At 44.5% G+C, this 71679-nt stretch overlaps 2 protein-coding genes and 1 long non-coding RNA gene across 3 annotated transcripts; 2 read left to right on the forward strand and 1 right to left on the reverse strand.

The window, feature by feature from the left end:
* The first annotated feature begins 23188 nt into the window (after nucleotides 1–23188).
* Nucleotides 23189–28315, forward strand: LOC124676011 (ETO1-like protein 1). Its single transcript, XM_047212092.1, has 5 exons — nucleotides 23189–23909; nucleotides 24031–25740; nucleotides 25835–26126; nucleotides 26780–27089; nucleotides 27813–28315. Exons 1-5 carry the CDS (start codon nucleotides 23785–23787, stop codon nucleotides 28031–28033), a joined length of 2658 nt encoding a protein of 885 aa, XP_047068048.1. The 5' UTR covers nucleotides 23189–23784; the 3' UTR covers nucleotides 28034–28315.
* Nucleotides 28316–32510: 4195 nt separating this feature from the next.
* On the reverse strand, nucleotides 32511–34481 carry LOC124669358. The gene is made up of 4 exons (XR_006992157.1): nucleotides 34234–34481; nucleotides 33807–33944; nucleotides 32998–33081; nucleotides 32511–32801 (listed from the first exon to the last, which is right to left on the reverse strand). It is a non-coding gene; the product is annotated as an uncharacterized LOC124669358 (long non-coding RNA).
* Nucleotides 34482–37731: 3250 nt separating this feature from the next.
* On the forward strand, nucleotides 37732–40944 carry LOC124673866 (heat stress transcription factor A-2b-like). Its single transcript, XM_047209908.1, has 2 exons — nucleotides 37732–38325; nucleotides 39707–40944. Exons 1-2 carry the CDS (start codon nucleotides 38014–38016, stop codon nucleotides 40601–40603), a joined length of 1209 nt encoding a protein of 402 aa, XP_047065864.1. The 5' UTR covers nucleotides 37732–38013; the 3' UTR covers nucleotides 40604–40944.
* The last annotated feature ends 30735 nt before the right edge of the window (nucleotides 40945–71679 follow it).

Below are 71679 nucleotides of genomic sequence, written 5' to 3' on the forward strand. Positions count from 1 at the left end.
GTATGCCCGTCATTTTTTGGATCACCACCTCCCTAGCCCAGAAACCCTCCCAGAAAAAATTCATTTCCCTCAGACCACCCACCGGAACTTCCCAAGTCCCTCTCTCCCACCTCCACGACCACCGCACCGGAACATCCCCGCCGGACTTCCCTGGCCTAACCGAGCCCTCGCGATCCTCGTCATCCGGCTGCCTGCCGGAGCCGCTTCATCGACGCCGTCATCAACCGGACCGGATCATCCCCGCCGTACCTCGAAACCATATGCTCATCCAGCCAGTCTACCGCAGTCGCTTCAGCTTAGCCGCTTCGCCGGATCCGTCTTCCACCGCATCGGATCTTGCTCACCGACACCGCCGTGCATGAACCGGATCTGCTTCACCGGCGCCGTGCATGATCTAAACTCTTCTCATCGTCGCTTTTCTATTGCTTGCCTCGCAAGTTCTTGTTTAATCTTGGGGGAACCTGTTTGTGCTAACGACGCGCGTTACTTTTTGCGGATGAGATGAGTAACCATGAAGTGTAATGGCCGTCTCTCCAACCCCAAGTAGCACATGTTGCGTACTTCATCACCGGATCTATCAACCCCAGGAAGATCTGTTGTGACTCCCACAGAGTGCTTCTCCTAATGTAAGTCCCTTGTTTTAGCGCCATGTTCTATGTTGAGATGCTTGTTTGTCTGAAGCTCTTTTAGTTCATTCCTAGCTATGACCGTAACACGTTGCTATTTTCAACTTCATTGCTAACTTTAAGCGATTGAACATTTTGGTTTGCATTCCCCGCTTCCGTAGATGTAGCCATCATAACTTCTATCTTGCGCTAGTCGTTGTTACAAAAATTATAGGTATTATAGTAACATCCTCGCTATTATTTAGTTCATGGCCAATTTTAAGTAATTGCACATGTTGGTTCGCATTCCCTGCTCTATAGCTTTTGGCATCGTAACTTCTATATTTGGTTTACATTCCCCGCTCCGTAGATCTAGCCATCATAACTTTATCTTGCTCGGTCGTTGTTACAAAAATTATGGCCTGCTACTATGTTGTTTGTGCCAATTTTTTACTCCATGAACATGTTGGCTTGCATTCCCCGTACTACAGGTGATGCCATTGTTTTGTATCTAGTTCATTGTAAGCTAACAAAGTAAGGACTTAGTTTGGCATGCTATCACTCGCTATCTAGCCTCGTAGTACAAATAAACTTGTCATACTACTAGATAATAATTTTGCGTGCCATCTTGTTCTTCAAAAGCTGCATTATTGACTTGTTTCTCTGACTTGGCATGATGCTCACATATGGAAAGCTGAACATATTGGTTTGCATTCCCTCTTATACAAGTTCACAGGTGATCCCACTATATTCCGTATCCGGTCCATCCTAAGCTCCAAGCATTAACTATCCTCTATGTGTTGCTCATTACAAGTTTATATCCCGAAACATCTTGATTTGCATCCCCTTCACTATAAGTTCAGGAGTATTATTTAGTTCACGGACAAAATGAAGTAATTGCACTTGGCACATGTTGGTTCACATTCCCTCCTCTTTAGCTTTTGCCATCGTAACTTCTATTTTTGGTTTACATTCCCTGCTCTGTAGATGTAGCCATCATAACTTCATCTTGCTCAGCCGTTGTTACAAAATTTATAGCCTCGCTACTATGTTGTTCATGCCAATTTTGTACTCCCCGAACATGTTGGTTTGCATGGGACTCGACAGTAGTAAGTCTGCTGTTTCATTCTAACATGCTCTGTTATATTGGTCGTTGGTATGCGGCATGCACTCTTTGTTTGCTTATTGTGCGCATTACAATGATCTTGTTATAACGATGAAATGATGAGTTCCAAATTCTTTGGCAAACAATATTGTAGTGTCTTTGCCTTTCCATTGTTGTCTGTCTTAACTTGTAATGTCTTTGTTTCGTATATAGGTGCTCGCATGGACAACTTAAAAGATTTCCGGATCCCTTCATTGTATTGCTAGGTTTAATTACCATTCAATTTCTCTGGGTTCTGTAATATTTTTTCAATGCCTTGCAGCTGATGTAATATTTAGTTAGTTTTTATAGTTCTTTCGCGCATTTTTCTTTGGTGCTTGTGGTAAGTGAGGCTATCCGACAGAAATCAATGCTGCGTAAATATTCTCAGTATCTAAATCACGAATTCTCATCCCTTAAACGGCCCAATTAAGCGAAATCACATATGTGCCTACCCGCAAAATCCTAAAGCGCCTATTATGCCGCATATAAACAAGCAACTAAACGGGCTGGCCCACTTACTTATTGGGCCAGCCCACTTGATTTACTGTGGACATTGGGTCGGCCCACTTGCTTTAAGGTGGACCCCACCCACTACTGGGCCGGCCCACTAACTAGTTGGGCCAGCCCAATTGCTTTTGTCGTGGACCCCACATAATAAATGGGCCGGCCCTTCAAGTCGAAAGTGGGACCCACTGTGTTTTTGGCCCGGCCCACTACCGTGTTGGGCCGGCCCACTTGCTCTATGGTGGACCCCACGTACAAAATGGGCCTGCCCTTTAACGAGAAAGTGGGACCCACTCGTGTTTTTGGCCCGCCCACTAGCATGTTGGGCCGGCCCACTTGCTATACGGTGGACCCCACATACTAAATGGGCCGGCCCTTTAACAGAAAGTGGGACCCACCATTGTTTTGGCCCGGCCCACTATCTTGTTGGGCCGGCCCACTTGCTATATGGTGGACCCCACATACTAAATGGGCCAGCCCTTTAACTGGAAAGTGGGACCCACCCGTGTTTTTGGCCCGGCCCACTATCTTGTTGGGCCGGCCCACTTGCTATATGGTGGACCCCACATACTAAATGGGCTAGCCTTTTAACAGGAAAGTGGGACCCACCGGTGCTTTAGGCCCGGCCCACTGGCTTGTTGGGCTAGCCCATTTGATCTAATGTGGACCCCACGTACTAAATGGGCTGGCCCGATAGCAGGAGAGTGGGACCCACATGCTAATTGAGCCGGCCCACTAACTTCTTGGGCCGGCCCGGCTTGCTTTAATGTGGACCCCACTTTGTAAATGGGCCGGCCCGGCATCGAGAAAGTGGGTCCCACATGTCTTGTGGGCCGGCCCTTTTGCCCGTTGACCGGTCAATCGAGTGCATTCGGCCCGGCCCACATGCTTAGTGGGCCGGCCCATTAAAGTTTTGACCAGATCAACCTTAGAGGTTAGGCCCGCCCACGTAACTAATGGACCAGCCCGGCTATATAGTTGACCGGTCAAACTATGTCGACCGGCCCGGCCCGCAAACTTATTGGGCCGGCCCGCTTAAGACGTGGCGGGCCTCGTGTGGGCCTACCATCTACCACGGGGTTTCAGCCCGGTTAACGCCGTTAACCGCCGGTAACGGCGTCCGCCACGTGTCGGCTTGCATGACGTCGCCAGTCAACGGGCTCCCGGAAACACTTGGGCAACGGTCCGATTTTCCGTGGCGGAAGGGCGCCCAAGCGCGACGGACCGAAAAAATCGTCGTAGGACTTTGCCTGACGCAGTTTCCACAACAGGACCCATATCGTCGGGTTAGGCCCATAGGCGACGAAAAATACCCCTTAGCGGACGATTTTGAGACGTTGTCTATCAGAACTTTTCTTGTAGTGTTTGTCAATTGCCCAACTGTAATTTGTTCACCCAACATGTTGTTTGTCTTATGGGAGAGACACCTCTAGTGAACTGTGGACCCCGGTCCAATTCTCTTTACTGAAATACAATCTACTGCAATACTTGTTCTACTCGTTTTCTCGCAAACAATCATCTTCCACACAATACGGTTAATCCTTTGTTACGAGCAAGCCGGTGAGATTGACAACCTCACTCTGTTTCGTTGGGGCAAAGTACTTTGGTTGTGTTGTGCAGGTTCCATGTTGGCGCTGAATCCCCGGTGTTGCGCCGCACTACATCCCGCCGCCATCAACCTTCAACGTGCTTCTTGGCTCCTCCTGGTTCGATAAACCTTGGTTTCTTTCTGAGGGAAAACTTGCTGCTGTGCGCATCATACCTTCCTCTTGGGGTTCCCAACGAACGTGTGAGTTACACGCCATCACTCGTCAACCTCAGTGATCGAGGCGTGAACACACTTCTTCCAGCAGACGTACGAGCGCGAAATCACCGCCTACGACGACCCTCTCCCTCCTCCCGCGCGAAACAACGCCGCCAGCCGCCGCCGCTGGTGGAGCGGCCTAGCCGCACCCTCGAGAACATGCTCGCGCACATAGAGGGTGGAAATGTTGGAGATATGCCCAAGAGGCAATAATAAAAGTGGTTATTATATATCTTTATGTTTATGATAAATGTTTATATACCATGCTATAATTGTATTAACCGAAACATTGATACATGTGTGATATGTAAACAACAAAGAGTCCCTAGTAAGCCTCTTAACTAGCTTGTTGATTAATAGATGATTAGTTTCATAATCATGAACATTGGATGTTATTAATAACAAGATTATATCATTATATGAATGATGTAATGGACACACCCAATTAAGTGTAGCATAAGATCACGTCATTAAGTTATTTGCTATAAGCTTTCGATACATAGTTACCTAGTCCTTATGACCATGAGATCATGTAAATCACTTATACCGGAAAGGTACTTTGATTACACCAAACGCCACCGCGTAAATGGGTGGTTATAAAGGTGGGATTAAGTATCCGGAAAGTATGAGTTGAGGCATATGGATCAACTCGTGGGATTTGTCCATCCCGATGACGGATAGATATACTCGGGCCCTCTCGGTGGAATGTCGTCTAATGTCTTGCAAGCATATGAATAAGTTCATAAGAGACCACATACCACGGTACGAGTAAAAAGTACTTGTCATGATACGAGGTTGAACAAGGTATAGAGTGATACCGATGATCAAACCTCGGACAAGTAAAATATCGCGTGACAAAGGGAATTGGTATCGTATGTGAATGGTTCATTCGATCACTAAAGTCATCGTTGAATATGTGGGAGCCATTATGGATCTCCGGATCCCGCTATTGGTTATTGGTCGGAGTGAGTACTCAACCATGTCCGCATAGTTCGCGAACCGTAGGGTGACACACTTAAAGTTGGATGTTGAAATGGTAGAACTTGAATATGGAATGGAGTTCGAATATTTGTTCGGAGTCTCGGATGAGATCCCGGACATCACGAGGAGTCCCGGAATGGTCCAGAGAATAAGATTCATATATAGGAAGTCATTTTATAAGATTTAAAATGATACGGAAGGTTCTATGGAAGGTTCTAGAAGGTTTTAGAAAAGTCCGGAAGAAACCACTAAGGAAGGCGGAGTCCCGGAGGGACTCCACCTCCCATGGCCGGCCAACCCTAAGGGGGAGGAGTCCCAAGTGGACTCCCCATAAGGGGGCCGGCCACCCCCCCACATGGAAAGGGGGAATCCCACCCCAAGTGGGATTCCCACCTTGGGTAGGTTTCCCTATCACATGGAAGGTTTTGGGTTCGGGTCTTATTCGGAGGCTTGTAGTCCAACACTTGGGGCTTCCACCTATATAATGAGGGGCCAAGGAGAGGGGGCCGACCACCCCAAGACCACAAGGTGGCCGCACCCCCTAGTGGCCGGCGCCCCCCTCTCCCAAACCCTAGCGGCCCTCTCTCCTCCACCACATCCCGCACGCTTAGCGAAGCTCCGCCGGATTTCTCCACCACCACCGACACCACGCCGTCGTGCTGTCGGATTCAAGAGGAGCTACTACTTCCGCTGCCCGCCGGAACGGGGAGGTGGACGTCGTCTTCATCAACAACCGAACGTGTGACCGAGTACGGAGGTGCTGCCCGTTCGTGGCGTCGTGATCAAGATCTTCTACGCGCTTTTGCAAGCGGCAAGTGAACGTCTACCGCAGCAACAAGAGCCTCATCTTGTAGGCTTTGGAATCTCTTCAAGGGTGAGACTCGATAATTCCCTCGTTGCTACCGTCTTCTAGATTGCATCTTGGCTTGGATTGCGTGTTCGCGGTAGGAAATTTTTGTTTTTCTATGCAACGTATCCCTACAGTGGTATCAGAGCCGTGTCTATGCATAGATGGTTGCACGAGTAGAACACAATGGTTTTGTGGGCGTTGATGCTTATGTTGTCTTCAGTTTGAGTACTTTGCATCTTTGTGGCATAGTGGGATGAAGCGGCTCGGGCTAACTTTACATGACCGCGTTCATGAGACTTGCTCCTCGTTCGACATGCAACTTGTATTGCATAAGAGGCTTTGCGGTCAGGATGGGACTGGGCCGGGTCGACCCGGCGGGTCGCTAACCCGACCCAAAAAATCAGGGCCATTGGGTCACGTGGGTCGGCCCTAAATAAAATTTGGGCCAATGGGGCCGGCATCGTTTGACCCGTTGGGCTAGCCGGGTCGACCCAAATCTTAGCCACATCATGCACTAATTATGTCTGAATCGCTATCCCCAACATGTTCACGGTGCATGGTGTGTCTCCGATGACTCCTTCCATCGCTAGCGCGCTGAACTAAATGAAGCAATGTCAAGACTAATGGGTGACCTCGTGTAAGAGCGACACTCAAAATCTGCAACAGCCAAAAACTAATGCTATTTAAATTGAAGCTGTCACGAGTCCTTAGTCTTTCCGTTGACAAAGATACTTGCAGAAGTTGCATACGTGATCCATACTCAATCATTTGCGGGAGAAGTGATGGGCTGATGGTCAGTTTGGTCATGTAATCGTTATGAACATACTTGACGTAATTTATATGCTCAAACGCATAGCTGAAATTACTACCTACATAAAGATCGAAAATTCTGTCACTCTTTTTGGGCGAATCAAGAGCACTTTTTGCTGTTTATTGTCAATCTTGCCGAATATTCTCAGTGCAAGCACGACCAAAAAATTGTATTAAAGTTAGAATTCGGGTCGGCCCCTGATACCCATCGGGCCACCGGGGCCGCTGAGATTTTTTAAATGGGTCGGCCCATGGCCCCTCAAATTGGCCTTGGGGCCACAGGGGCCAGGGCCAAGGTCGGGGCCGGGTCGGCCCATTCCCATCCTGACTTTGCGGGTGTCTGTCTCTCCTACTATAGTGAAGATTCAATTTACTTTTCTATTGACAATACTAGTATCACCGTTGTGGTTCATGTTCGTAGGTAGATTAGATCTTACTCGTAAACCCTAAACCACGTAAAATATGCAAACCAAATTAGAGACATCTAACTTGTTTTTGCAGGGTTTGGTGATGTGATATGGCCATAATGTGATGATGAATATGTATGAGATGATCATTATTGTATTGTGGCAACCGGCAAGAGCCTTATGGTTGTCTTTAAATTTCATGTTGAGTAGTATTTCAAAGTAGTTGTAATAGTTGCTACATGGAGAACAATCATGAAGACGGCACCATTGACCTTGACGCTACGCCGACGATGATGGAGATCATGCCCGTTGATGATGGAGATCATGTTCGTGCTTTGGAGATGAAGATCAAAGGCGCAAAGACAAAGGGGCCATATCATATCACATATGAACTGCATGTGATGTTAATCCTTTTATGCATCATATTTTGCTTAGATCGCGATGGTAGCATTATAAGATGATCCCTCTCACTAAAATATCAAGATAATAAAGTGTTCATCCTTAGTAGCACAGTTGCCAAGACTTATCGTTTCGAAGCATCTCGTGATGATCGGGTGTGATAGAATCAACAAGCGCATACAACGGGTGCAAGCCAGTTTTGCACATGCGGATACTAAGGTGGCCTTGACGAGCCTAGCATGTACATACATGGTCTCGGAACACGTGATACCGAAAGGTAGAGCATGAATCATATGATTGATATGATGAACACTTTGAGTGTTCGCCATTGAAATTACACCCTGTCTCGTGATGATCGGACTTAGGTGTGATGGATTCGGTTCGTGTGATCACTAAGACAATGCGAGAGATATTGTCTTGAGTGGGAGTTCACCTAGATTTTTAATTATGTTGAATTAAAATTTGAACTCAATTTGTCATAAACTTAGTCTAAACTATTGCAAATATATGTTGTAGATATGGCGTCCTCAATCAATTTTAACCAGTTCCTAGAGAAAGAAAAGCTTAAGAACAACGGTAGCAACTTCACCGACTGGTTCCGTCATGTGAGGATCTTCCTCAATGGTGGAAACCTGCAATATGTGCTTGATGCACCGCTAGGTGACCCTCCCGCGTAAACCGAAACCGATGAAGTAAAGAATGTTTACGCGACTCGGAAAACTTGGTACTCTCAAGTTCAGTGTGCCATCCTGTGCAGTCTGGAAGCCGATCTTCAAAAACGTTTTGAGCACCACGATCCTCATGAGTTGGTCAATGAGTTGAAAACTATATTTGAAACTCATGCGGCCGTGAAATGCTATGAAACATCGAAACACTTCTTCAGTTGCATGATGGAAGAAGGCAGCTCCGTTAGTGAGCACATGCTCACCATGACTGGGCATGCGAAGAAACTCAGTGACTTGGGAATACTGATTCCTAATAGACTGGGGATTAATCGTGTCCTTCAATCACTGCCACCTAGTTACAAGAACTTTGTGATGAACTACAATATGCAAAACATGAACAAAGAGTTACCCGAACTCTTCGCCATGCTGAAATCTGCTCGAGATTGAGATCAAGAAAGAGCACCAAGTGTTGATGGTCAACAAGACCACCAGCTTCAAGAAACAGGGCAAGTCTAAGGGAAAGTTCAAGAAGGGTGGCAAGAAAGCTGCCACGCCTCCCGTGAAACCTAAGACCGGCCCTAAGCCCGATGCTGAGTGCTATTATCGCAAGGAGAAGGGACACTGGAAGCGTAATTGCTCCAAGTATTTGGCGGATCCGAAGAGCGGCCTTGTCAAGAAGAAGAAAGAAGGTATATCTCGATATACATGTTATAGATGTTTATCTTACCGGTTCTCGTACTAGTACACTGGGTATTTGATACCGGTTCGGTTGCTCATATTTGTAACTCGAAACAGGAACTAAAGAATAAACGAAGACTACTAAAGGATGAAGTAACGATGCGCGTTGGAAATGGATCCAAAGTCGATGTGATCGCTGTCGGCACACTTCCTCTACATCTACCATCGGGATTAGTTTTAAGCCTCAATAATTGTTATTTTGTACCCGCGTTGAGCATGAACATTATATCTGGATCTTGTTTAATGCAAGACGGTTATTCATTCAAGTCTGAGAATAATGGTTGTGCTATTTTTATGAATAATATCTTTTATGGTCGAGCACCTGAAAAGAATGGCTTATTTATGTTAGATCTCGATAGTAGTGATACACATATACATAACATTGATGCTAAACGAATTAAATTGAATGATAATTCTACTTATATGTGGCACTGTCGTCTTGGTCATATTGGAGTGAAACTCATGAAGAAACTCCATACCAATGGATTACTTGAATCACTTGACTTTGAGTCACTTGATAGATGCGAAGCATGTCTAATGGGAAAAATGACTAAGACTCCATTCTCTGGTATTATGGAGCGAGTTGCTGACTTATTGGAAATCATACATACCGATGTATGCGGACCAATGAGTGTAGCATCGCGCGGTGGTTATCGTTATGTTCTAACCTTCACAGATGATCTGAGTAGATAAGGGTATATCTATTTCATGAAACATAAATCCGAAACTTTTGAGAAGTTTAAGGAATTCCAAAGTGAAGTAGAAAATCAACGTAACAAGAAGATTAAATTTCTACGGTCTGATCATGGAGGTGAATATCTGAGTTATGAGTTTGGCATGCATTTCAAGAAATGCGGAATACTTTCACAATTGACACCGCCGGGAACACCTCAACGAAACGGTGTGTCCGAACGTCGTAATCGAACTCTCTTAGATATGGTTCGTTCTATGATGTCTCTTACTGATTTACCTTTATCATTTTGGAGTTATGCATTAGAGACAGCCGCATTCACTTTAAATAGAGCACCATCAAAATCCGTTGAAACGACACCGTATGAATTATGGTTTAATAAGAAACATAAGCTGTCGTTCCTTAAAGTTTGGGGTGGCGAAGCCTATGTAAAAAAGTTACAACCGGACAAGCTAGAACCCAAAGCGGAGAAATGCGTCTTCATAGGATACCCTAAGGAAACTATAGGGTACACTTTCTATCACAGATCCGAAGGCAAAATCTTTGTTGCTAAGAACGGAACCTTTCTTGAGAAAGAATTTCTCACTAAAGAGGTGACTGGAAGAAAAGTAGAACTCGATGAGATTGATGAATCTTCACTTGTTGATCAGAGTAGCGCAAGTACGGAAGTTGTTCCTGTGCCGCCTACACCGGCAACGAGAGGAAGCTAATGATAATGATCATGAAACTTCGAACGAGATAGCTACTGAACCTCGCAGATCGACAAGGGAACGTGCCACTCCTGATTGGTATGATCCTTGTCTAAATGTCATGATTGTGGATAACAATGATGAAGACCCTGCGACGTATGAAGAAGCGATGATGAGCCCTGATTCCAACAAATGGCAAGAAGCCATGAAATCTGAAATGGGATCCATGTATGACAACAAAGTGTGGACTTTGGTAGACTTACTCCGATAGCCACAAGGTCTGTCGAGAATAAACGGATCTTCAAGAGAAAAACAGATGCCGATGGTAATATTACTGTCTATAAAGCTCGACTTGTCGCAAAGGGTTTCCGACAAATTCAAGGTGTTGACTACGATGAGACTTTCTCACCTGTAGCAAAGCTAAAATCTGTGAGGATTTTGTTAGCAATAGCTGCATTTTTCGATTATGAGATTTGGCGAGATGGATGTCAAAACGGCGTTCCTTAATGGAGACATTGAGGAAGAGTTGTATATGGTACAACCCAAAGGTTTTGTCGATCCTAAAAATGATGACAAAGTATGCAAACTTCAGCGTTCAATTTATGGACTGAAGCAAGCATCGAGAAGTTGGAACCGACGCTTTGATAAGGTGATCAAAGACTTCGGGTTTATACAGTGTCATGGAGAGGCCTGTATTTACAAGAAAGTGAGTGGGAGCTCTGTAGCATTCCTGATATTATATGTAGATGACATATTATTGATTGAGAATAATATAGAATTAAATGTACTGCCCATAAAGCCTTTGCTTGGTTATGGAAATCCAAGTGCACCCCAAAGCTGAAATTCTTTTGGTGGCTAGTGCTAGTGGATAGGCTGAATACCAGAAATATGCTCAGAAGAAGAAACTACACCATCAATTCCACATACAATTGTATGATGTGCTCCTCACCACCGGAAGAAACCATTGAACACATGATCTTTCACTCGTGATTTTAGTAAAGCATGTTGGAGCAAATTACATATGGTGTGGACAACAGATGAAGACAGACTGGAGATCATTGAAAAAGGTCGTGATGCTTGGCAAAAACCCCTATACATGGAAATAGTGATTGTTGCATCCTGGAGCATATGGAAGGAAAGAAACAATAAACTCTTCAATGGTATCGATCCAGATATTCAATCCTGGACTAGAAGATTCAAGCAGGATTTTGCTTTACTGGAACACAGAACAAAGAAGGACTTGCATCCCTCTATTACCAAGCTTTTAGACACTCTTTAGAACTCTTCTTCCCTACTTCCTTGTGTCTCTGTCAGAGCTTGTAAAAATGTAAAAATGTAACTTTACTTCGGCTTTCAGGCCACATATTAATATAGAAAAACAGTAGGAGCCTTTCCTACTGTTAGAGCTTTCAAAAAAAAAAGAATAATATAGAATTATTAAGTAGTGTAAAAGGTTATTTGAATAATAGTTTTTCAATGAAAGACCTTGGTGAAGCATCGTATATATTAGGCATCAAGATTTATAGAGATAGATCAAGACGCCTAATAGGGATATCACAAAGTACATACCTGAACAAGATTCTAAAGAAGTTTAGAATGGACGAAAGTAAGAAAGGATTCTTACCTATGTTACCAGGCAAGGTCTTGAGTAAGACTCAAGGTCCGGCTACGGCAGAAGAAAGAGAAAGGATGAGTCAGATCCCCTATGCTTCGGCAGTAGGCTCTATCATGTATGCCATGCTATGTACAAGACCGGATATAGCACATGCTGTTAGTTTGACTAGCAGATATCAAAGTGATCCAGGAATGGAACACTGGACAGCGGTCAAGAATATCCTGAAGTACTTGAAAAGAACTAAGGATATGTTTCTTTGTTATGGAGGTGACCAAGAGCTCGTTGTAACAAGTTACACCGATGCAAGTTGGAACACTGATCCTGATGACTCTAAGTCACAATCTGGGTACGTGTTTATATTGAATGGTGCTGCAGTAAGCTGGGCAAGCTCGAAGCAGTGCACGGTGGCGAAGTCTTCAACAGAATCGGAGTACATAGCGGCTTCAGAGGCTTCATCAGAAGTGGTATGGATGAAGAGGTTCATTATAGAGCTCGGTGTGGTTCCTAGTGCATTGGACCCACTAGTCTTCTACTGTGACAACATGGGTGCCATCGCCAATGCACAAGAACCAAGGTCACACAAGAGGCTGAAACATATCAAGCTACGTTATCATTCGATTCGCGAGTACATCGAAGATGGAGAAGTAAAGATTTGCAAAGTACACACCGATCCGAATGTAGCAGATCCGTTGACTAAAGCTCTCCCTAGGGCAAAGCATGACCAACACCGAATGCCATGGGTGTTAGGTACCTTACAATGTAATCTAGATTATTGACTCTAGTGCAAGTGGGAGACTGTTGGAGATATGCCCAAGAGGCAATAATAAAAGTGGTTATTATATATCTTTATGTTTATGGTAAATGTTTATATACCATGCTATAATTGTATTAACCGAAACATTGATACATGTGTGATATGTAAACAACAAAGAGTCCCTAGTAAGCCTCTTAACTAGCTTGTTGATTAATAGATGATTAATTTCATAATCATGAACATTGGATGTTATTAATAACAAGATTATATCATTATATGAATGATGTAATGGACACACCCAATTAAGCGTAGCATAAGATCACGTCATTAAGTTATTTGCTATAAGCTTTCGATACATAGTTACCTAGTCCTTATGACCATGAGATCATGTAAATCACTTATACCGGAAAGGTACTTTGATTACACCAAACGCCACCGCGTAAATGAGTGGTTATAAAGGTGGGATTAAGTATCCGGAAAGTATGAGTTGAGGCATATGGATCAACAGTGGGATTTGTCCATCCCGATGACGGATAGATATACTCTGGGTCCTCTCGGTGGAATGTCGTCTAATGTCTTGCAAGCATATGAATAAGTTCATAAGAGACCACATACCACGGTACGAGTAAAAAGTACTTGTCAGGATACGAGGTTGAACAAGGTATAGAGTGATACCGATGATCAAACCTCGGACAAGTAAAATATCGCGTGACAAAGGGAATTGGTATCGTATGTGAATGGTTCATTCGATCACTAAAGTCATCGTTGAATATGTGGGAGCCATTATGGATCTCCGGATCCCGCTATTGGTTATTGGTCGGAGTGAGTACTCAACCATGTCCGCATAGTTCGCGAACCGTAGGGTGACACACTTAAAGTTGGATGTTGAAATGGTAGAACTTGAATATGGAATGGAGTTCGAATATTTGTTCGGAGTCTCGGATGAGATCCCGGACATCACGAGGAGTCCCGGAATGGTCCGGAGAATAAGATTCATATATAGGAAGTCATTTTATAAGATTTAAAATGGTACAGAAGGTTCTATGGAAGGTTTTAGAAGGTTCTAGAAAAGTCCGGAAGAAACCACTAAGGAAGGCGGAGTCCCGGAGGGACTCCACCTCCCATGGCCGGCCAACCCTAAGGGGGAGGAGTCCCAAGTAGACTCCCCATAAGGGGGCCGGCCACCCCCCCAAATGGAAAGGGGGAATCCCACCCCAAGTGGGATTCCCACCTTGGGTAGGTTTCCCTATCACATGGAAGGTTTTGGGTTCGGGTCTTATTCGGAGACTTGTAGTCCAACACTTGGGGCTTCCACCTATATAATGAGGGGCCAAGGGGAGGGGGCCGGCCACCCCAAGACCACAAGGTGGCCGCACCCCTAGTGGCCGGCGCCCCCCTCTCCCAAACCCTAGCGGCCATCTCTCCTCCACCACATCCCGCACGCTTAGCGAAGCTCCGCCGGATTTATCCACCACCACCGACACCACGCCGTCGTGCTATCAGATTCAAGAGGAGCTACTACTTCCGCTGCCCGCTGGAACGGGGAGGTGGACGTCGTCTTCATCAACAACCGAACGTGTGACCGAGTACGGAGGTGCTGCCCGTTCGTGGCGCCGTGATCAAGATCTTCTACGCGCTTTTGCAAGCGGCAAGTGAACGTCTACCGCAGCAACAAGAGCCTCATCCTGTAGGCTTTGGAATCTCTTCAAGGGTGAGACTCGATAATTCCCTCGTTACCGTCTTCTAGATTGCATCTTGGCTTGGATTGCGTGTTCGCGGTAGAAATTTTTTTGTTTTCTATGCAACGTATCCCTACAGGAAATTCTCCCCTTCTGGGGATGTCACCGCCGGTGGCGCCTACCGTGTCGCACCGGCACGGTAGCTCCTGGACGCCGCGAAGGATGGCGCCGTCCTCGTCGTCGTCTGGGTCGAGGTTGACGTCGAGGTCCGGCGGATCGTCTCCTCCGCCTTCGATGCCGACTGTCGTCAAGAAGGAACCGACCTCTCCACCGCCGACCAGAGGGCGCAACAGCGGCGCCCTCGTCATTCGCGACCAGCCGTCGTCTCCCTCGCGCGGCCACAAGAGGAAGACCTCAAAGAAGGAGGCCAAGCGTGCCGAGGACGCCGCGGTGGCGGAGACGATCGCCAGGTCGCTCAACGACCTCGTCCCCGCCAATAATGCGCTCCCCATGGATGCCGCGCTCCAGGCGGGACTGGGAGCAGCAGGAGGCGGGACTTGGAGCGGCAGGAGGCGGAGCAGCAGCGGCGCCTGCTGGACTTAGCTGCCGCGCGACAACGCGTCATCCGCGCCGCCGCACCGACCGTCGCGCCCAAGCCCGTGCCGCTCATCAAGCTCGAGGAGAGCAGCGACGACGAGCTCTACCGACTGACGCCGCCACGCGGCGACCCTGGCCAGGGGTCAAGCCGTTGGTACGAGGCGCCGCCGCCCGAGGACGCCGGCAACTCGAGCGACGACAACGACGGCGACAACTACACGGCCTTCTACCGCCATTTCGGCATGTAGATCGCCATTTTCAATTTTAGTTTATGTTTTCATCTGGCCGAATTCAGCCTATATATGTACGAACTCGCCTATATATGTTAAATATCTTTAAATTTCGCTTAAATATCTTCAAAAATATAAACATTTACAGTACTGAATCAACATGAATGAATTCACCATAAATATATTTTATTAATATATCCATTCGATATTATAAATGTAATTTTTTTAAATAATTGATCAAAATTAGTAAAGTTTGACTTTTAACCAATTCTTAGACACCTTACATTTTGGAACGAAGGGAGTACGTGGTAAACCTGAAAGAACCACACGCTAGTGGTTGGCTAGCATAGGTGCGAAGGATCTCTCTCACAAGAAGAGTCCACCAGGGTGGTGATCACGCTGCGGGCATTGTGGCACGCCAGAGCAAATCATACATGAAGGGCAGTTTTGGACCCCCTTTTCAACGCATTGTTTCATCGAAAGGTTCTAGAGTTGAGCTACAAAATCTTGAGCCTGTACCGAGGGCCTCTCTGGTTGGACCGATTGATCGCGGGGTCAAAATGAATCCCACCGCCTCAATGTCTTGTCAAGGTGAATGTGGATGCTGCCGTCTCAAAGAACAACCCAGTTGCCGCGGTTGCTGTTGTTTCAAGAACTTATGGCGAAAAGGAACGACTTCTAGGTGTTGCAGTTCTTCCACGAAGGAAGGAGGTCAATTGTTGACGCACATAGCTTGGCGGGAGGTTTGAAATCCCACCCGATGGTGTTTGTATGAATTTCGATGTTATTTGAATAAAGCGGGTGTGATCTAAAAAAAAGTTCAATTCTCAATGTTCTAAAAAAGAAGTGTTCAATTTTTGAAGGGAAAATTTGCTACAGGACACTGTTATTTTCTGGCATTTGCTGCACCGCTCGATTGTGTCTTTGCCAGGTACCATTATAATTTTGTGGCACATTTGCTAGAACACACCACCTAACTAAAAATGGAAAGTTTTGCACTTTTGCCTAGAATGACTAGTTTTGAAGAAAAAGGGCAAAACTTTCCGTTTTTAACCAGGTGGTGTGTTTCGGCAAATGTGTCACAAAATTGTAATGATATCTAGCAAAGACACAATCGGGTGGTGTGTTTCAGCAAATGCCCAAAAATAACGGTGTCATGTGGCAAATTTTCCCATTTTTGAATGGGTAATTTTAGTAAGAAAAAAGGGGCTCTCCCCAAAGGTTAATACCATCATGACACGTGGCTCCCGGGAGTGTGCCATGTCGGTGTTGCACTTCTCTTGTCTAGGAATTTGAAGCTACATCCACGTCAGTAAATTTCAACATGTATTTTTAATTGGAGGGTTTAGTTGGAGGTGTGTCTCACCGATGAATGGGAATATGATGAGGAAGATGTAGAGCCCGAATCCTGCGTTGGTGGAGACGAAGAAGTGCGGGATGGCGCGGACCTTGACGACGACGGCGGCGGCGACGACGGCGGTGAGGAGGAGCTGTAGGGAGAGGATGACGTAGATCTTGCGGATGAGCGCCCAGCGCAGCTCGGGGCTCTCGGTCATCCCGGGGTAGAGCCCCCACGTGGGCGCGGCGCCGCCGGAGGTCCCTGCCTCGATGTCGACGCCCTTCTGGTAGCCCAACATCTTGCCCCCGCGGCGAGGATGCCTTCTCCTCTGTTGGGGGTTAGGGTTTTTGGAAGGGTGCGGTGGGAGGCGAGGGGAGAGGAGTTGGGGGAGCAAGCGGACAGAGACGGGGATGACGGTGCGGGAGGGGGGGGGGGGGGGCGAGAAGACTCGGTCGACTAGCGTTGGATTTTTATAGTCAGAAGATCAAGTCGAGACGAATGAACCGTGGGATGGAACCCACATGTCAGCTGATGAACGGTGGGTCAGGGTGCGGACCCCGCATGCCAGTTGCACAGGAGAGGTTGGGAGTTGGGACAGTGGTTTTTCCTCGAGCGGTTTCGATTTTTTTTTGATTGGCCAAGAGACGCTGGGAGCCTGGGACCGGATAGGCGGCGAGGCGACGGGGGAGAGACGTTGGTTCTGTTTTTTTTTCGTACCGAGTCCAGCGGGCGACACACGCGTTTGAGAAGTTGCGAGGTTGGCGCATGCACGCACCGTCAACGTTGATGACTGTGCGCCCACCCACGGAGTACGCAGGGACAGCACAAGAAAAAACCGCGTTTTGCTATGGCAACCGCGTTGGACAGTTCGGGAAAGAGGCGGGTGGGCCGGTGGAGGAACCATAACGTGCTGGGCCTTTAGCTTCTCAGCCTTTTTTTTCATTTGTGTCTAGTTGGTTCTTGGATCAATAGGTACTTTCTGTGGAAAAAATAATTGATGCTAAGTATAATACTCCACTAGAATCCATAATATTCTTTGATGTCAAGACAATCATCTTTCTGTGTTTTGTCCTAAAAGGGTGTAGCAGTTAAATTTGGGTACAAGTGGCAAGTATGGAATGGTAGATCTATTCACTTCTCGGAGGATACTTGGTTTGGTAACATATCTTTGGCAACCGAATTCTTTAATATTTAATTCGTAGTTAATCAACAGACAAAAAAACATTGCTGATATGTGGGATGGTAATCAGCTTAGATGCACCTTTAGGCCGATGATCTTATGTCTCAGTGGTATGAGTTGCTAGCCATTGCTGGCTCTATTACCATATCTGACCAAGAGGATCAAATGATTTGGATGTATGAATTTAGTGGGGTTGTCCTCATTAATTTTACAGGTATTAAACATATTTACTTACATGTTATCTAAACATAGAAAATTCCTCCTATAATTCTTGTTTTCCTTTGGCTTTTCGCTCAACATAAATTCATAATTAGACATAATTTCAGGAGAAGAGGGATCTCAAAACCACTAGACTGTAGCTTGTGTAAGGAAATATAATTTGTTGCACATATGTTCTTTGATTGCATTGTATCTCACCTACTTTGGGAGGATGTGTTGAAAATCTTTGATGTGATGATCACTGATTTTTTTTTACCTTAGCTTCCAAATGTTTGTGTAGTACTAGATACTTGCAACTTAATATTGTTTCATCTTCTATCCTCTGGGGTGTATGGCACAACATGAACTCTATTGTGTTTGATAGAAAAACTTGTTTGAATATGAAGCAGGTGTGGCATTTAATCCCGTGTTATCCGAGGGATTGGAAGGTTCCATTCAAGGATCAGGGGTGGGCGCTCATGGATCGATTCAATGATCTGATTCTGAGAAAAATCAAGATGCCGATGGAGATAGAGCTGGACTGTGGAGGCCTTCGGCAACCCTGGTGCCACACGGGGGCAGAGCCTCTCTTGCATACCACCAGGAACACCCTGGCGACGTCGTTGTGCACGTGGTGATGGGTTAAAGCTCTTCTGCCTGGGTTGTGGTTCTCGTTTTGGCGGCTGTAGTTGCAAGTCTCTAGTTTAAAACTTGTGTCTGCCGTGTTGGATCATAGCTTTGTTTGGCCATCCTTGATGTGCTTATCACAAGTTTGGGCTTGGGGTTCTTTCGCCTGCGGCGCACCCCTTGTCCCCTGTTTCGTTTTCATAGAACTTATTTTAGTAGTCATCAAGTATTGCTTTGTAAGATGAATGATGTAGTTTCCTTTTCTGTAAAATTGGAGCCGAGGAGCGGTCCTTTTTAGTCTAAAAGATTTCAGGATGGCTCAACACATATCCTAGAGACTCAAGTGTTCAATTCTCAATTTTTTTTAAAAATGTTCAATTTTCGAATGGTTAATTTTAGTGGAAATACTTTTGTACAAAATCCACTCTTGTAACTCTTTTAGCGGAAATACTTTTGTAAAAAATCCACTCTCGTAATTTTAGTAAAGATAAGAGGGGACCCTCCCCGAAGGTTAGTACTATCGTGACACGTGGCTCCCGGGACTTTTTTTTGCGACGTAACAAAAGCTTTATTAATTAACGGGTATGATTACAATCACTTATAAGAGTACTAGCAAGAAAGCTTGGGTTACAATTTATCCACAAGCACCTTCTCCTATCTGACCTAGCCTTTTTAGCACACAAATGGGCATCTTGATTAGCCTCTCTGCCCAATAAAAAATATGCTTCAACAAGTAAAGGCTCTCTTGAGTTCCCTAATCTCTTGACAAATTGGCAAAAGTTCAGATCGCACTTGGTCATCACCAGCACACATATTAACTGCCTTAACTGTCTCGGTTGAGTCGCTCTCGACGATTATTTGATCGTAAGTTCTGTCCGTAGCCAACCGTATTGCATCTCGGATAGCCAATGCCTCCATAGACCTAGCACTAGTTGCATGCTCATACCAAATAGCTTGAGCATAAACTAGATTACCTTGGCTCCCAGGACTACTGTAGGTGCCATGTGGTGTAGTTAGATATGTGAAATTCCAAGGTTTTCCACGTTAGTCAGATTAGTAGCGTAGCACAAAGTCACTGGGTTCACTTGAACCCAACCCTTTGAACAAGGTTCAACTTGCAACTGTCAAATTGTTTTGCGCCGAGTTCGATTGTTTGTGGGGGGTAATAAACTTTTCTATTCGTTATAATGGTATGTGAACTTTGTTGGAACTTAGGAAGGAATATTTTCGCTGCAGTTTCTACAATGTTTGCGCACAAAGTCTGAAATCGAAAACCCACTGATATCATTGGTTCCTTGCCTTGCGGCTCGCGCTGTTGTGCAGCTAAGAGCATCTCCAGCCGTTGGGCTTTCCACAAATCCAGCGTTATTTAGTGTCGGATTGGATAAAAGTTTAGCCCGGGGAGCGCTGAAGTTCCAGCCGTCTCCCCGGTAGACACCTGGTGCTCCGCGTTTTTTTAGAGAAAAACGTACCTTGATACCAAATTTTCTGCATAATTCGGCGAATTTGACCAGTTTTACCAATATTTGGCTTATTTTTATAAACAAACGTTACAGTTTCAACAAAACAAGACAAGTTTTCAAACAAATCAAATGGAAACTAGTTGGTGTTGCCTCGAAGCGTCCATATGTGCTCCACCAGATCATCCTGCAGTTATTGATGCATTGTGGAGTCTCGAATCTCCTGACGCATAGCGATGAACGCAACCCACGATGCCGACACCTAGTGGTTAGGCTGTGCAAGAGGACTCTCTGTGTCATATGGTGCAGCTTGTTTGCTCAGAGGAACCAGATACTTCCGCTCATTCTCGATAATCATGTTGTGTAAGCACACACAATAATTCATCACCTCTCATATCTAATCTTTGGACCAAGTCAAAGCGGGGAATCGGACTACAACAAATCTCTGCTGGAGGACACCAAATGCACGCTCGACATCCTTTCGGCAACCTTCTTTTTCCTTGAAAAACTCCACCTCCTTCGGAAGGACGGCGCCTGAGATAGTCTTCACAAATTTTGCCCACTTTGGATAGATACCGCCAGCAAGATAATATCCCTTGTTGTAGTGTCTGCCATTGATCACAAAGTTAACCGGGGGAGCATGACCCTCAACAAGCTTGGAGAAGATCGGCGAGCACTACAAGACGTTGATGTCATTGTTGGATCCCGGCATACCAAAGAAGGAGAGCTAAATCTAGAGATCATGGGTAGCCACTGCCTCAAGTATCACAGTGCAACATTTTATGCGACCCTTGTACATTCCCTGCCAGGCAAACGGATAGTTCTTCCATTTCCAATGCATGTAGTCAATGCTTCCAAGCATCTCTGGAAATCCTCGAGCTTCATTGATAGCGAGGATCTTAGCAGTGTCTTCGATAGTGGGTGATCTCAAGTAGATGTCCCTGAACACTGCTATCACCGCCCTGCAGAACCGGTAGAAACAATCAAGGGCGGTGGACTCCGCATCTGAAGATAGTCATCGGTAGAATCACCAGGAGCTCCATATGCCAGCATCCGCATAGCCACCATGCACTTTTAGAGGGCGGAAAATCCTGCCATGCCGGTGCAATCCAACTTGCATCTAAAATAGGAGTCGTACTCTTGAAGGGCATACACATTTTCAGGAAGAGCTTCCGGCTCATCCTGAAACGACGCCTAAAAATAGCCTCACCGTGCAATAGATCGTCGGCGAAGTAGTCGGTGTAGAGCATGCAGTAGGTCTCCATTCGCTATCTCGGCTTGCACTTCCGGCGACCTGGTGCCGACCCACCACGGTGACCAATGGCCGACTCGGCGTACAAGCCGGGCAGGCAAGCTAGGATCAACATGTGCTCCTCGTCTTGGGCGGCGGCTGCCATTTCTTCTTCAAAAAGTTCGGCGAACATCTTCTCCTCCTTCTCGTCGGAGTCCATGTCCGGCCAGACAATTGGAAGAACACCTGCCGGGCGTGTCGACGAGGAGCGACGCGAGGGAGCTGAAAATAGGCAGAGGGCACGACGGGCGGCGGAATATAGGCTGTTGGGTGGAGGAACGGCGGAGTTGAGGCAACCGGCCGGTGGATTGGCGAGGGGTGGTGCCGGTGGCGACAGAGCAACGGGAGGGGGGGGGGGGATTTGCATCGACAAAATGGTGGGGTTCGTCTGTTCTCTCGTCGACAGAGCGCGCCCATCCCCGTTTTTCTCTCGTCCAGAGTCCCCGAGCGCACCCGGGGCGGGGATGGCATGGGCTCTCCGAATGGATGAAAAGCCTAATCCAGAGGAAAACGATGAGCCGGGGCGCAGCTGGGCCGAATAACGCCATCTAAATGTAAAAAGCGGTTGCTGAGGGCCTCATCGAGAAGATGGCTGGAAATGCTCCAAAGATCAAACAATTTGTGTGCTTGTAAAAGCATTTGCGGACCCCAACGGCACTTGTACGCCAGTTCTTTTCGAAACCGTAATCTATGGGTTACCATGAGACCATGCATGTATCACCATTATCATGCTCAACGACCGTTCCCATGCGTTTTCGTCAGTCTTTGGACTTTATTTAGTTTTGTTGTACTTGTGAAATTTCGATGATGTGTATGCATGCCCAACAACTAGTAATCGATGTCTTCTTTCTTGTGCTGATCTCGTGACCCCATAAATCCAGTCATGATAGGTTCATCCACCTCAACTAACCCTTGCACGGACGGTGGAGCAAAATTTACAACAAGGTGGCCAACTGTTTCGGATATAGATATCGCATGTGTTTCCAAAAAGAAAGAAAGATATAGATACTGTGCCCAGTCACATACACACATGCATTGTACATGTACACTAGTAAAAATCATTAATATTAATCCTTTTTTCTGAAAAAAGAATGCCCCATTTTATACATATAAACGTATTTAGATAAATCCACGGTATCTTTTCCCTAACGGAGGGAATATGATAATATAGAATTTTTTGACAATTTGTTCGATGACACGCTCTTACTTGTATAGTTCTATATGACACACACTAAATAGTTTGTGTAAATTGATGATCAATATTAACTCTAGTGTTGCACATTAAAATGGAAGGCGCACTAATTTCCTGGAGAGAGAAGTACGATGGAAAATATCATCAGTAGTGGTTGTAATCGTGGTGTTTTAATTTTGAATCGCGAACATGTGAAACCTACATGTCGCAACTCAAAGTTAGTTTGAATAAAGTTAGACAATATGTTTCGGAACTCTGAGCCGATGTGTTGCCGATTTTCATAGTTTCCGAAACGCAATATTAACAACTCATTTGTACTGTAGTAATTAAAAACTAGAACGTGTGGGTGCCCCTAAAACAACAACTTTCATGGGAAATAGAGAGGGTACTACTCTAGAAATCTAATACGCATTTGAATCGTGTTAACCTCACATTTGTTTTAAGGCCCTCATTTTGCATTGAATGATTGAATGGTTGTTTGATGCACACTGTCTTGATTGAAACGTCGGTCTGTTGAAGTGCCCATTTCATCATTAACGTGACAAGCTCCACGGCCCCATTCACAATCTTTGTTTTTCAGCTTCCATTAGCTTTTCTTCACAACTCCTTAACCTGCATACACAGTCATGGATATGCCTTGTCTTCTTCCCTACCAGCACTCATCATCACCACATAGCCCATGCATGGGTTCATGTGCACTCCACACCACTTTTATTTCTTTTTTCCTTGGAAAGAATACACCCTTCAATTCTTTTTCTCTAGTGTACTACTAGTGGTAGGCTTTATTTTTGTGTACTAGGCTAACTCCCCCATTCCTCTCCACACCACGACAAGGAAAAAAATAATTCTCTTCTCCGCGCTCTTGATCTCTTCTTCCCATCTCCAGTCTCCATCCTCCCGAAGGCTGCTTTCGCAGGATCCAAATCCGACCTCGGGCGCAGCCACTGCCCTGTAGACCCCGCGCTCACTGCTCCTTCCCTGCCAATGCCCTGTTCCTGCTCAGCTTTCCTCTTGGTCCGACGAATTCGATCCAGCGGGCGGCGTCACGGTCGCCAAGATTTGATCCGGAGGGTCCATTTCCGCGGGTCATTGCGCTCGTACCTTCGGATTTGTGGCAGCTCTCGATCCGTAGGTGGTTGGGTTCAGCGGAGAGAGGGGTCCAATTCCAAAAAAGAAACCTCCTGCCCAAATGCGTAGGATTGGTGTAGCTGATTCGTAGCTGGCTGTTGCTGCTGCTATTATTCTTGTACCATTGGCGTGCGATTCGTGTCCGGGGTTCGCGCGAAATCTGGGAGCGTGGAGATTTGGGAGGTGTTCTCCTTCCTGTGCTCTATGAGGAGCAGCATCCTGTCGGAGTCGCCCTGCGACGAGCAGCACATCCATGGCTTCAACCCGCAGTCGTGGCTGCAGGTGGAGCGGGGGAAGCTGCCCAAATCATCCTACTCGTCTTCCTCCATGTAAGTACACTCCACTCCAAAATCCTAAGCATTTTCATTACCTCCCAGTCAGCCTCATTTTGATGTGCTGCAACCGACCTACTGCATTTCCTGATTAATCTCGATTGTTGGCGATGTGCAGTGAGTCACTCATCAAGATTGCCGAGCCCCCTGTAGTACCACTGTATAAACCCTTGAATTACGTGGAGGTGCTGTCGAGGATCCACGAGGAGCTCGAGCAATGCACAGCGATTGAGAGGCCTGGGCTGTATTTGATCCAGTCCCAGGTGTTTCGGGGCCTTGGGGAGCCGAAACTGCGCCAGAGGAGCCTGCGTTCTGCGTGGCGCCATGCCGGGACTGTTCACGAGAAGGTCATATTTGGGGCATGGCTGCAGTACGAGAAGCGTGGGGAGGAGATCATAGCTGACGTCCTCGCGTCGTGTAGGAAGTGCTGCCGGGAGTTTGGACCGATTGATGTTGCTTCCGAGATGCCCATGCGGAATTTTGAGATAGTTGGTTCAGAAATGGATTTGACGTCGCATATTTCCTCCATCGTAACTTTCCAAATAAGGGATGGGAGGGTGACATGTGACAGGTGTAAGATCGCCGCTCTATCCATCCCGTTTTGCTCAATGCTTAATGGACCGTTCACTGAGTCGCAGCTTGAGCTTGTTGATTTGTCAGAGAATGGTATTTCGTTGGAGGCCATGAGGGCTGTTTCAGAGTTCAGTTGTACACATAGGTTAGGAGATTTACCTTTGGAAATCTTGCTGGAGATGCTGGTGTTTGCAAGTACATTTTGTTGTGACAAGCTAAAAGACGCATGTGACAGGAAACTGGCTTCATTTGTTTCATCAAGGCATGATGCAGTCGAGCTCATGGCATTGTCATTTGAAGAAAACGCACCGGTTCTTGCCGCTTCCTGTTTACAAATGCTTTTACAGGATTTACCAGATTGTCTAACCGATGAGCTTGTTCTTAATCTCTTCCTGAGTGCAACTGAACAGCAACAACTTATCATGGCTGGACATGCCTCCTTTTTACTGTACTGCTTGCTTAGTGAAGTCACAATGAACATGGATCCGAGGACAGAGACAACTGTGCTCTTGTCAGAGAAGCTAGTTCAATTGGCAGTAACTCCTTCACAGAAGCAAATTGCTTTTCATCAGCTTGGGTGCATTAGACTTCTGAGAAAGGAGTACGATGAAGCTGAACACCTATTTGAGGTTGCCTTCTCTGCTGGTCATGTGTATTCCATGGCTGGTCTTGCTAGAATCTCTGCTATAAAGGGCAAAAAGGTTTTGGCTTACGAGAAGCTCAGCTCAGTAATATCGTCAAGTGTACCACTAGGATGGATGCATCTTGAGAGATCATTGTATTCAGAAGGTGATAGAAAGTTGGCAGACCTTGACAAGGCAACGGAGCTGGACCCTACTCTTACATACCCTTACATGTATCGGGCCACATCCTTGATGAGAAAGAAGGAACCTAGACTTGCCTTGGATGAAATAAATCGACTCTTAGGTTTCAAGTTAGCGTTGGAGTGCCTGGAGCTTCGAATTTGTCTATATTTAGCTCTTGAGGACTACAAATCTGCACTTTGTGATATCCATGCAATTCTTACTTTATCTTGTGAGTACCGGATGTTGGAAGGACGTGTAGCGGCTTCCAAGATAGGCACTCTTCTCGGGGCACATGTTGAGCAGTGGAATACAGCTGAATGCTGGCTCCAACTTTATGAACGCTGGTCATCAGTGGATGATATTGGCTCGCTTTCAGTGATCTACAAGATGCTTGAGTCAGATGCAGCAAAAGGTGTTTTACACTTTCGGCAATCTTTGCTGCTCCTTAGGTAACTTCTACTAGCACATCTCCCAGAGGATTCCCTTATGGCAAATTTGATCTTCAATTTAACTAAAAGTGCTGCTTAACATTTGGGCTTCCAGGTTGAACTGTCCTGAGGCAGCAATGCGAAGTCTGCAATTGGCTAGGCTACATGCTGCAACTGAGCATGAACGGCTGGTATATGAAGGATGGCTTCTGTATGACACGGGACACTGTGAGGAGGCCCTGCAAAAAGCAGAGGAATCTATATCTATTCAAAGGTCATTTGAGGCTTTCTTTCTGAAAGCCTATGTTCTGGCTGACTCAGGGGTTGATCCTTCTTATTCTGCAAATGTTATATCACTTCTTGAAGATGCATTAAAGTGCCCCTCGGACCGACTTCGGAAGGGTCAGGTTTGTGCTTTTGTACAGTATCACAAATTACCCTAGAATCTTTATAAATTTCACTTCTGTTCATTGGTTGAATCTGCAGTTTTGACACAATTAGCTTAGCATCCACATGACCCAGGCTTGGTAAAATGGAGGGAACATGCAAATCACATTTGATGTGGGTTTGAAATATGCAAACGTCATGATTCTTGCTGCTGTATTAGACGTGTTGGACAAACGAGAGTGGAGGAGTAAAAAAAATTATAGAATCATAAATCACTTCCTCATGGCAAGACTCAACTATACCTGGAAGTTCAATACACAGAACTTTAATCCTTTGTACGAACATTATTATTGCCATGTTGTACATGCAGATGCTATTTTATGCATCTGCATGAGCAGTTGCTAGATTTTTTGTTTTGAAAAAACTTTGAGAATTTGAATTACATGAGAAATGTTGCTAAACTTAATTACCAAAATTTAAGTTAGTGCTTTTGACTGATATTGACCTAGCAAGTTAAGACAGAGCATCCCGATGATGTAGGATGATTTTCTGTAGTACAAAACATCCAAAGTGTAGTCGTATCTGTGCTTTCTTTTCATATATCCATTAAGTTGTCATAATTAAGCAGGGCCCTTAACACTTTCTTTTCATATATCCATTAAATGTACTGCAGGCTTTGAACAACCTTGGTGGCGTCTATGTTGATTGTGGGAAGTTAGATTCAGCAGCTGATTGCTATACAAGTGCGTTGAAAATCCGACACACCAGGGCCCATCAAGGTCTTGCTCGTGTTCATTTTCTCCAGAATAACAGGGATGCTGCATATGATGAAATGACAAAGTTGATAGAGAAAGCTAAAAACAATGCTTCAGCTTATGAGAAGCGCTCAGAGTATTGTGAACGAGAACAGACTATGTCAGATTTGGAAAAAGTGACCCAATTGGATCCATTACGTGTTTACCCATATAGATATCGAGCTGCAGGTTAGACTAAACTAAAATTCAGATTATCCAGTATTTTCGAACAGTAATGAATATTACTAGGCTACTTTATTTAGCGTCTTCTTTGGTTTCTGCATTGATACCAGTAACTTATATTTTAGATTCAAAACTATGTTGGATGGAGTAACATTTTCTATAGCTGTTATCTTTGTCATATGAAATTTCTGCTGTTTTCGAATTTGGCCGTGCTTTAATGTATAATTTGTGATCACTTCAGTAGTTTATCTTCTGTTGAAGGATAGGAAATGATATGCACACTGGGAAATTATCATATTTTTCTTTGAAATAAAAATATTACATGTAGTTTATTTAATTTAACTGTTTGCCCTGGTAACACGCGTGTGTCCTGTAGTTTGAACTGCATCTTCAAACTTACAATACTAATAGCTTGTCTCTTTTTTTTGGAATGTATTGTACACACTGCAAATGTTATCCTAACATAATTTGTTTTAACTGATGTTCATAGCCATATTTGTACTGCTTCCACACCCACTGGTTTCTTTACCCTAAGGTGTTGCTTATCTTATAGAACATTCCAAGTGGGTTGTCTTGGTCATCAGTCTCAAAATATTAGTTCCCAGGCCAAGGGGGTTGATAGTGTTTCTTATCTTCAAAATGAATAGCAGATTTAGCAGTGTAATTCTCTTGCCCTCCTTTTGTTTTGAAGATAATGTAACTAACTATTTGGATGGTTTTGGTTCACAGTACTAATGGATAGCCACAAGGAGGAAGAGGCAATAGCAGAGCTCACAAGGGCGATTTCCTTCAAAGCGGACCTCAACCTATTGCATCTTCGGGCGGCGTTCCATGAGCACATTGGGGATGTCCCTAGCGCTCTTCGTGATTGTCGAGCCGCCCTCTGTTTGGACCCAAATCACCAAGAAATGCTGGAACTTCAGAAACGTGTGAACAGCCAAGAGCCCTGACAAAAGGTCGTGCTAAATTGTGTATTCTATGCCACCATTGTTATTCCACATAGGTGATCCTCTTGACATCCTTGACTTCATTCAAGTTTCTTCGTCTGCTAGTTAACCGCTGTATTGGAGAAAACTACTTCTTTTGAAAGGCAGCATCGACCAGGCTTAGCCATTGATGCATGTGGCCTTTGTAAAAGTAATGCCTAATCATTGAACTCTGCTGGAGAAGATTCTTTTGGTGCAAAATGTAACTTTCCAAGTTCTAGTGTTTGGTGAGATTATCCTTATATATTTGATGTCAATGATTTAGATTTTAGGAATGTTCTGTTCTTCCATCTGAACAGTTTGCTGTTGATTGAGCCTTCAATTTGCAGCTGCTATGCTAACCATAATGTCAGAGTCTTTTCCTTTTGCACTGTATATATAACCCACCTAAAATTACTGAATAATAAGCTGCCATCCGCACCTTTTTTCCCTTCTCTCTTTGAAGGGGAGACTTGCAGAGTAAAGTAACACGTCGTTGTATCCATGATTGCTTATCAAACCACGTCTTGAAATAGTTGTTTCAGAACATGTAATCTTAAAAATGTGATCTTCCCTGATGTCAAAAGAAATCTAAATCCTTTTGACCTTGAGTGCGACATCGACCTATTGTTTGATACCCTTTCTCTGAAACGTGTCTCGTCTAAGCTTGGTGACATTGTTAAACAAGCAGGGGCTTGTTTGTTGGTTCAAAGCATGCGGCTCGATAACAACAAGCAGGGCTTGTTTCGACTGCTGTAAAAAGAGAACAAAGCAAAGGGTTTTATGGAAAACCTGTTAATTGCTTAAGTATATGGGAGAGTTTACGAGGCAGCTAAGAGCATATCCAGATGCATGACCCATTTCGAACACGAAAAATCTGTTTCTATCAGCCTGCGGCACTGAAATTGCCAGTTTTTAGGGTGTGCCTGTTTGGATCGAGATATGCCCTAACGACCCGACGCTTTTATAGTAACAGTTTTTATTGAAAATAAATAATTTACATAGTGCAGAAAATTAAATAAAAGACTAGAAATTTAACCCTAGCAAACTAGGGCACCCGCCATGGCCGCCTACTCCTCGTCACCGTCGAGGTCGACAAAGACCGGAGGTGCCCACGACACGACCAGTACATAGCCGTTGTGGCGCCGGTGGCGGTGGTGTTGGTGGGGGAGAAAGTGGTGGCTGCGAACGCGAGAGGAGGCGGCGGTGCGCGCGCCTAGGTACGCCTAGGCGTGAGCGATGGAGTCACCGGCCTCCCTTAAGCCAGTGCGGATTCCCGTAGTTGGACGGCTAGGCCGTTCCACTGGGTGAGCTGGTTGAGCTCGCTCTAGGCAATGGCCATTTCAATGGCCTCCTCCTCCGTGAGCTCCGCTAGCTAGACCCCCTCGTTGATGCCGCCGCCTGGAGCATGTGCATTGTCGAAGAGTGCGCCATCGTGGCCTTCGTCCTCCGCGTCGTCGTGGGATTAACCTTCGCCTTCCTTGTTGTCGTCGAGGCCGACGCCATGCTCCCGGTTGAAGAAGTCCACGTCGCCGAGGTAACCCGCGAGGTAGCACGGGTCAAACCCCCGGGCTCCGAATGTGATCCAATTGTAGGAGTTGAGGGTGTAGGCGGGGTCGTCGAGCAGATCCGATGACAAGATGATGCAGAGGTGGATCTCGTCGCGGCGCTCTCGTCCCTCTCGTGGCACCAACACATTTCGGAGTTGAGATACCATCCCCCGGAAGGCTCACATCTGAAAGAACGAGATGTCGCCTAGAGGGGGGAGGGTGAATAGGCGATTTAAAAAACTCTTACGGATTTGGCTTGTAAGAATGCGGAATTAAACTAACGTTTAGTTTACAAGTACAACCCCTAAATATGCTAGGCTCAACTAAGTGCAATAACAACAACTAGAGCTAAGCAAGATAACACAAGATATATGTAGCATAAGTGATAGCAAGATATATGTACTTCAAGCACGATGGCTATCACAAGGAAAGAAAGCTCGGGTATAGAAATAACCGAGGCACGCGGAGACGAGGATGTATTCCCGTGTTCCCTTCCTTTGCAAGAAGGTACGTCACGTTTGGGAGAGTGGAGGTCCCATGAAGGATTCCCCAACGTCACGAAGGCTCACCCTATTCTCCGGGCCAAACCCACGAAGGATAATGGCCCTTTCCTTATGGTTAGTTTTTCCTCCACTCCGGAGATGACAAGCTCCACAACCACTTCACAAGCTCCACGAAAGAGAAGCCCGGGCCTCTTCACAATCTTCCTTGAAGAGATCACCGGAGCACCAACCTCCAAGCTAACTAGGAGGTCTCCATCCAAGAGTAAAAAGCTCACGGTCTCTCACTCGAACTAATCGTGGTGGAGAGCTCAACACTATGCAATGATGCAAAGCAAGAACACTAGAGGTGTTCAAATCCTTCACACTCAAATCCCACCAAAGCAACAAATGCTAGGATGAGATTAGAGAGGAAGAACAAAGAGGAAATCAACAAATGACTCCAAGATCTAGATCCAAAGGGTTCCCCTCACTTAGAGGAGAGATGGATTGGTGGGGATTGTAGATCTAGATTTCCTCTCTTAGATCCCTCAAGAATGAGCAAGAATCATGGGAGGAATCAAGAGAGAGGGCAAGTTCTTCAAAGTCAACAATGGAGGAGAGAGAGAGTGGAAGAACTTATCCAGCCCAAGGTGGAAGAAGTGCTATTTATAGCCCAAGAGCAAATATAACCGTTGGGGAAAAGTTGGGCTGAGTCAACTGTCGAGGAGGCCGGTCAACCGGGCCTGGGACCGGGCCGTCCGGTCCAGGGGCCGGTCAGACTGGGCCGTAGGCTGGACCATCCGGTCGGCACCGGATCGTGCGCGGGGCGAGTTTTAGGACTTACAGAACCTGCGTCGGGGAGGCCGATCTACCGCCCGGTCAGACCGGACGAGGGGCCGGACCCGGCCGGTCCAAACCGGACCACATGTCGGACCAGCACCGGGTGAAGCTGGAAAACTTACTGGATAGTGTTCGGTTGGCACCAGTCCAGGGCCGGTTTGAACCGGGCCATCCGGTGGGACGGCCGGTCACGCCGGGCGAGAAACCGGTCCAGCAGGAAAACATGTTATACAAAAACTGTGATAACTTTTGTGTCCGGACTCTGATTGACATGAAACCGATTTTGTTGGAAAGATAACGGCAAATAGAACCCCAACAAAAAATGAAAATATGGAGACTCCTCACAGGATATTTTTAGATGTTTTTAGAGAGGGAGTCTCCCACCGTCAAGAAACGGTGAAGACGTCCAAACTCAAAAACGCAATAGAAGATGCATGCGGATTCCGTTTTCGATGAACTTGGGCTTGTTGTAAAGCTAGCAAAAAGCTCAAGAACCTATCACAGAGAAACACCAAGAAGAAATAGGGATATGCAAAGTATGCAAAGGATTGAGCTCCATAAGACGATGCGATCAAGTTACCCAACCGAAAGCCCCTCTTGATAGTGCGGCTATCTATTCTATAATCCGGTCTCCCAACAACCACCTTGAGACCGGTAAAAGGAAAACCTAGCAAGGTCATACCTTTGCCTTGCGCATCCCGCTTAATCTTGATGATAGCTCTTCAAACTCCACTCAAGCCGGAATGGCTTACTTGATCATCGTTACTTCGTGAACACTCACAAATGCTCCCCCATACACTATGATGGGAAAGCTCCATTGATGTACTTCTTCACATGTCTATTATCATCAAATGGACGGCAAGCTTCAAGCATATGATCCTTCCGAGATGCTCAACTTGAACTTGCCCAACTCAACCTTGATGACGATCACCACTTACCGTCATCCTCTCATGGGCTATATGAGATCTCACTTTTGATGCATGCCCATGGAAAGATACCTAACCCACATAGACAACACAAGGGCACATATACGATGGGTTAGTTCATGAAGCATAATTAACAAGTCTTACCATACCACGTGACTCCACGTGGCACATTCTTCATGCTTCATGTGTTGACCAAACTTGAATCTATTCTTCACTCTTTATATTGGTCAACCTTGTATCTTCTCATGCTCTATCATACTATCTTGAGGTGTATAAAGAATTCTTCCACTACTAGGAATGTGCTTACCGCCGGCGCACCGAATTTGCTACCGCCGGCACGTTTCTATTCGCCGGCGATCACCTCGCCGGTGGTAATGCCTTACCGCCGGCGCATTGCAAACCGCCAGGGGTAACCCAGATTACCGCCGGCGCCTCAGCCAACTCGCCGGGGGTATTATTTACCGCTGGCGCTTTCCGATCCGCCGGGGGTATTAAGTTACCGCCGGCAAATAGCCCAATGCGCCAGCGGTAAGTATTTTAGGATTTAAAAAAAAAGCCTGAGAAATCACAAAACCTTCAGATATAGAATAAAAAATTCACACTCTATTTAAAAACTGCTTATATTTCAGAATAGCGGTAGCAACAAAAAGGTCCATGTAAAAAAACACAACACTTAACAAATTTAGAGCCAACGCCGACAAGGCCCTGGACGGCGGCGTCTCCGGGACAAGAAGCTCGACCTGCTGGTCGCCAGCGCCCGCGCGGCTGCCTACAGTACCGTACGCACCGCGCTCCCTATCCACGCGCACGACGCAGACTGGTGGGATCGACGGAGTCGCGTGTGCTGTCGAATCAACGCACATAGCATCGACGAGCCGGCCAGCTGCGCCGCCATGGCTGCTGCACCGCGCCTCCTCTTTCCTCCACCGGAGACATTTGACATTTAACTCATTACCTGGATGAGATAGATGATGTACATATTCCAGAGCTATGAGCATATCCATTAGATGATCTCCATGAATCCGCAAGAATCATATACAACAAGTGGTAGTCAAGGAAACATTCTCTGATTTAGTATGAACTCAAACCAAATGATGATACACATACATGAAGCACACCCGAATATAAATTCATTGGAAAGTAAGACATACCTGCAGGATAACATTGAGAAATCAATTATTGCCAAGATGCCAGTCCTCCCTCATCCTCGTGCCTCCACCCTCCTCGGGAATGAGCTGCGGATGACCAAAATATAATTATGCAATGCTGTTGACTGAATTATCTAGGGGTTATTTTGGAATTAGCTTCCATATCACTCTATTGCTATGTTAGCAAACGGGTGCCAAATCCCCAAACTCTGTAAACATATGCATATCTCAAGCCAATTCTCCTTTTGTGTGTTCAGTAAATTATGTAAATTCAGCATTAACCGATAATGAACCAAAGTCATATTTACTAAATCTGTTAGTTCACAATTAACATAATTAGCAGCCATCTCATTTCCATCCTATCTTGCTAAAACGTAAGAACAAAACACAAACAAGGAGATGAGCTTTGAAGTTCTCAGTTCATTCACAGACAGACACGATCATAACTTTACACAAGATGCACTAGATTAAAGCAAACTAAGTTAAAGCAGATATATATCTATCCCTAGCCAGACTATGCAACTCAAACAAAGTTATCCTGCAACTTGGCTCTGTCAGATATAACAAAAACTGAAAAAGCATGCGCCCATTTTTGGGAACAACAGCAATTAATTTGTGGATAATTGAACAATCGTGTCTTGCGCTAGCGAATTTCAGTGCAACTAACAAGCAGAATCATCAGGAGAAACAAACAGCAAGAGACGACAGACTCAGAGTTTCTTCCTATTGTTTTGAATTTGTGCTTCATGACAACCTGCATCAAACTCTGAACGTGCAAGTGACAAGATTGAATTTAAGCAAGAGGGATATACCTTCTTGCGCTTCTGCTTGAACGAAGGCCATGACTTGAGAACCTCGCTTCCAGCATGCAGCTCCACACGGACAACACCAGACATCAGCTTCTCCACATAGATGCTGGCCACCGGGTCCTGCTCCAAATCACCGAGTGCCTGGATAAAGACCGACAATGAGACTGTACTAAATTGGTTTACAATGTCACAACATAGCATTTAAAGATTGACCAATACTTGTGCAATATCGGTTCTGGTCACAGTCCAAATTCAGAACCATACGCAAGAACTAGTTTTTGTTACGTTTGCCTTGATTGTATTTATATCTACACTCACTACTGTCAATCACAAGTTCCCAGAATACAATATTTACACACAAAAATCAACAAACCTGCTGGGATTTCACCATCAGAGGCAAGTATAGATCAGAAAAACAAGATCAATGTACCTTCGCCTCTTCTGCGAAACTTGCGGCCGCCCTGCGTCTCCATGTGGACGTGGTCAGACATCTGCGGCTCCCCACAAACCTCGCTGGCCGCGTGGAACACCAAGAACCTCGCCGTACCCGTGCGGATCACCAAGGATCTTCGCCGGCCGCCGGCTGCTCTCCACGGATCTCGTCGGGCTCGAGCGGTGGAGAAGAGGAGCGAAGATGACAAATCGAGTGATGGATCCCGGCGCCCGCGCCATGGAGCATCGATGTGGAGGGGGCGAATTTTCGGAGGCCATGGCGCCCCACGGCAAGGTCGCTGAGCGGCGTAGCGGCGGTAGCAGATGCCCGGGATCTGCCTGGCCCCGGCCGTGATGACGACGAGGTCGGAGTTCTTGGTGACGGTGGCGTCGGTTCCGGAGACGATGCGGACGCGCGGGAGGAAGGCGGCTCCGTGCTGCAGGTCGAGCGCCTCCCCGCGGAGCTTGTCGGGGAGCGCGTCGATGAGAGGATTTGGGAGAGAGAGAGCCGGTGGGTGTGTGATGTGTGGGTGCGGTGGGGGTTGGGTCGTGGGTGGTAGACTGGTAGGTGGAGGTGGAAGAGGTGGCATAGGCCGAAATACCCCCGGCGAGTTTAAGCTGGAAAAGCCGGCGGTAAATTACGGTCCAACTAGTTCACATCAGTCCAGTTTACCCCAGACGAACATAATTCATTTTCGCCAGTGGTATTAAAGTTACTCCCGGCGTTTTTGGGCCAAATCGCCGGCGGTAATGGGAGGTTCATCTGGGTGATCCCGGGCCAACTTACCCCTGGCGGTTTCACTTTCAACTCGCCGGCGGTAATGGGTCTATCCCCGGCGACCCCAAACCAGCTTGCCGGCGGTAACTTACCGCCGGCCACCTCAAACCGTACTCGCCGGCGGTAAGGAGTGCGGCTATAAGCATTTTCCTAGTAGTGTTCATTTGTTGCATGCTCTAAATCTTAGTCAACCATAGCTCAACTTATGAGACTATCATGACACCGACTTAGAGCCATAACTTGAATTCTTAACTTGGAAACAAGCACTCAAGATCTTGATCATTCATTGCTTATCACATAAGCTAGAGCATGGTTAATATTGAGTTCCACATAAGAACTCCATCTTCATTTCTTCTTCTTGATCATATCACATATATATCTTCAAATCGATGATCTTGATGCCAATACACAAGGTATATCTTTATCTTCATGGCATCCATACTTGAATCCAACACATAGACTACAAGTAGTACCTATGGAATATTCCTTCATATAAACTTAATGAAAACATTAGTCCATAGAGGTTGTCACTAATTACCAAAACCACACATAGGGACAATATACTCTTACAACATCCCGCCAAGCCGTCAGCTGGTTCTCGTCGAACAACTGCCGCGCGTAGTCCACTTGGACATACTGGTGCTCCCGTGCGTTCTTACCGCCACGAGATGAGCCGGCTTTGTGGTCGTGCTTCGCCTTGCTCATGGCGCTCGTGCTGGATGGATTTACACGTGGGCAGTGGTACTGGCGCTAGCTAGGGTGGCCAGAACGAAAGGCGACATGTTACCTTTAAAAGGGACAGAGCATTGGGGCAGATCATTTGTATCGGCTGAGGTTTTACCCATTTTCTAATCTAATCACTAAAAAAATTAGACACCGCCCTATTCCATCGACCGTTCTTGCTTTGTTTGATGACGTGCCTGCCACCGTCACTAGACATTGCTACGCTGGCGAACACATGGCACCTGTCGATCTGGACCCACACGTCAGCGGCTCTCTCTTCCATCAGGGCATCTCCAGCGGCGCGACGCAAACGGACGCTGAACGACCGTTTGTGTCCGCCGTGACCGGAAATGCGTCTGGGGCCTGCTCCAGCGGGGCGACGCAAAGTGACCCGCGGACGCTCGGCGGTCGCACGGCGCGTCCGCTCGCGTCCCCACGGGCCATCATGGCAGTGACATAGGTTCGATCGGCCTCGAATTCACAACGCGCGCCGGTGTGACAACCACGGCGACCAACCGTCACAATGGAGCGCCGAACCGCCGCGGAAAAGCAACCACCGGTCTCTTCGTTTTATGCGCCGCTGTTAATCCGCGCACATTATAACCCCCGCGTCTACGGTAATTCAAGTTCAACCGCCTCCTTCTTCCTCTTCTTCTTCTTCTTCTTCTTCTTCTTCTTCTTCTTCTTCTTCTTCTCCAACACCGGCACGTCATGAGCGACTACACGCTGCCGTCCGACTCGGAGAGCGAGGTCAAGTCGCCCGGATTCCTGCATTGGTGGGAATCGCCGGCGACGCCAAGCGATCCGGCTCCACGCCCGGCCTACCCTACCTCCACACCGAGTGAGGACGAGGAGGAGGGAGGCGGCAATGGCAGCGAAGGCCAGGAGGAGGACGGAGGCGGCGCTGCCAGCGACGCCGACGACGAGGAGGAGGGCCAGGAGGAGGAGGAGGAGGAGGAGGAGGAGGATTCCGACAACAAGTTCGCTCGATTGGAGGCGCAGGAGGCGGCAGACGACAAGGCGGCGGCAAGGAAGAAGTCCAGGGCGCTGGCGCGGGCGGCGCGTCGTCGTCCGTTCACCGACGACGACGACGAAGACGCCATTTCTTCCGAGCTTCAAGTCCTCGACGGGCGCGTCGTCCTCCGGGCTCCGACGACGAGGTGACAAGCAAGAGGTGGAGGAGTTTCCACGACGACGACGACGCAGAGGCCTTCGAACAAGAAGGCCAAAAAATAGTTTTAGTTTATATGTTTTTAAATTTCTTCTTATTTGTATGTTAAATATGTTTGAATCTAGTCGATTGACGTATCCGGTTAATTGTTTAGGCTATAATCTATTCTATTGGACCAACATGACATCATGAGTACATCTTTTCGCGTTTAAAACTTGATCATTCAAAAGAAGTAGCACAAAAAAAAGTTGCATGTCCAAAATACGTCGGACCGTTGGAGGTAGTCCCCGACGCAAACGGACATTTCGCCCCTCGCGATCATTTTAGTGTCCGCGAGGCGACGCAAACGGACGCTCATGACCACTTTTGAGTGTCCGAAATGCGTCGGAGATGCCCTCAGTCCTCGCGGTAGCTCTTTTCGTTTGGACCCGGAGAGCGGTCGTGATTGTTTTCTCTGTAGGCGGTGTTGCCACCTACTTCCAGGAGTGCGGAGGCAGAGACACCGACACTTGTCGCACAGGCCCATACAAAGAAGGCCCACGTCGAGCCCAGGTCCCGACACGTGCCCCTCCGTCGCCGCTCATCCGCCTCCTCCTCCCACAAACCCTTCCTCACCTTCCAGAACCTTCCATTCCCAACACAGCCACGCCCTTCACCCCCACGCTCCTCGCCGCCGCTCCTGCCAGCCAGCCGCCGCCAGGAGAGATCGACTCCATCCCGGGCCGCCGCGACCTCCACCAGGATCTTCCCCGCCGAGGCCTCGTCCCCAGCCCTGATTCGCTCCACCTGCCGAATTAAAGCTCGCGTCCCCGTCTGGTCCCCGGCAATCTTTCAGCTGTTCTCTTCGTGCACTTGCGGGCATGATGGCGATGCGTTCTTAGCAGCACAGCTCGCCCCGCCTTATCCTGTCCTCTCCCCGTGCCCACTCCACTCCACCTACCTCCTCGCCGCGCCACCGCCAACCCTTCCTGCGCCTTCCCCGCCTACCAAGACATCCTCTTTCTTTGACTTGGTTAGCTGCTGCGGCCATTTCCGGGCTGCCGGCGCCGGAGGTTCAGCGAGGAGGGTTTACTGTGGGAGAGGTCGTCGCCGGGCGCGCGGGGGGTATGGACCCAATGCTGAGTCTGGTGAAGGAGGAGATGAGCCACGCGGGAGGCGATTCACCCGCGGATGCGCCGGCGGCGGAAGCGGAAGCGCTGCCCAAGCCCATGGAGGGGCTGCACGACGCCGGGCCGCCGCCGTTCCTCACCAAGACCTACGACATGGTCGACGACCGCGCCACCGACGCCGTCGTGTCCTGGAGCGCCGGCAACAACAGCTTCGTCGTCTGGGACCCCCACGCCTTCGCCTCCGTGCTCCTGCCCAGGCACTTCAAGCACGGCAACTTCTCCAGCTTCGTCAGGCAGCTCAACACCTATGTAAGCCATTTACCCCACCTGCCATTTCCCCTTGCAAATTTGCAATGCACCTTGGTCCGGGATGCGACAGGGAGATGTGGATCTAGCCGATTTGTTTCTACCAAATGCAGTGATGTGGAACTGTTTCCTGGGAAACTGGTTTAACATAGACATTCAGTTTTTTGTTTTGTCAAATTGGTCAAGACAAGTAGCTAAAACATGGAATTGTTTGCATATTTTGGGGGTTGACTGTTGCAGTATACTATTCTACTCTAGTTCTGGCTGAATAGTGCGGAAATTAGCTCTTGTTCTTTATGATTGGGATATGTTGTACTACTTAAGTATATTGATTTTATTACAAGCAGAGCTTGCTGCTAACTCATGAAAGTGAACAGGATCGTTATGTGTCCTATTACATATTTTTTGTGTTGAAAAGTGCATGGGAAGGAATCCAAAAGCAGTCTCAAACTCTAGTTGAATGACTGTCCGGTTAGATATAAGTAAAATTTGTATTTTTACAGTTTCTTGTGAATCACTTTCCGAAGGTACTCTCTCTGTCTCATGGAGCTTGTCTGAGATTTGACTAAATTTGGATGTATCTACATACTAGATAGTGTCTAGATACATCCAAATTTTGACAAATCTATGACAACTTTCGTGGGATGGAGGGAGTACTATTGCTCATGTTATCAGTAAGAAAAAGTAAATATTACAGGGACCAAATGTTAATGCTGTGTGTTTCACACTCATTTATCTCTACCCTGCTAGTGCTTTGTTACTCACAATCATTTTTCTCGAGACAATCAAGTGCAGCATTGTCCTACATGTTCTTGTACTTCATGTTAAGGATTCTTCTTTCCTGAATTTATAGCAGCTTGGATATGTTTCCAGCATGTATCCATTCTTTGGATCTTTTCGAGAGCATGTGCATGGTGACTTCTTAGATCACATGTCACTGTCAAATGCTTAACTTCATAATTCATGTAGCTGTTGCGCTGTGCGGTTACCTGTTTTCTCCATTCAGCATTTCAGTGCTTAATTAAATGTGCATTCTCCCTCTCCTTTTCAGAACTTTTGTACTGGATAATAGTTCTCTTCTAAATTAAGTTCAAGATTCTAGTTGGCATTCTTTTCTTTGTGGCACAATACATGACTGTTTTTAGTTTTTTTTCCCTTAAAAGAGAAAAGTTAACTGAAAAACATTATAGAGAAATAACCAGAAGATACCCTGGCGAAAGTTCCGTCCCCTGGTCCTGTTGCATCTTGATCTAGAAAGAAGCAAATTGGAAATGTAATGTTTTGTGTTTTTCATGCTGAGAAAGCATTAACATCTTGCTGCACGCTTACATTATGTCTCCTGGAAGTAACCTTTCCTCTCTGTCTTGTTTTGTTGGCTTGCCAGGGTTTCAGAAAAGTGGATCCTGACCGATGGGAATTCGCTAACGAGGGTTTTCTACGGGGACAGAGGCACCTTCTGAAGAACATTAGGCGTCGAAAACCTACTGCTCATACTGCTTCAAATCAGCAGTCTCGTGGATCATACCTTGAGGTTGGGCACTTTGGATATGATGGGGAGATCGACCGGCTGAAGAGGGACAAGCAACTGTTGATGGCAGAAGTGGTGAAGCTTAGGCAGGAACAGCAGAGCACGAAGGCGCGTCTGAAAGCCATGGAGGATAGGCTACATGGGACCGAGCAGAAGCAGCAGCAGATGACGGCTTTCTTGGCACGTGTCTTGCGGAACCCTGAATTCTTAAAGCAACTGGCTTCCCAGAACAGGATGAGGAAGGAGCTTCACGATGCCATCTCGAAGAAAAGGAGGCGTCGCATCGACCAGGGACCTGAAGCTGATGACATGATGGCCAGTAGCAGCTTGGAGCAAGAGACACCTATTCTGTTTGATCCCCATGAGTCAGTGGAACATCTTGCTGAGGGGTCAGTGGAACTCCTCTCTGCCGGTATCCCATCTGACCTGGAAGGTTCAGTTGAACTCCTTGTCGATGGAATCCCGCCTGACCTGGGAGGTTCAGTGGAACTCCTTGTTGATGGGATGACATCTGATCTCAACGGCTCAGGTATCGATGCTAATGGTGTAACAGAGCCACATGGTTTTGATCTCGGTGCCCATGAAGTGCAGCAGAACGGAGCCCAGGGGTTGCCTAACACTAATTTTTGGGAGGAGCTGCTGAACCAAGGACTCAGCGATGAGAATGACAACCTGGTTGACGTGGGCGATATGGATGTGCTGGCCAAGAAGATGGATTATCTCATCTCAAATAGCCCGACTCACACAACTTAGTTCTATTTCGTTATATTAAATCGCTGCTACTTTCTTCATGTTCCATGCATCTCACCCTGCAGTGTCTCCTCAAGGAATTCTGCCATGTCGAGAGTGATTCTCCACCGTGTCTTCTGTGAAACTGTCAGTGTCATCCATCGCTGGAGAGGGACTGTGAGTTGTTTGTTTTAGCTGATTGACCGTATTGATCTGGTTTGTTTCAGGCAATGTAGCTGTTGATCAGCACATGTTCTGATATAGGATAGCCTAATGTGGCATGATATTCTGATGTTGAAGGTTTAGTAGTTTTGTGGATGGTTTCGCCGAGTAGGCCTATGTTTATTTCATTTCCATTTGGTATATTCTTGGACATTAACGTTTTAGTTTTCCATAGTTTTTTGCAACCCATAGATTCGGTCATAGTTTTTGGTTTACGCAGATGGATCCATCAGCGTGTTATCTGGTTGCCGTTTTTTTTTCCCGAATTTGTTTGCTGTTTAAACATGGGACGGGCGATGTAAATTGTACAAATGATGATATCAGGAACTACAGAAAAAGCACGATAAAACATGGACATGCTCATAACGTAAGAACGAATATGACAAGTTGACAACATCAGTTGTTTCCCATGGTGAGCCTGTTAGCAAGAACGTTTGTCTAAGGCTGATGAACAAGACATGTGCGGCTTTTCGTTCGCGTTGGATGTAATACCATCTACTTCACCTTAAAACCTAAATCGACGTGAACACACGTGTAAAAATTGGCAAAATCATGTACTCCAGAAACAACATTAGAAACTCGCCTTGCCTCGTCTACGTCTTGAGGGGTGGGAATCCAATATATGAGTTGAGATTAATAAAAGTAGAGTTTTCTAGATTAAATTAGGATTTTGGTAACTATTTTCCCCTCCGCGTCAAAGGAGCATGAAAAACCTTTTTAAAAACCTATTATTCAGGGCGTGACGACGATATACGAGGGCACTCTTCCAATCTCGAATAAACTTACTTCTTTTGAACTTGGATTTGCCAGGGAAACATAGTGCTCCCGTCCACTCTACAATAAGTGATCTTCGGTCTTTCGTTTTATAATATTTTTTTCCTTCCAATATCATTGTTTGGTGTTAGTTAGAAGATTAAACAGAGGTATGTCCTTTAGATCTTTCTTCGCTAGGTTGATTTTGGATTCTTTCTCATATTACTGGGAAGAGGATTTTCTGTCTCGACTGCTATGTCAATAACAATGGTGTCTCGTACTTCTGTTTCTCCAGCAACATTAACTACACAGTTTGGCTTTTTTTCTTTTGAAATACTGGTGTTGCTACTCTTGTCAATGTTGATTGATTACTTTAACGGATGTGTTGATGCGTGTAGCCTTTGCCCTTGGCTACTATGGTTTTGTTATTTCCTTCCTGAAGACGTCGACCTTGAAGTCGTCGTCGTGAGGGGTGAAGATGAGGGTGTCGTCGAAGTGCAGCAAAATCCTCTCGTAGAACTCGCTTCAGGACTTGATGAACCCGACTCGCTGCACTGTCCACTGCAGCTGCACCTTCCACTCGCAACGCGCGCCCAAGTACAAGCAGACCTTCATAGGGGGGGCCATTGTTCTTGAGCTTGTACTTCCTGATGAGGGTCTGCTCCATGAACGGCGGGATGGCGAGGGCACGGAGGTCGTGGCTCTTCACCTGGACAAAGAACGTCGGCACACGCGCATTGGCTGCGTGCACCAGGTCAGCAGGACGGCCGGCGTGGCGCCTCGGCGCTGTGATCTGCTGGTGGGCTTCCATGAACACTGTGTTGGGATCACACAGCTACACACGAAACGACATAGTCGATAGAGTCCAATATTGGCCCGTCCGAGAAGAAATCCAGGAAGGGCCAGTTCTGCACAACCACAAGGAAGCAATGTCAATCAGGCAATGGCATGCACAATGTGAATCAGGCAATGGCATGCACAATGTCAATCAGGCAATGGCATGAACAATGTCAAACAGGCAATGACATGCACAATGTGAATGAGGCAATGGCATGCACAATGTCAAACAGGAAATGTCATGCACAATGTGAATCAGGCAATGGCATGCATAATGTGAATCAGGCAATGGCATGCACAATGTCAAACAGGCAATGTCAATGCCAATGCCAAGCTCAAGCACTGTCATGGACTTGACATGGTGCTTCTTGAGCTTGGCATGACAAGCATAAGCACATTGCAATCAATCCTACGTACATTCACATCTACAAGCGACAAGGAGATTGAGTGAAGGTACTTACGATTGGGTGGATCGCCAGCACCCCTGTCTGAGGAGGAAGAGGAGCAAATCCCGGTGGAGGAGGAGGCGGCGTAGCGGTAAGTACGTCCTCAGGTCTGGCCGCGGTGCAGCGGTCGGGAAGCTGGGCGTCGATGGTGCTGACGTCTGGCGCCGAGCACGAGGTCGGGTGAACCCCGGCGGCGGCGGGACGGGAGGCGCGCCATAGGGGCAGGCGGACGCGGCATGCCCCATGGCATCGCCGGCTGCATCGGGGTGGACGCGAACCCCGGCGGGGGCTCCATCTCCCTGCTGGAGCCCGGTGCACCGCCCGCCATTGCGGCCGCCCTCGCGGTCGGAAACCCTAGTGGGGAAGGGAAAAAAAACCCCGTCTCCGACGGATCCGCCGGTCAAATCCCGACCGCTAGAAGAGCCAGGACGGCGGCGCTACGGGTTGCGATGCCGGCGGGCCTCATGCTCGCGAACGGTGATGGTCGATTCATCACCGGCACGCGGCCGGCATCAATTTGCACCCCAGAGTCGCCGCCTCCGGCCTCGTACTCGCGGACGAGGCGCATTACCGCCTCGGTGGACCTGGTTGCAGACGGCCGTACGACTGGATCCGTCGGCGCTGACGACGATGGTGGAGGCGGAGGCGGAGGCGGAGGAGGCGAGGAGGCCATGGCGGCGGTTGATGGGACAGGGCGATGCTGTCTGTGCCAGTAGTGAATGGGGAGAGAGAAGACCGAAGCGGTGAGGGGAAGTGGGGAGCGAGGATCAAGGCAACGCGGTGTCTCCTGCGCTTCTCCACGCGTGCAACCGTTGCACGCGGGCGTGCAAAATGGCACGACAACGGGCCTGGCCCCGGAGAAACTATCGATTCGGGCGTTCCTTCAGGGCCTGTCCCAGGGGTGCTTTGAGAACTGGTTGGGCCACAACGCGGACCTCTTACAGGCAACCAAAGGGGTCGTTTTTTGCTGGGCCAATGCGAGCCAAAGGGCTCACACCCTACCAAACGCGCCCTTGGTGACCATGACCATGGTCGCATCGGCGACGACAGAGCAAGTTCGAGGTCCACGTCTCCTGGCATCCACCCAAAATCATCGGCGGCGGGCTGGACGATGTTGGGCTGCGCGATGATGGGCTGGGTAACGTCTTCCTGCGGAGGAGAATAAAAGCATGTTCTGTTAATTCATTTTAGGAGAACAATAGGATAGCATGTTCAGTTAGTTGAAATAAGCTTTTGTTTCCTCAAAAAATTGAAATACCGGTATTTCTTCGTGTGGGCCTTTAGATTATCCTCGACGGCGTACAACGCTGACATACACAATGAATGTTCTTAGGCCCATGTTTCCTTAAATAGTACCTCTATAGAAGAGAGATGTGATAAGGCTTTGTTGCGATTGTTGTGCGGACATCCTGTCACTACGCACCATGGGCGGATCCAGCCTATAGTCGGAGGGGGGGGGGGGGCAGCTGCCCCCACTCTATTTCCATTTACTTTGTAATATGCTAAGCTAAAAACTGATTTGCCTCCACTTAGAAATATTATTTGCACCAGTTATCATATTTTTGCTCCCCCACAAAAACTGTCCTGGACCCGCCCTTGCCGGGCAAGTGTAGCACCGTTGCCTATCATATTTTTGCTCCCCCACAAAAACTGTCCTGGACCCGCCCTTGCCGGGCAAGTGTAGCACCGTTGCCTATTTAGGCTAACGTCGTGCTCCCCAAGCTTCTCGTACACCTGATGCTTCCTCGTATGTAGCTTCAGATTCCCCTCTGTAATGAATGGTCTATCGCACCGCTCGCATACAAATGTCAGGCCCGTAGCCGAGAGGCGTGTGGGCGAGAGTTGAAAAACTTGAGCATCTAGATCTACATTAGTAATATAATAATGAACCTCCTATGAAAAAAAAGAGTTTCACCAAGGTGGTACATATTTTAGAAAATGTTGAAATTTTCTTCAGAAAACAGTAGAAACGAAAACCCCGAAAAATTGTTCATATTTTTTTTAGAAATGCTTGTGTCTAAATCAGTTTCATATTCTTAAAATGTTCAATGTTGAAAAATCGTTTATGTAGAAAAAATGTTTAGATTATGATTGTTTTGATGGCATTTTAAGCACTGTTCGGACCCATGCTCGTAAAACACATGGATGAAAAAAAATACAGAAATTGAGAAGTCACGTACTCCCTCCGTCACAAAAAAGCTGCTCAATTTATTTATATACAAATATAGATAGACATATTTTAGTTATAGATACATCTAAATCTAGGAAAAAAGATGACCAACTTTTTTTTGGGGCGGAGGAAGTAACTATTACAACACAAACCAAAACCATGGGGAAAGTTTAAAAGCGTCGTTTGGATACCACAAAGCTAAAATCTGAGAATTGTAGACATATGGAGATGAAAACATGAGGTGGGACGGCATGTTAGTTTTCCTCTAAATTTTCTAAGGAATCTTATATTCCTATTACTTAAATAAGAAAACTTGCCCGTTAAGCAACAATATGAATCCCTAGATGAAATACCATAAACATTTCCTCGATATCTCTGCTCATCAGAATGATGGTATACATGATTAACCGCTCAACAATTTGATTACAATTTCGGCAAATTTTGTCCCATCATCAGACTTCAAGATGTTAGTTGAGCAGAGTATCTACAGGTGGTAGGCCCCGTTCATCAGATCCACCTCCTCCACACCATGGATGCTTAAGAGGATTCAACACACGAGGCATACATCTCGGAACTTGTTAGGTGGCTGACGCTCAACCAGTTCGACAACCTCACCGTTGAGAAGGTAGCGTTGTTGCACATGTCCATGTGCATGCTCGGCATTGGTCGAGATCCACTCGATGCAATCTAGGGGTGGGAGCGGTGGATTGGAGGTCTCACCGCTATGGCCTCGCATGCATCTAATGATAAGGAGGGATTCTATTCAATATGTGTGTGTGCATGACTCCTTCATCATCACATAGAAGGTGGCGGTGGAGTTGGTGAGCCCGAGAGTAGGGATACATGAGGGACAAGGCTGGTCAAAGGAAAATTTGTGGCTAAATGAAAATAAAACTAAATACAATTTATACTAAGCTTTTATACTCCTCTAGATTTTATATTTAGCATTTTACAGTACTAACAACTATTTATTTTTATATTTTTAATTGAGCATTGTTAACAATATGTAGCTATGTCTCTAAATAATAATTCTTAGTATGTTAGTTATTTGTGATTAATTCAATATAAATACGCTCGTTTTGTTCTACTTTAAAGTATACTCCCTCCATCAGTTCGAGATTATAAGGTCTCTCCCTCTTTTCAAATTGTTAGATTATAGGGATTTCTATTTCCGTGCCCTCAGGTCCTTAGTCGTACTCAGTTTTCCCCAGCTCCTTAGTTTTTCCTCAGTTTTTCCCAAGCCCTTGTCTGAAACCCGCAGAAGGAGCTCGGACGGGAGGATTCCCGTTTAGTTGACCGTTGGTTGGTGCTGGCAAGTGGGGCCGTTGTTGGTGCCCCGCAGTGGACACGTCTCCACTTATCCAGATCATCATGGGACCCACAACTTGTCCATGTTAGCGCGCCGGACCCACAACTTACCCAGGTGACCGTTGCAAAATGGGAGCCTGAGCCAGCCCCGCGCCCGTGCCCGTGCCATTGCTTCCCCTTTCTTTCCCCGCGCCCCATTGTTCTTCTTCTCCGAGTAGCTGGCAGCCCTTCTCCGGCAGGCGGGTGATGTCTAGTTTCTCTTCGACCTCCCGTTCTTCATGGCCGCAGTATGGACCCGTGCCTTTGACAAGATGCCCTGACTGCCCACGCCAGGGGCCTCTGAAGCGGTTGATCTGTAAGACATACGACAACGGCAACCGTGGACGTGAGTTCCTTGCATGCGAGAGCTTGCCATATAGAGAGGGAGATAAGGTTAGATCTCGCTCCAATTTCTCTGTTTTCTCTCAATTTTCTTGTTATTCCCTCGAATTTGGGATTTAGGGTTCACGTTGTTGTTTTCAGATCCTGGAGAAATGCATGCATTTCGAGTGGATCGATGTGTACGTTCAGAGGCTTCAATTGCAGGAATCAATTGGCGCTATTGGGGAGCGCAATTTGGGAGGGGGGACTTGCTGTAGAGAATGTGGTGGAGAGAGGACCCGTTCCGATTATGCCTAATGCTCCCAATGCAGGACTGGTGGAAGTGAAGGGAGAACTGAAGAAAAGGACCAAGTAGTTAAGGCAGCTGATCGAGTTGAAGAAGCAAGCTAATCTGGTGGCTGGTTTTTTTATATAATTGCGATCTGATTCTTATCATTGCTCACCAGGCGCTAGAAGTTGTTACAAGGGATACCTTGTTACAAATCCATTATTCAGTTACATGTACTTGTAGTTGTTTTCAAAGTTAGTGTGTGCATTCACCGAAATTACCAAAAAAATAAGTATATCCCAAACTATATTCCCTAAAAGAAAAGGAATGCTAAAGAAAGTTGATAATTGTTAGAGGGGTGACAAATAATGCATTCACCGAAATCCGCAAATATGTATACCTCATGTTTATTGTTGGAGATATGCCCAAGAGGCAATAATAAAGTGGTTATTATAATATCTTTGTGTTTATTATAAGCTTTCGATACATAGTTGTCTAAGTCCTTCGACCATGAGATCATGTAAATCACTTACACCGGAAGGGTACTTTGACTACATCAAACGCCATTGCGTAAATGGGTGGTTATAAAGATGGGATTAAGTATTTGGAAAGTGTGAGTTGAGGCATATGGATGATACGTCTCCAACGTATCGATAATTTCTTGTGTTCCATGCCACATTATTGATGTTATCTACATGTTTTATGCACACTTTATGTCATATTCGTGCATTTTCTGGAACTAACCTATTAACAAGATGCCGAAGTGCCGCTCTCGTTTTCTGCTGTTTTTGGTTTCGTAAATCCTAGTAACGAAATATTCACGGAATCGGACGAAATCAACGCCAAAGTTCCTATTTTCATCGGAAGCATCCGTAACACCCGGAAGGACCGGAGGGGGCCACAGGGCCACCAAACCCTAGGCCGGCGCGGCCGAGGGGGGCCGCGCCGCCCTATGGTGTGGCCCCCCGTCAGCCCTCCCCGCGCCGCCTCTTCGCCTATATAAAGCCCCCGGATCAGAAAACCCGATACCAATTGACGAAACCCACGTAAACCCGCCGTAGCCGCCGCCATCGCGAAGCCAAGATCCGGGGGACAGATCTCTGTTCCGGCACCCCGCCGGAGCGGGGAAGTGCCCCCGAAGGCTTCTCCATCGACACCGCTGCCATCTCCACCGCCATCTTCATCACCGCCGCTGCTCCCATGAGGAGGGAGTAGTTCTCCATCGAGGCTCGGGGCTGTACCGGTAGCTATGTGGTTCATCTCTCTCCTATGTGTTTCAATACAATAATCTCATGAGCTGCCCTACATGATTGAGATTCATATGATGATGCTTGTAATCTAGATGTCATTATGCTAGTCAAGTGAGTTTTACTTATGTGATCTCCGGAGACTCCTCGTCCCACGTGTGTAAAGGTGACAAGTGTGTGCACCGTGTGGGTCTCTTAGGCTAGATTTCACGTAATACTTACTCATTGAATGGCATAGTGAGGTGCTTATTTATATCTCTTTAAGATTGCAGCATGTTGTATCACAATTTATCCATGTGCTACTCTAGTGATTTGTTATTAAAGTAGTTTATTCCTCCCGCATGTGTGCAAAGGTGACAAGTGCGTGCACCGTGTTAGTACTTGGTTTATGCTATGATCATGATCTCTTGTAGATTATGGAGTTAACTATTGCTATGATAATATTGATGTGATCTATTCCTCCTACATATGCATGAAGGTGACAAGTGTGCATGCTATGCTAGTACTTGGTTTAGTAGCGTTGATCTATCTTACACTAAAGGTTACTTAAACATGAGCATTATTGTGGAGCTTGTTAACTCCGGCATTGAGGGTTCGTGTAATCCTACGCAATGTGTTCATCATCCAACAAAAGTGTAGAGTATGCATTTATCTCGTTCTCGTTATGTGATCAATGTTGAGAGTGTCCACTAGTGAAAGTGTAATCCCTAGGCCTTGTTCCTAAATACCGCCGAGTTACTACCGCTTGTTACTCGTTTCTATCACAAGCTACTATCGCTCGCAATACCACCACCATCAACTACACGCCAAGCACTTTTCTCGCCACCGTTGCTACCGCTCATACTTATTCATACCACCTCGTATTTCACTATCTCTTCGCCGAACTAGTGCACCTATTAGGTGTGTTGGGGACACAAGAGACTTCTTGCTTTGTGGTTGCAGTGGTTGCATGAGAGGGATATCTTTGACCTCTTCCTCCCCGAGTTCGATAAACCTTGGGTATCCACTTAAGGGAAACTTGCCGCTGTTCTACAAACCTCTACTCTTGGAGGCCCAACACTGTCTACAGGAAAGGAGGGGGAACGTAGACATCAAGCACTTTTCCGGCGCCGTTGCCGGGAGGAAAGGTAAAAGGCTCTCATACTACGGTCCCGTGTAAAGTATTTTTCTCGGCGCCGTTGTGTGTGTGCTCAAAGCTATTTCCTTTAGATCCTGCAATTGCATCTTGTTGTTTCTTGTTTACACTAGTTTGGCATAATGTACAAGAGTGAGCTTCTTATTCTATTTCCTGATTTAAAACATGGATTGTTTGATGCGAAAATTAAAAAACCTATGAAATCTTCTTTGCATGCGGGTAGTGATATTAGTATGAACGCTTTGAACACCATTGTTGACAATAATATAGAAAGTTCTAAGCTTGGGGAAGCTGGTTTTCATGATATTTTTAGTCCCCCAAGCATCGAGGAGAAAATTTACTTTGATGATTCTTTACCTCCTATTTATGATGATTATAATGATAGTGGTCTTTTGGTGCCACCTACTATGGAGAGTGAATTTGATCATGATTACAATATGCCTCCTATATTTGATGATGAGAATAATAATGATAGCTACTTTGTTGAATTTGCTCCCACTACAACTAATAAAATTGATTATGCTTATGTTGGGAGTAGTAATAATTTTATGCATGAGACTCATGATAAGAATGTTTCATTTGATAGTTATATTGTTGAGTTTGCTCATGATGCTACTGAAAGTTATTATGAGAGAGGAAAATATGGTTGTAGAAATTTTCATGTTACTAAAATGCCTCTCTATGTGCTGAAATTTTTGAAGCTATACTTGTTTTATCTTCCTATGCTTGTTACTTTGCTCTTCATGAACTTGTTTATTTACAAGATTCCTATGCATAGGAAGCATGTTAGACTTAAATGTGTTTTGAATTTGCCTCTTGATGCTCTCTTTTGCTTCACATACTATCTTTTGCGAGTGCATCATTAAAACTGCTGAGCCCATCTTAATGGCTATAAAGAAAAGAACTTCTTGGGAGATAACCCATGTGTTATTTTGCTACAGTACTTTGTTTTATATTTGTGTCTTGGAAGTTGTTTACTACTGTAGCAACCTCTCCTTATCTTAGTTTTGAGTTTTGTTGTGCCAAGTTAAGCCGTTGATAGAAAAGTAAGTACTAGATTTGGATTACTGCGCAGTTCCAGATTTCTTTGCTGTCACGAATCTGAGCCCACTGCCCTGCAGGAAGCTCAGAAAATTATGCCAATTTACGAGCATGATCCTCAGATATGTACGCAACTTTCATTCAATTTGAGCATTTTCGTTTGAGCAGGTCTGGTGGCCTAATAAAATCCATCTTTACGGACTGTTCTGTTTTGACAGATTCTGCCTTTTATTTCGCATTGCCTCTTTTGCTATGTTGGATGAATTTCTTTGATCCATTAATGTCCAGTAGCTTTATGCAATGTCCAGAAGTGTTAAGAATGATTGTGTCACCTCTGAACATGTGAATTTTTATTGTCCACTAACCCTCTAATGAGTTGTTTCGAGTTTGGTGTGGAGGAAGTTTTCAAGGGTCAAGAGAGGAGGATGATATACTATGATCAAGGAGAGTGAAAGCTCTAAGCTTGGGGATGCACCCGGTGGTTCACCCCTGCATATATCAAGAAGACTCAAGCGTCTAAGCTTGGGGATGCCCAAGGCATCCCCTTCTTCATCGACAACATTATCAGGTTCCTCCCCTGAAACTATATTTTTATTCCATCACATCTTATGTGCTTTACTTGGAGCGTCCGTGTTTGCTTTTGTTTTTGTTTTTGTTTGAATAAATTGGATTACATCATGCTTGTGTGGGAGAGAGACACGCTCCGCTGGTTCGAATGAACACATGTGTTCTTAGCTCATAATATTCATGGCGAAGTTTCCTCTTCGTTAAATTGTTATATGGTTGGAATTGGAAAATGATACATGTAGTAATTGCTATAATGTCTTGGGTAATGTGATACTTGGCAATTGTTGTGCTCATGTTTAAGCTCTTGCATCATATACTTTGCACCCATTAGTGAAGAAATACATAGAGCATGCTAAAATTTGGTTTGCATAATTGGTCTCTCTAAGGTCTAGATAATTTCTAGTAAGGTGTTTGAACAACAAGGAAGACGATGTATAGTCTTATAATACTTGTAATATGTCTTTTATGTGAGTTTTGCTGTACTAGTTCATCCTTGTGTTTGCCTCAAACAACCTTGCTAGCCTAAACCTTGTATCGAGAGGGAATACTTCTCATGCATCCAAAATACTTGAGCCAACACTATGCCATTTGTGTCCACCATACCTACCTACTACATGGTATTTCTCCGCCATTCCAAAGTAAATTGCTTGAGTGCTACCTTTAAACAATTCAAAATTTATTACCTCTTATTTGTGTCAATGTTTTATAGCTCATGAGGAAGTATGTGGTGTTTATCTTTCAATCTTGTTGGGCAACTTTCACCAATGGACTAGTGGCTTCATCCGCTTATCCAATAATTTTGCAAAAAGAGCCGGCAATGGGATTCCCGGATCCCAAATTAACAAACTAAAAATAGACACTCCTCCATGGTATGTGATTGTTGGACTGGCACCCGAAGGATTCGGTTAGCCATGGCTTGTGTAAGCAAAGGTTGGGAGGAGTGTCATCATAATAAAACTAAAATAAAAAGGTACTCCTTCATGGTATGAGATTGTTGGCAGTGCACCCGAGGATTCGGTTAGCCATGGTTTGTGAAAGAAAGGTTGGAAGGAGTGCCATCCAAAAATAAAATAAAATGGGAGCCGCTCTTTGAAGGTTTGTCCGGCAAGGGGGTTAGAGTACCCGCTACCATTCGTTGACAACAACAAACACCTCTCAAAACTTTACTTTTATGCTCTCTTTATGTTTTCAAAATCAAAGCTCTAGCACAAATATAGCAATCGATGCTTTCCTCTTTGAAGGACCATTCTTTTACTTTTATTGTTGAGTCAGCTTCACCTATTTCTCTCCACCTCAAGAAGCAAACACTTGTGTGAACTCGTGCATTGATTCTTACATATTTGCATATTGCATTTGTTATATTGCTTTGCATTGACAATTATCCATGAGATATACATGTTATAAGTTGAAAGCAACCGCTGAAACTTAATCTTCTTTTGTGTTGCTTCAATGCCTTTACTTTGAATTATTGCTTTATGAGTTAACTCTTATGCAAGACTTATTGATGCTTGTCTTGAAGTGCTATTCATGAAAAGTCTTTGCTATATGATTCAGCTTGTTTACTCATGTCATTACCATTGTTTTGATCGCCGCATTCTCTACATATGCTGTACAAATAGTATGATCAAGTTTATGATGGCATGTCACTCCGTAAATTATCTTTGTTATCGTTTTACCTCGCTCGGGACGAGCAGTAACTAAGCTTGGGGATGCCGATACGTCTCCAACGTATCGATAATTTCTTGTGTTCCATGCCACATTATTGATGTTATCTACATGTTTTATGCACACTTTATGTCATATTCGTGCATTTTCTCGGAACTAACCTATTAACAAGATGCCGAAGTGCCGCTCTCGTTTTCTCGCTGTTTTTGGTTTCGTAAATCCTAGTAACGAAATATTCTCGAATCGGACGAAATCAACGCCAAAGTTCCTATTTTCATCGGAAGCATCCGGAACACCCGGAAGGACCGGAGGGGGCCACAGTGGCCACCAAACCCTAGGCTCGGCGCGGCGCAGAGGGGGCCGCGCCGCCCTATGGTGTGGCCCCCCGTCAGCCCTCCCGCGCCGCCTCTTCGCCTATATAAAGCCCCCGGATCAGAAAACCCGATACCAATTGACGAAACCCACGTAAACCCGCCAGAGCCGCCGCCATCGCGAAGCCAAGATCCGGGGGACAGGATCTCTGCTCCGGCACCCCGCCGGAGCGGGGAAGTGCCCCCGAAGGCTTCTCCATCGACACCGCTGCCATCTCCACCGCCATCTTCATCACCGCCGCTGCTCCCATGAGGAGGGAGTAGTTCTCCATCGAGGCTCTGGGCTGTACCGGTAGCTATGTGGTTCATCTCTCTCCTATGTGTTTCAATACAATAATCTCATGAGCTGCCCTACATGATTGAGATTCATATGATGATGCTTGTAATCTAGATGTCATTATGCTAGTCAAGTGAGTTTTACTTATGTGATCTCCGGAGACTCCTCGTCCCACGTGTGTAAAGGTGACAAGTGTGTGCACCGTGTGGGTCTCTTAGGCTAGATTTCACGTAATACTTACTCATTGAATGGCATAGTGAGGTGCTTATTTATATCTCTTTAAGATTGCAGCATGTTGTATCACAATTTATCCATGTGCTACTCTAGTGATTTGTTATTAAAGTAGTTTATTCCTCCCGCATGTGTGCAAAGGTGACAGATGCGTGCACCGTGTTAGTACTTGGTTTATGCTATGATCATGATCTCTTGTAGATTATGGAGTTAACTATTGCTATGATAATATTGATGTGATCTATTCCTCCTACATATGCATGAAGGTGACAAGTGTGCATGCTATGCTAGTACTTGGTTTAGTAGCGTTGATCTATCTTACACTAAAGGTTACTTAAACATGAGCATTATTGTGGAGCTTGTTAACTCCGGCATTGAGGGTTCGTGTAATCCTACGCAATGTGTTCATCATCCAACAAAAGTGTAGAGTATGCATTTATCTGTTCTCGTTATGTGATCAATGTTGAGAGTGTCCACTAGTGAAAGTGTAATCCCTAGGCCTTGTTCCTAAATACCGCTGAGTTACTACCGCTTGTTACTATCGTGTTTACTCACAGTTCACTACTCGCTGCAATACCACCACCATCAACTACACGCCAAGCACTTTTCTCGGCACCGTTGCTACTGCTCATACTTATTCATACCACCCGTATTTCACTATCTCTTCGCCGAACTAGTGCACCTATTAGGTGTGTTGGGGACACAAGAGACTTCTTGCTTTGTGGTTGCAGTGGTTGCATGAGAGGGATATCTTTGACCTCTTCCTCCCTGAGTTCGATAAACCTTGGGTATCCACTTAAGGGAAACTTGCTGCTGTTCTACAAACCTCTACTCTTGGAGGCCCAACACTGTCTACAGGAAAGGAGGGGGAACGTAGACATCAATGGACAATAGTGGAATTTGTCCATCCTGATGACGGATAGATATACTCTGGGCCCTCTCGGTGGAATGTCGTCTGATTAGCTTGCAAGCATGTGATTGGATCACAAGAGATGACATACCACGGTACGAGTAAAGAGTACTTGTCGGTAACGAGGCTAAACAAGGTATGTAGATACCGATGATCGAACCTCGGACAAGTAAAATATCGCGTGACAAAGGGAATCGGCATCGTATGTAAATGGTTCAATCGATCACTAAGTCATCGTTGAATATGTGGGAGCCATTATGGATCTCCAGATCCCGCTATTGGTTATTGCTCGGAGAAGAGTCTCGACCATGTCTGCATAGTTCGCGAACCATAGGGTGACGCGCTTAAGGTTCGATGTCGCATAAGTAGATTTGAATATGGTATGGAGACGAAGTTTGTTCGGAGTCTCGGATGGGATCCAAGACGTCATGAGGAGGTCCGGAATGGTCCGGAGAATAAGATTCAAATAAGGGAAGTTGATTTCTATGTTTCAGAAAAGTTCGGGATTTTTCCGGTGGATGACCGGGAAGGTTCTAGAAGGTTCCGGGGGTCCCACCAGTGGGCCCACGACCCTAGGAGGCCTAGCATGGGCCGAGGGGTGCTCCCTAGCCTAATGGGCAAGGGGCACATGCCCCTCAAGGCCCAGCCGGCCAAACCCCTAGGGTTTCCCCAAAACCCTAGGGGATCAACTTGGGGGGAAGAAATCCCTCTTCCCCCGACTTGGCCGCCGCCCCCTAACCCTAGATGGGAAAGGGGGCCACCCCACCGACCTGGCCCCCTATATAAAGAGGAGGGGGTGTCCGGCCACCATCCCATCCATTGTCCCCTCCTCTGGCCGCCTCTCTCCTCCACCATACGCTGCTCCGGCTTAGGCGAAGCCCTGCAGTTTTTCTTCCTCCACCACCACCACCACGCCGTCGTGCTACTGGAACTTGGAGGAGATCTACCACACCTCCGCTGCCCACTGGAACGGGGAGAGGAAGGGCTTCATCGACACCATACGCGCGACCGAGTACGGAAGTGCTGCCGGATTGCAGCACCGGGGACGATCGTCTACATCAACAACGCGATTAATCTCGTAGGCTTTGGAATCTTCGAGGGTTAGTCTCATCTCCATCTCGTTGCTCCGATCTTGTAGATTAGATCTTGGCTTGTAATATCCCAGGTTTAGAGGCAACAAAATGAGAGAACACTAAAGTGTGCATTGCATTCATGCATAGAAAATCCGGGGGATTTTCGCGCTTTCAAATAAAACTTACCACAGTCACTGAAGTTTCACTTGACTTGCCGAATTGAAGTAGATCATCAAGTCAAGCGCTATAAACTTCACTGTGATCTTTGCTAAAACCTTGTTTTGGGTAGAGATGATTTGATCTATGGATTAGATCAAATGGAATTAGCTTTACAACAACACATTCTTTAAGAATCAAACCCTAACTTATTAACACTTAAAAGTTAGCAACTGCCTTTGTGTGTAATTTAATTCACTTCTAAACCTATTACCAAATAAGGTTAACCACAGGGTCTAAAGTGCATAAATGCCACACATTCTTATTTAAATCATAACTTATTAAGTATATGGAATATCATAAAACTAAATCCATTTACATTACGAATTATAGTTCAAACTATTTGAATAAAACTAACTATGAGTATTTTGAAACTCATATGATCATGCCTTGGTGAATTCAAACACCAACTATCCAAACTTGAGAAATAACGCTCAACCTTAACCTTTTTACCAATATTATAATGTAAATCCAATCAAAGATGGTATGATGACTCATCCACAATAATAAAACCATCCACATGATATTTAGTAGCAAATGCCACTTGGCTATCCAAAAATAAATCATATGAGAGGATAATCTCTATGCCATGTGGGATGAAAATATCTACATGACTTGCTTTCCAAGCTTTGCCACCTCATGCTCAAGGGATTGCTATGGATGAGGGCATGACAACCAAGCACCTTACTCATCAAACCAACACAAGAGTCACCACCTATGTGTCATGATATTAGAGCTTGCCCAAGCCTATAAATAGAGCCACACCCTTCATCCATTTGCTCATCAAGTACCATGATACATGGGAACAAACACATAGAGCCATTCCATGTGAATTAGCTAGGATCAAGATGAAGAAGCTAGGAGGTGGAGGCATACCACAAGATGCAGGTTTATCAGATTTCATGAAGAACAAGCTACAAAAGATACCAAGGTAGAATTCCTAGGAAAACCATATATTTAGAGGATCATATCATCATCTCTTGAGTAGGACCTTAGGAAACCAATTCCATAATCATCACAATTTGGTATTAATTAGAAACCCTAAGAATCTAAGTGAGTGTGATGAGAGGAATGATAAAGAGTGATTAGTGAGGAATAAGTGGATATTGTCTAATGCATGATTATACCTTGTAGATATAGATGATCAGTTAAACCCATGTTATTAATAGATCTCATCTATCACATAAAATAATAAGTATATCACTAGTAGTTAATCCCAAACCAATCCTCATGCCTTGTGTAGAAGAGTAATCCTAGTCAATTAAACATAACCTAACTATTGCTCACATCCTAAACCTAGTGGTGTATCACATTGGTGATCACTACTAAAACCCTAGACCAAGTCTGAAATCCAACCCATGGATTACTTTGGATTATATGTAGAACCCTGCCATGCCTCATGCCTATTGGATACTTCAATTAGTGAAGTATTCCCAAAACCCTAAACCTTTTCATGTAGGATCCACCCCACATAAAATATTATTTCCTAACTTGTGTATCATGGATCACAAGTATAATCCAAGCTAGAAGTTGCTAAGCAAGATTAGTAATTATAGAGTTTAATCAACCATTTTCTCAAACCTTAAGAACTATCATTCACATAAAATCATGAACCCAATTCCATCCTCATTTTCACTACTAATTTAAACTCTAGCCATAATGGAAATTATATGTGAACAATCCATATTGTTAAGTACTAACTCAACCCAATGACATGTGTTCATTATGCACAGGTTATAAATTTTCAAACCACTTAAAATAGGTCTAGTTTCTAAATTAAAAAGGAATTTAAAATAAGTACACTAAACCATTTCTATTTTACTTAAGCTCACACAAGATCTCAATTAAATCTAACCATAAATATTTGTTTTAAAATAACAAAACCATGCAAGTAGGCATGATTATCAAATTATCTTGATACTCAAGTATTTTAGAACTCGTAAAATAAAAACGAATTCAAATTTGAATTCAAATACCAAATAGAAACCAGGAAATAAAAAACAGAAAATAGAAATTTGAAATAGAGAAAGAGAGGGAAAGCTTACTCGGCTTACCCGAGCCGTGCAGCCCACCAAGCCCAGCCCGAGACCAGCCAGCCACCACAGCCCAGTGCAGCCCAGCCCGAAGCCAAATACCGTTTCGCCGTGCTTTAAAAATCGTGCGAGGAGAATAGATCGTCGTCGTCTTCCTCTACGGCATCGACAGCGCGACGGCGCAGGTAGGCCACGACCTCGACGGCGATAAGGACGCCCCGGACGTCGTCGAAGATCTCGAGAACCGCGCCCAAATCCTCTCGCGTCCGAGCCTATCCTAATTGCGTCCAAGATTCGCGCCCATATGCAGACTTACGGCAGCCGCCACATCTCGGCCATCGCCGCCGGCGAGTGAACTTCCTAACTTGACCTCGCTCGAGCCCTATAAATAGGTCAAGAGCTCCGCCGAGAAACCTCTAGTACCTCGCCGCCCATCCATTCCTTCCCGGATCCTCTCTATCTCTCGTAATTCTTCCATCTACCGTTCGCCGGCGTCGATGACGACGCCGACGATACGAAGCCATCCCGAGTCCATGGCGTGGCTCGAGTCGACGCGCCTTGGCGTATAGATCATCCGGAAGGAGCAGGCATCAAGGGGAGCTCGGAGCCGACGCGAATTTCGATCGTTCCCTTCATCGGACATCGTCGGCAATGGCGAGATTGAGCTCGACTCCGTGGCAATCATCGTCGCCGACCACACCATCGTAGCTCACGGTGAGCTTGCGCATCTTTGGAGCCTACTTTCGTTTCCTAGATCGCATCTCGTAGCTCCGTTTCGATATCTCGCCGGAGTGCACCGCCGCGGGACATGGTCTCACCGGCGATGCTCCGGTGATCCTTTGGCCAAATCAGCACCACCATCGCCTCAGCATGTCGGAGGCATCGGAAATCCTGGTTCGTGCGTGCTGGCTGGGAGTCACCGAGATCTGCCGGCGCCACCGTATCTCGGAGCCGCCGGCGTTCTAACGCCGCGAGAACGCCGCGTGGCGCTGGGACCTTGAGCGTGAGTTGACCGGTCGTTGCCATGCGTGGCAACCGACCCGAGTCAATGAGCCCCACTCGTCGGTGTCTAGGAGTAGAGATGAACCGGGTACGTTTAGCATTTTAGTTTTAATTTCAAATTCCAGAAAATCACTGAAACTTTACAAAATCATAGAAAATTCATTTCAACTCAGAAAAATATGAATAATATATCAAAATGCTCACAAAAATAAACTCTATTCAAATAAAATATAAAACAAAAATGTGTGTCAAAATAAAAATTCACTTATTTTTAACTTTATTAATTATGCCTTTCCATTTGTTCTAAAATACAATTTGAATTCAACAAATAGTGAAATTTCAAAAATTAAATTTTAACTATTCAGTAACTAAGTAAAATGTTAGGATTAATTTTATTTATCATATTTGCATTAACTTAAATATTAGTGGTAATTCATAAACCCTAATTGCAAGTTACTATTTACTATTTTCTTTAAATAGTAAACCTCAAGAAAATATTAATAGCCAATATTATTTTGGTAGCTCAAAATTATTTAATTAAACATTTTAGTTAACAAGTTAACTATTTTAAACCTAATAACAATCATTAAACCCTAATTCTTAATTAAACCTAAGTAGAATTACTTTAGATTATTAAATCTATGAATTAATAATGTTAAACCATTACTAATTTTGATTCAAAGTAATTAGTAACCACAACTCTATTACCGATTATCATTTTAGGAGTTGTACCATAATTTAGAAACCCTAGTTTAATTTAAGTATGACCTTGATCTCATTATTTCATGTGATCATTACACCTTAGTAACTAACTCTAAAACCCTAGTTGCTTATCACATGTGATCATGTGAATGTTCACCTTACATAGAGAACCATATTATGTAACCAACGAATGCATGACTTATGATCCACTAGCATAAAACCAAGTCACATGAGATTATCATTTCATGTTCCTATTCTTAATTAAAACCTATATGATTCACTAGTATCACCTAGGTATAAACCCTAGCTTGCTACCACATATTAGCACCATTGATCACCAATCCTATATACCACACCATTAGGATCAACCTCAACCATCAAACCCTAGTTAGAACCATGATGATAAACCCTAATACCAACCTTGTGTAGCAAATCACATCACATGTTCCTATCCAACTAAACCTTACTTAGGAAATGATAAACCACTTAGCTTAGAAACAATTAGAGATTATTTAGTAAAGCAATTGTGAAACCATAGTAAACCCTAATAGCTAATTTATAGAACCATCTTAAATAACCATCCTTTGATATAATGCTTAGAAGAAACCATAGCAATAAACCTACCAATACTTGCTATATAGAAATCCATTCCAAGTTAAAAACCCAACTAGTTCCTATCCAAGAACTAAATGAATTCAATAGTAAACCCTAGAAAGCCATAACACCTATATATAATAGTTCATGTTCTTAATTAACCTGTTCTTCAACAAGTTATTCTTTTGAAGTACAAATACCAATCAAACCTTAGAAACCCTAATCCTTCTTTGAAATACTCAATATTTCTTAAACAACATGTTCTTCAAAAGTTATTCTTTTGAAGTATAATATCAGTAATCATCAACCATGTCCTGTAGAACTTAAAATTGACAACCTGTTCTTCACATATTATTCCACTACTATTCTTTATGTGTATGATTGTTATGATGTCTTATATCACTTGGTTATGATGCTAATATAACCAAACCCTAATAAGAACCTTGTTTGAGAACCATTCTAAAAGTGCAACACAACCCTAAAGAAATCTTTACAACTCATCCATCCTAAATCATCGAGGTTAGGTTACGCTCGGGACGATTGCATCTCATACTATGCATTATAGCATCTTTGCCAGTTCTTTAAACATTGTCCTTACCGGACGATGATGGTATTTCAGAATTTGGAGTTATCACGTATCGAAGCTTTTGCCCGCATAATCTTGCGGTCAAGAAAGGCAAGTTCATCGCTTGCTCATGTCATTTGATTATTTTTATCAAACTATATGCAAAGTACTATACTTATCACTCATGCATTGAAAAGCAAATATTATTTTACAATTATGAATATGACTATGTGGTGGGCAATGGAACCATGGTATGTGTTGATATGGTGGAGGTTCCATTGCAATGGGTTATATCACCCTAGGATTAATTACCAATGCCGTCCAGTGATTCTAGCGCCGTACATATCGCGTTGATCCATAAGATCTATAATGGCTCGGGGAAGTCAGCTGTATCTTTTCCCTTCGCACGCCAACGGATCGGAGAGACGGTGGGGTGCTGGAGGCACCGCCGCAATAGGTTGGGAAATCCTTTTAAATCCCCATCCATTAGTGATGTTAATCTCTACCGATCTATGATGGATTGTCCGGAGTACACCATGAGTAAAGCCGTATTATCGGGGAAGTCTACTCGGAGGTGTACGGTTGGACAAAAGGGTGGGTTTGCGGGGTCGCCGAGAAGGCGGTGATTGGCTTGGATCTTATACCGGGCCTCACACCAAAGGAAGTGTGGACGGGGACATACTCTCGGCCGGCAACATGGTTAAGATCTCTTGTGGGGTAAAGTAACGCACCTCTCGCAGAGGTATCAAGAATTGTGACTCGTCACTCCCTGTTCCGGGAAGGGAACTGCGAACGCGGCAGAAAGGAACTCCACGAAGTTCTAGTCAACTCCGTGAAGACCGACGGGCATAGTTTTCGGAATAAAATAAACCTTTTGAAGAAATGTTTATGAAAACTTGCATTGGCCTATGACTTTCTCGGTCTATGGCTGTAGCTAGTGCATGATACACCTATTTCCTAATATGAACTTGCCGAGTACGCTCGTACTCATTCTATCTCGTTTGAACCCCCTTCTTAGAGCAATGCACCGAAGGAGAAACTACCGTGGAACTCGAAGACAAGGGAGTCAACTGCAACAAGATGAAGAATCCAATCAAAGAAGTCAATGGAGTCAACTTCCGCATCAATTATTATGGAAACCTAGACTAGTAATAGAAGGGAACCTTTCCCTAATCCTAGCACCTAAGTAGCTAGATTTCTATAGCAAGCCAATTAGCTCTTAAACTTGAGTTAGCAATAAGATAGACTACGAGTCGTTCTTCTGGAGCTTTATTTGAAGTTTTACCTCACCGTAAAGTAGGAGGTTGTGTGGATCTTATGTAAACAGCTTCGTGTGTACTTCTATAGACATACCTTGGACTCGCATATGTTTTCGTTGTACCACTCGAGAGATGTAATATGAGTGGAACGGTGTTTCACTTGTGTTATGTCAACGACTTGTGTACTACACCATGCAAGGGTACGCGGGGTCACCACAGCTGGTATCAGAGCAAATGCTTTGACCCTAGGATTAAAACCCTTTAAAGGAGACCTATAGGTTTGGTAGTGTCTATAGGAAGTGGTATTACCTAAGTCAACTATGTTAAACCAACTATTCTTTTGACTTGAGATGGGTATTCACTTGAGAATAATCCTGACACACTTGAGTCAATCTTTCTTATCTATCTTTCTTTAGTAAAGTGAATTAGTTATCTTGCTTCATTCCAACATAAATAGAACACCATTGAAGCTTAAGATAATGGGTGGTAGTAGACCACAGTTGGTATACAACACATGGTAGTCCAAAGAGAGGATACAACCATAAGGAAGATATCCTATTGGAAGATGTATACCAAGTTATGTTATAGTTAAGTAAGAGTCATTCAAAATGTCAAATGACTGATGTTAAGTAAGGAAGATAAGTTATATAAGGTAGTATATGTCTATGATGAGTCAATCATAGGAGGTAAGGAAGAGTGATAGGAGTTATACAACTCTACTTTTCATGGTAAAGTTGGTAATCATATATGATTCACTTGAGAATCATGATGTGAGGGAGTAGAACATCATAAGTGAGTTAACAGAAGTATGATGAGGAGTAGGATTTAAGGAATAGTTCGAAAGCTTAGGCCTTAAAATCCTAATAACCGTACCAAGTATGTTAGAACCATAGTCCTTAATTTAAAGAAGGCTTATTGTAGAGCATGTCACATAGAGAAATCCTAGAGTTATAGGTGGTATATTCTAAACAATCATGTGTTTAGAGTAGACATGTTAGAACTAATTGTATTATAGGAAGTAGTCCTCAATAGCACATATATATGGTATACTATTTTGTTAGTACTTCCAAAGAAAACTAGGTTAACTTCAACTATCCCAGGCCATTTTGTTTCAAGTTTGTCTCATTGCAAATGTGCAATTAAGATAAATGTTGAGACAAATAGTAGAAATTCACGTATTTGTGCTAAGTATCACAACCTAAACCTATCTTATGTGGTGTTATATACTGCACATCTGAGCCTGATGTTTAGGGATGTCCTACCCAACTATTATATTCAGGCATATAATGATGTGTATTATAAGCACAAAGCTGGATCTTCTTGGATTTTATTGGATTTTCATTGATTGACTAGATCCATACATGAAGTTTGACTTTGATATGCAAATGCATGTTGCAATATCAAGCTCTCACTTGATGTTATAGGTCTAGAGGGTAAAGGTATTCGAGTGAGGAAGTGACGAATTCTGAAGATTTTGAAGACACGATGAAGGTTCACTAGAAGAAGGAAGTCAAATTGTGGAAAGCAACCACAATACTTGAAGGAAGGAACAATTGAAACTCACTTTTATCCTTAATCAAGGAGTACTTCAACATGGAAGTACCATGAAAGTGAGAAAATAGTGAATATGGAGCAGTAGAAGTGGAGCCATATTCATTATGGAAGAAGGTAATGCAAGTGAAGTCACTTACAATACTATTTTCATAGTGTCAACAAGTGGTTTCTTGCAAAATAAACCCTGGAAGAAGGAAAATAGACAAGTGAAGTCGTAGCTGGTATAATAAGACCGCAGCTAATATAGGATAACCATGAAGAGAAAGAATGTTAAGTGAGGTATATCTTAACTAAAGCTATGTAAGTAGCCACAGCTGGTAGGTAGATATTGACAACCATAACATAGCCACAACTGGTATCCAATAAGCTACATCCGGTACTAGGTAGTCCGCAATTGGTACCGTATAGCCACAGACTCGAACATTTCTTTACCTAAAAGAAAGGGGGATTCCGTAGCCTAGTATTTCACAAACTTGGTATCTCGTAGTTGGTAAATTTTTTTAATTGGAGGATTCATAATGGATACCCACAACCGAGTGGATACACCACAAAGAATTCTTCGTGAGACTCTAGAAAAGTACAAACTACAAGTTAGACCAAGACTAAACTTCTAACCTTGGAGTTTAATGATTAGAAGAAAGGAAGTTTGAAGATCATTAGTAAACTCCAAGGGGGAGAGGAAGGTTGAAGGAGAAGTATTAAAATATTATTTTGGAGTATGATAGACGGAGAAAAAGGTCTGAACTGAGAGGAAGTCCGATCTTATTTTTATAAGGTTGTTGGGAAGTACCCATATAAAAGTACTCTCAGGAGATTGTCAGACCAGAAGCCGAGGTTTATATCTCGAAGAAGTAAGGGTTAGACCTTAACTTGAGTGGGTAATTGTAATTACTCAAAACCAAGAGAACTTAAGTAAGTATTAGAAAATGAAGTTGGATGAAGAAGATATCGGAGGACAATCAAAGCCTAAGAAAGCATAAAGACCGAAGGAGTTTGACCATACCAAAACTAATGATTATTAGAAAGATTCCTTTCATGGAACCTAAAGAACCCAAAAGGAAGATAACTAGCTTAAAACTAGAAGCCATGATTGGATGGACTAAATGAGTCTAATCCATTCGTAGGACTAAACAACCAGGACCATGCCTATCGTAATACCTTACCAAGTACCATTACTTTCGTTATGGTAGTAAGGGAAAACAATACCCTACCTTAAATAAATCTTTTAAAATTAAGGTTTGAGTATCGCAATGGTAAATCGTAGTGCCATATTACACCGCAACTTGGATTACCGCAGCTCGGTAGAACCAAGCTTTGAGTACCCAAATAGGAAGATGTCACCACAACCATTAGGAAAGTCCATTAACACAATAAGATGTCTTAATCCAAGAATTTTTGGATAGTAAGCCTATAAGCTTAGAGTGTTGGAAGAAATCATAGAATTGAAGAAAGTATCGATGCCAGTATATCGAAGAATCCGGAAGGATCTGGACAAGGGATATATTTCACTATATCTAGTGTGATCACCATGGAGTTGAAGGATGGTGATCTGTTCAAGACATTTCAACATTCCGAAACATGAGAGCGTTCGAACTTCGGGACGAAGTTCAGCTTTAAGGGGGAGAGGCTGTAATATCCCAGGTTTAGAGGCAATAAAATGAGAGAACACCAAAGTGTGCATTGCATTCATGCATAGAAAATCCGGGAATTTTCGCGCTTTCAAATAAAACTTACCACGATGCATCGAAGTTTCACTTGACTTGCTGGAATTGAAGTAGATCATCAAGTCAAGCGCTATAAACTTCACTCGTGATCTTTGCTAAAACCTTGTTTTGGGTAGAGATGATTTGATCTATGGATTAGATCAAATGGAATTAGATTTACAACAACACATTCTTTAAGAATCAAACCCTAACTTATTAACACTTAAAAGTTAGCAACTACCTTTGTGTGTAATTTAATTCACTTCTAAACCTATTACCAAATAAGGTTAACCACAGGGTCTAAAGTGCATAAAAGCCACACATTCTTATTTAAATCATAACTTATTAAGTATATGGAATATCATAAAACTAAATCCATTTACATTACGAATTATAGTTCAAACTATTTGAATAAAACTAACTATGAGTATTTTGAAACTCATATGATCATGTCTTGGTGAATTCAAACACCAACTATCCAAACTTGAGAAATAACCCTCAACCTTAACCTTTTTACCAATATTATAATGTAAATCCAATCAAAGATGGTATGATGACTCATCCACAATAATAAAACCATCCACATGATATTTAGTAGCAAATGCCACTTGGCTATCCAAAAATAAATCATATGAGAGGATAATCTCTATGCCATGTGGGATGAAAATATCTACATGACTTGCTTTCCAAGCTTTGCCACCTCATGCTCAAGGGATTGCTATGGATGAGGGCATGACAACCAAGCACCTTACTCATCAAACCAACACAAGAGTCACCACCTATGTGTCATGATATTAGAGCTTGCCCAAGCCTATAAATAGAGCCACACCCTTCATCCATTTGCTCATCAAGTACCATGATACATGGGAACAAACACATAGAGCCACTCCATGTGAATTAGCTAGGATCAAGATGAAGAAGCTAGGAGGTGGAGGCATACCACAAGATGCAGGTTTATCAGATTTCATGAAGAACAAGCTACAAAAGATACCAAGGTAGAATTCCTAGGCAAACCATATATTTAGAGGATCATATCATCATCTCTTGAGTAGGACCTTAGGAAACCAATTCCATAATCATCACAATTTGGTATTAATTAGAAACCCTAAGAATCTAAGTGAGTGTGATGAGAGGAATGATAAAGAGTGATTAGTGAGGAATAAGTGGATATTGTCTAATGCATGATTATACCTTGTAGATATAGATGATCAGTTAAACCCATGTTATTAATAGATCTCATCTATCACATAAACTAATAAGTATATCACTAGTAGTTAATCCCAAACCAATCATCATGCCTTGTGTAGAAGAGTAATCCTAGTCAATTAAACATAACCTAACTATTGCTCACATCCTAAACCTAGTGGTGTATCACATTGGTGATCACTACTAAAACCCTAGACCAAGTCTGAAATCCAACCCATGGATTACTTTGGATTATATGTAGAACCCGCCATGCCTCATGCCTATTGGATACTTCAATTAGTGAAGTATTCCCAAAACCCTAAACCTTTTCATGTAGGATCCACCCCACATAAAATATTATTTCCTAACTTGTGTATCATGGATCACAAGTATAATCCAAGCTAGAAGTTGCTAAGAAAGATTAGTAATTATAGAGTTTAATCAACCATTTTCTCAAACCTTAAGAACTATCATTCACATAAAATGATGAACCCAATTCCATCCTCATTTTCACTACTAATTTAAACTCTAGACATAATGGAAATTATATGTGAACAATCCATATTGTTAAGTACTAGCTCAACCCAATCATGTGTTCATTATGCACAGGTTATAAATTTTCAAACCACTTAAATAGATCTAGTTTCTAAATTAAAAGGAATTTAAAATAAGTAACTAACCATTTCTATTTTACTTAAGCCACACAAGATCTCAATTAAATCCTAACTAAACTATTTGTTTTAAATAACAAAACCATGCAGTAAGCATGATTATCAAATTATCTTGATACTCAAATATTTTAGAACCCGTAAAATAAAACAGAATTCAAATGTGAATTCAAATACCAAATAGAAACCAGAAATAAAAACAGAAAATAGAAATTTGAAATAAGAAAGAGAGGGAAAGCTTACCGGCTTACTCGGCCGTGCAGCCCAGCCAGGCTGAGCCTCGAGGACCAGACCCACCACCACAGCCCGGTGCAACCCGGCCCAGACCAAATACCGTTTCGCTGCTTTAAAAATCGTGCGAGGGATATGATCGTCGTCGTCTTCCTCTACGGCATCGACAGCACGCGCGCGCCAGGTAGGCCACGACCACGACGGCGATAAGGACGCCCGGACGTCGTCGAAATCTCGTAACCGCGCCCAAATCCTTTCGCGTCCGAGCCTATCTAATTGCGTCCCGATTCGTGCTCATTTGCGATAGCAATGGCACCGCCACATCTCGGCCGTCGCCGGCGGTGAACTTCCTAATTTGACCTTGCCGAGCTCTATAAATAGGTCAAGAGCTTCTCCAGGAAACCCTAGTACCTCGCTGCCCATCCATTCCTTCCCAGAACCTCTCTATCTCTCGTAATCTTCCATGTACTGTCGTCGGCGTCGATGACGAACCCGACGGTACAAGCCATCCCGGAGTCCATGGCGTGGCTCAGTCGACGCGCCTTGGCGTATAGATCATCTGGAAGCAAGCAGGCATCAAGGGGAGCTCGGAGCTGGGCGAATTTGATCGTTCCCTTCTCAGTACATCGTCGGCAATGGCGAGATTGAGCTCAACTCCGGTGGCAATCATCGTCGCCGACCACACCATCGTAGTCACGGTGAGCTTGCGTATCTTTGGAGCCTACTTTCGTTTCCTAGATCTCTCTGTAGCTCCGTTTAGACATCTCGCCGGAGTGCACCGCCGCGGGACATGGTCTCCGACGAAGCTCCGGTGATCCCTTCGCCAATCAACACCACCATCAGCCTCAGCATGTCAGGGGGAATCGGAAAATCCTATTCGTGCGTGCTGGGGGGTCACTAAATCAGCGGCGCCACCGTATCCAGGCCGCCGGCGTTTAACCGCCGGCAACGCCCGCGTGGCAGTGGGACCTTGAGCAGTAGTTGACTGGTCGTTGCCATCGTGGCAACTGACCCAGTCAATGACCCCACTCGTCAGTGTCTAGGAGTAGAGATGAACCGGTACCTTTAGCTTTTCTGTTTTAATTTTAATTCCAGAAAATCACTGAAACTTTGCAAAATCATAGAAAAATCATTTCAACTCAGAAAAATATGAATAATATATCAAAATGCTCACAAAAATAAACTCTATCCAAACAAAATATAAAACAAAAATGTGTGTCAAAATAAAAATTCACTTATTTTAACTTTATTAATTATGCCTTTCCATTTGTTCTAAATACAATTTGAATTCAACAAATAGTTAAATATCAAAAATTAAATTTTAACTATTCAGTAACTAAGTAAAATGTTAGGATTAAATTTATTTATTATATTTGCATTAACTTAAATATTAGTGGTAATTCATAAACCCTAACTAGTCATTATTTTAATTCTTAAACCCTCTAAAAATTAATAGCATGTTAAAATTATTAATAACTTTATTCCAAGTACTTAATCACATTAATTCTAGTACCAAGTATTACTTTAGAATTGAATCATAATTTAGAAACCCTAGTTTTATTATAAGTTAGAATCTGGATCCCATTATTGTATGTGATCATTTGAAATTGCTTTAACCCTAAACCCTAGTTGCTTATCACATGTGATCATGTGAATGTCACCTTACATAGGGAACCATATTATGTGACCAACAAATACAAGACATGATCCACTAGCATAAAACCAAGTCACATGATATTATCATTTCATGTTCCTATTCTTAATTAAAACCTATATGATTCACTAGTATCACCTAGGTATAAACCCTAGCTTGCTACCACATATTAGCACCATTGATCACCAATCCTATATACCACACCATTAGGATCAACCTCAACCATCAAACCCTAGTTAAACCATGATGATAAACCCTAATACCAACCTTGTGTAGCAAATCACATCACATGTTCCTATCCAACTAAACCTTACTTAGGAAATGATAAACCACTTAGCTTAGAAACAATTAGAGATTATTTAGTAAAGCAATTGTGAAACCATAGTAAACCCTAATAGCTAATTTATAGAACCATCTTAAATAACCATCCTTTGATATAATGCTTAGAAGAAACCATAGCAATAAACCTACCAATACTTGCTATATAGAAATCCATTCCAAGTTAAAAACCCAACTAGTTCCTATCCAAGAACTAAATGAATTCAATAGTAAACCCTAGAAAGCCATAACACCTATATATAATAGTTCATGTTCTTAATTAACCTGTTCTTCAACAGTTATTCTTTTGAAGTACAAATACCAATCAAACCTTAGAAACCCTAATCCTTCTTTGAAATACTCAATATTTCTTAAACAACATGTTCTTCAAAAGTTATTCTTTTGAAGTATAATATCAGTAATCATCAACCATGTCCTGTAGAACTTAAAATTGACAACTGTTCTTCACATATTATTCCACTACTATTCTTTATGTGTATGATTGTTATGATGTCTTATATCACTTGGTTATGATGCTAATATAACCAAGCCCTAATAAGAACCTTGTTTGAGAACCCTCCTAAAAGTGCAACACACCCTAAAGAAATCTTTACAACTCATCCATCCTAAATCATCGAGGTTAGGTTACGCTCGGGACGATTGCATCTCATACTATGCATTATAGCATTTTTGCCAGTTCTTTAAACATTGTCCTTACCGGACGATGATGGTATTTCAGAATTTGGAGTTATCACGTATCGAAGCTTTTGCCTCGCATAATCTTGCGGTCAAGAAAGGCAAGTTCATCGCTTGCTCATGTCATTTGATTATTTTTATCAAACTATATGCAAAGTACTATACTTATCACTCATGCATTGAAAAGCAAATATTATTTTACAATTATGAATATGACTATGTGGTGGGCAATGGAACCATGGTATGTGTTGATATGGTGGAGGTTCCATTGCAATGGGTTATATCACCCTAGGATTAAATTACCAATGCCGTCCAGGTGATTCTAGCGCCGTACATATCGCGTTGATCCATAAGATCTATAATGGCTCGGGGAAGTCAGTCTGTATCTTTTCCCTTCGCACGCCAACGGATCGGAGAGACGGTGGGGTGCTTGAGGCACTGCCGCAATAGGTTGGGAAATCCTTTTAAATCCCCATCCATTAGTGATGATAAGCTCTACCGATCTATGATGGATTGTCCGGAGTACACCATGAGTAAAGCCGTATTATCGGGGGAAGTCTACTGGAGGTGTACGGTTGGACAAAAGGGTGGGTTTGCAGGGTCGCCGAGAAGGCAGTGATTGGCTTGGATCTTATACTGGGCCTCACACCAAAGTAAGTGTGGACGGGGACATACTCTCGGCCGGCAACATGGTTAAGATCTCTTGTGGGGTAAAGTAACGCACCTCTGCAGAGGGTATCAAGAATTGTGATCGTCACTCCTCGTTCGGGAAGGGAACTGCGAACGCGGCAGGAAAGGAACTCCACGAAGTTCTAGTCAACTCCGTGAAGACCGACGGGCATAGTTTTCAGAATAAAAATAAACCTTTTGAAGAAATGTTTATGAAAACTTGCATTGGCCTATGACTTTCCGGTCTATGGCTGTAGCTAGTGCATGATACACCTATTTCCTAATATGAACTTGCCGAGTACGCTCGTACTCATTCTATCTCGTTTGAACCCCCTTCTTAGAGCAATGCACCGAAGGAGAAACTACCGTGGAACTCGAAGACAAGGGAGTCAACTGCAACAAGATGAAGAATCCAATCAAAGAAGTCAATGGAGTCAACTTCCGCATCAATTATTATGGAAACCTAGACTAGTAATAGAAGGGAACCTTTCCCTAGTCCTAGCACCTAAGTAGCTAGAGTTCTATAGCAAGCCAATTAGCTCTTAAACTTGAGTTAGCAATAAGATAGACTACGAGTCGTTCTTCTGGAGCTTTATTTGAAGTTTTACCTCACTGTAAAGTAGGAGGTTGTGTGGATCTTATGTAAACAGTTCGTGTGTACTTCTATAGACATACCTTGGACTCGCATATGTTTCTGTTGTACCACTCTGAGAGATGTAATATGAGTGGAACGGTGTTTCACTTGTGTTATGTCAACGACTTGTGTACTACACCATGCAGTGGTACGCGGGGTCACCACATGGCTTTTCCATAGATTAGATCTTGGATTTATTCGTCTTTGCGGTAGGAAAAATTTTGTTTTCTATGCAACGAACCCATCAGTGGTATCAGAGCCGTGTCTATGCATAGATCTGTTGCACGAGTAGAACACAATGGTTTTGTGGGCGGTGATGCTTTTGTTGCTTTAGTTAGTGTACTTTGCATCTTGCGGGATGGTGGGATGAAGCGGCGCGGGCTAAGTTTACATGACCGCGTCTCATGAGACTTGCTCCACGCTTGACATGCAACTTGTATTGCGTAAGTGGCTTTGCGGGTGTCTGTCTCTCCCACCATAGTGAAGATTCCAATTTGCACTTTCTATTGTCAACA

The sequence above is a fragment of the Lolium rigidum genome, chromosome 7 (genome assembly GCF_022539505.1).
Source record: "Lolium rigidum isolate FL_2022 chromosome 7, APGP_CSIRO_Lrig_0.1, whole genome shotgun sequence".
NCBI lineage: Eukaryota > Viridiplantae > Streptophyta > Magnoliopsida > Poales > Poaceae > Lolium > Lolium rigidum.

What these genes read in the sequence shown, in the direction of transcription:
- LOC124676011 (XM_047212092.1), top strand. Translation starts at nt 23,785, where the DNA reads ATGAGGAGCAGCATCCTGTCGGAGTCGCCCTGCGACGAGCAGCACATC. An exon ending in TCCTACTCGTCTTCCTCCAT is followed by an intron (nt 23,910 to 24,030) that starts GTAAGTACACTC and finishes GGCGATGTGCAG; the next exon opens with TGAGTCACTCATCAAGATTG. An exon ending in CAATCTTTGCTGCTCCTTAG is followed by an intron (nt 25,741 to 25,834) that starts GTAACTTCTACT and finishes TTGGGCTTCCAG; the next exon opens with GTTGAACTGTCCTGAGGCAG.
- LOC124673866 (XM_047209908.1), top strand. Translation starts at nt 38,014, where the DNA reads ATGGACCCAATGCTGAGTCTGGTGAAGGAGGAGATGAGCCACGCGGGA. An exon ending in TCAGGCAGCTCAACACCTAT is followed by an intron (nt 38,326 to 39,706) that starts GTAAGCCATTTA and finishes TTGGCTTGCCAG; the next exon opens with GGTTTCAGAAAAGTGGATCC.